Below are 72,089 nucleotides of genomic sequence, written 5' to 3'. Positions count from 1 at the left end.
CAAGGTAAATCAGACCAAACCATTTTAAATCGATACAATGCAACACTATCCCAAATCAACGAGCACGAGAACAACAAACAACGATCGAGCTTTAAACACTTTAAAAAATTGATGCAATCCTGTGAAATCGGTAATGCCAGAGATCTCAAATCATGGTCGAGAACAAAAAATAACACAAATAGTATTACATCATTGAAAGTTGGTGACAGTGTAACAAGTAATCAAGAAGAGATCATTAAAATATTTGAAAATCATTTCTCAAAACTGTATAAAAGTAAAAAGAAATCGTTCTTTGAAAGCTTGCTTGATCAACTGCAGGAGCAAGAAACTGATATGACAACAGAAAACGAAATCACCTTAGTCGAAGTGAAGAAAGCAATCGACAAACTAAACGCAGATAGTTCACCAGGATCAGACGGTATTACTTCGAACTTTTATAAAGTATTTAAACGAGAAATGGCTCCCATATTGAAAAAAGTTTTCAACAATGTAGTGAACACCAATAGACTTCCAGACAACCAACAAATTGCAATATTGAAACTCCTTCCAAAAACCGAAAACCCCAAAACAGTAGACGAGTTCAGACCCATAAGCCTGCTGAACACTGACTTAAAAATTCTGTCGCATATTTTAGCTAACAGGCTAATCAAAAACCTCGAAGACGTAATTGGTCAACATCAACATGCCTACCTAAACAAACGACAAATTAATATCGCACTGATTAAGGTACGCAAAGCTCACAAACAATTGAATAACAGTAAATGTATCGTAAATCTAGACTTCTCAAAAGCTTTTGACAAAGTAGATAGGGATTATATATTCGCTCTTCTCGATAGAATTGGTGTAGATAATTTTACGAAATCTGCAAAAAAAAGCAATATATAAGCAAACCAAAGCAATTATTGAGATCAATGGCTACCTCTCCCAGACAATTGTTCTCGAACGTGGAGTAAGACAAGGTTGTCCTCTATCAGCTATGCTTTTAATTCTTGCTATTGAGCCGTTACTTTGTTCTGTTGACAACTCAACTCACATCAAAAGTTTCGTAAACGCAAAAACTGTTGCTTATACTGATGACATTACATGTCTAGTTCATAAATCATCGATTGAAGCGCTCTTTGATACTGTAAAAGAATTTTGTGATCAAACTCAGCTAGAAATTAATGTGAAAAAGAGCGAAATCCTATCTACTACCAACATTCCCTTTTATAAAACTGTGCAATCAACAAAAATCCTTGGTATAGTTTTCCACGCTGACAAATCTCAACTGAATCTTCTTGGTCTCCTGAAAACACAAATAGCCATCTACAGTCGTTTTATTTCACGAGCGAAAACACTGAAAGCAAAGAAAAATATTATTGAAAACTACATTCTTCCAAAATTCCTTTACTATGCTCGACACACAGACACGACCATGAAAAGCTTGGGAATAATGCAGAACCTCGTTAACAACCTTTTGAAAGCTGGTCAGAAAATGGAAATTAGAAGCGAAGTCCTATACCAGTCATCAGCTAGAGGCGGGATCTCCCTTCCACACATTATCTCAAAAATTGTTTCTGCAAAACTTTTTGACGAATTAAATTCATCTGACAAGAACTCGATCACCTTTTCGAAAGAACTATCCATTTTAATAACCTCTTTAAAGCTCAAAGTTGTCCAGAACGAGAATGTTCTACTTCTAATCAAAAACAACAGAGAATCCTCGCTCAGGTTGCATAATCACATGAAAACAAAAGAAATCTACTGGTACATAATCAATGAAATTTTCCCCTTCAGTTTTATTGAAAATCGTTTACGCAAAGCTGTCATTAAATACCATTGTTCAACGGAAGAATTAACCCGCTTTTGTGCAGATATTTGGAAAGTAAACAAGCTCCTACCTCAACAGCAAAATTTGTTGTATCGACTAGCATTCAACTGTCTCGTTGACAAACAAGTCAGATGGCTGAAAAATTTCTTTGACTCGCCACTTTGCAGTTTCTGTGAAAACAAATTCGAAACATCTGAACACTTAGTTTTTGAATGCGACAAATTAACTGCAGCAAGAAATATATTACAATTGACGAACTGGCGTCAGATATTTGTCCATATGAGAGTCGAAACTCTACGATTTACTGCAATTGTTTTAAACGGATCATGGCAAGAAACTCCTGAGCAAACTAAAAACCATTTGAACTTTTTACTCAATCTCTAATGTTGTCTCTTTCAAGCGACTTGCAATTCTCTTATTAGCATTTGTAAATACCTACTTCGGAAGTTTTTAATTAATGGCCTAATTGCTGTGTAAAGCCTAATTGGTGTGTCTTAGCCTATTTTTGAAACTATTTGTAAAGCTTCAACGATGAAACCTAGTGAATTTCCTTTTAACTTCTTTGTAAATACCAAATGTAAATTTTCGTCAATACTTACCTTCTTTGTAACTTTGTAATAACCAACTGTAAAAATAGCATCTGAATTTATTATTTAAAAGCCTAATTGTTGTGAATGATGATTAAAACGCTATTAATGTCACTTTCGGATCAGTACCTCAAAGTGTGATAGGAAAGCCACAAGCAAGTACTCCACTTTGTGTAGGAACGTCCTTTGGGAGTGAGTCTTTTTTAAAAAGAGATTTTTCACTAAAAGTTGCTTAAGTTTTAAAATCCTGACTTTTCTCTTACCTTTTTCTCTTACCTTTTTGCTCTTAGCCTTCGCTCTTTAAAAGTTCTTATAAATACACGCCTCATCAGCTCTAGCTTTTTAAGTTGTTTAAGTTAGAGAGCTCCCTTTCAATCGTTTACGAGTTCTTAAGCTGTTTTCCCCAACGGGGGAGAACACTTTCCCTTCAATAATAGCCCCAACCGCGAGCGAAAATCGAAACATGTATTCCACTGCGATCCAAAACGGCCTTTCAAAAGTAGCAGCTTCTAATGACTTTCAAACCATGCAAATTATCCCTCCTTTTACTAAATCGATGCTTGCAAACACAGGATCTTTGAACGATGCTTACATTCAGTGTGCTAAATCGATTCTGAAAGAGTTCCCACAAGAAGTACGATCTCAAATAACCATTAGCAGAACATTCGCGCAGATAAGAGAAAAAACTCTGCACACACTGACCGTTACTTCCCCTCCAACTGTTAGAACGCAATATCACTCGATAAGATCGCGAGGCCTCAATTTGCTGGGCAAAACTGTATTTCCAATGGGCAAGCATATCCTCAACAAAGAAAGAAATTTCTACCCCAGAAGATACAACATTAAGTTTGTAAATCTTCCTTACGTTTGTTCGGATACCGAAACTCTTAAATTGATCGAACTCCCAGAGGGAATAGAGCACAACCCGACAATCAATCGCATGAAAGTAAATATTGATGGAGACTTGATTTTCGACGGATATGCAATTTTAAGTGTTACTGTCCACAATGCTAACGAAGAGGAAAGGCTAAGAAAATGGTCCTATGAGAGCAAAATTGCCGATTTTAAAGACTGGAATGGCCTAGAAATCAAATTCCATGTTCCCGCGCTCCATAGCTGTAGCTTTTGCGAAGAAAAAAGCCGCCAATATATTGGACACCATAAAGACTGGTGTTTTCTATGGCAAAAGGAAATGCATAAAGTCGAAAGGCAAAATCGTCAAAATGTAAGCACAGAACAGAAAAACACCCATCTAAAAACACAAGAAACAAATCCTGACAACGCCCAGGAACAAGAAATGCTCGATCAAGACTCTTTTGGCAATCTAACTATAGACGAAGAAGAAATTCAAGAAACGTTTGTAGAAGAAATTTGTAGCGGATCAACAGAAAGCCCTGAAATGTGTACTAAAGCAACAGAAAGCTCAAAAACCACAGAACAAAATGAATCTTTGTCTAACCAAATTTCAACTGAAAAACAAAGCAACAACATTATGAAATCAAACTCTCCAAAAAGACTAAATTCATCAAACGTTGAGCCTCTCAAAGGAGTTGTTTTGAAACAATACAGGACAGTCAATAAACAAACTCAAAACCATCAACGAAAGCAACAGAACACTGAAATACCAAGACACTTTCTGAACACTGAATGGCGTAAAAAGAAAAACGAGTTGAATAACAATAGCAACTGATTGAGCATAAAATTTTCAGCTTGAATTCCTGTGGCATTAAGAACCCGAAAAAAATCTTCTCAATAATTGAAAAGTGTTACCAACTAGCTCGAGGAACCTTCTTTTTCCTATGTGTTCAAGAAACGAAAATTCTCACTCTACCTCGCTCACATGAAGCAATTCTTGAACAATACAAATTGAGCTACCATTTAGTACCGGCAATAAACTGTAGTGGTGGTTTAATAACAGTTTGGAGCGAAGAAATCAATACCAACGAACAAAGATTGCAATCAAGAGATCATTCAGCAATAACGTTTCCAAATTTAAACCTTGTCTTAATCAATACTTATTTAAATCCAAACAATTACACATCTAAGCTCAAACAATTAAGCTCAAGTCTCACTAAAATTGAACCTGGACGATTCGTAGTTTTAACAGGAGATTTCAATGCATTTAGCCATGATCCAAGAAACACCTCAAATGCTCTGAGAAGAGAAGATGACAGGATAACGCGATTCGCTAAACTAAAGCCGGTCATCGAGAAAGCGCTCCTTCTTGATATAGCAGTCGAACTAGACGTCCATGACTTCACACATTATGATAAGAGAACATCATCTTTCTCGCGCATAGATTACTTTTTTACTAATGATCACAATTACAGTATCATGAAAATACATAGAAATAACCTCTCGGATCACATGCTTTTGGAGCTAAGCAACAAAGTTGAAGAAAAAGAACGTGGTCAGAGCTTTTGGAAAATGAATGACGCTGTTTTAGTAGAAAATAAAAACTATATCAGAGAAGAACTGAAACAATTTGGTAATCTTTGTCCGATTGAGGACACATATGAAGAGTTGATGTGCCATATACGAGATGTGTGCCAAGCTTTAGCGATAAAAAAATCTCGAGTGATAAGCTCAAAGATGAAAGGCAGCTTACGTGAAGAAAAGGAACTAAGAGAAAAAATTCAGCAAGGTAAATCAGACCAAACCATTTTAAATCGATACAATGCAACACTATCCCAAATCAACGAGCACGAGAACAACAAACAACGATCGAGCTTTAAACACTTTAAAAAATTGATGCAACCCTGTGAAATTGGTAATGCCAGAGATCTCAAATCATGGTCGAGAACTAAAAATAACACAAATAGTATTACATCATTGAAAATTGGTGACAGTGTAACAAGTAATCAAGAAGAGATCATTAAAATATTTGAAAATCATTTCTCAAAACTGTATAAAAGTAAAAAGAAATCGTCCTTTGAAAGCTTGCTTGATCAACTGCAGGAGCAAGAAACTGATATGACAGCAGAAAACGAATTCACCTTAGACGAAGTAAAAAAAGCAATCGACAAACTAAACGCAGATAGTTCACCAGGATCAGACGGTATAACTTCGAACTTTTATAAAGTATTTAAACGAGAAATGGCTCCCATATTGAAAAAAGTTTTCAACAATGTAGGGAACACCAATAGACTTCCAGACAACCAACAAATTGCAATATTGAAACTCCTTCCAAAAACCGAAAACCCCAAAACAGTAGACGAGTTCAGACCCATAAGCCTGCTGAACACTGACTTAAAAATTCTGTCGCATATTTTAGCTAACAGGCTAATCAAAAACCTCGAAGACGTAATTGGTCAACATCAACATGCCTACCTAAACAAACGACAAATTAATATCGCACTGATTAAGGTACGCAAAGCTCACAAACAATTGAATAACAGTAAATGTATCGTAAATCTAGACTTCTCGAAAGCTTTTGACAAAGTAGATAGGGATTATATATTCGCTCTTCTCGATAGAATTGGTGTAGATAATTTTACGAAATCTGCAATAAAAGCAATATATAAGCAAACCAAAGCAATTATTGTAATCAATGGTTACCTCTCCCAGACAATTGTTCTCGAACGTGGAGTAAGACAAGGTTGTCCTCTATCAGCTATGCTTTTTATTCTTGCTATTGAGCCGTTACTTTGTTCTGTTGACAACTCAACTCACATCAAAGGTTTCGTTCGTAAACGCAAAAACTGTTGCTTATGCTGAAGACATTACATGTCTAGTTCATAAATCATCGATTGAAGCGCTCTTTGATACTGTAAAAGAATTTTGTGATCAAACTCAGCTAGAAATTAATGTGAAAAAGAGCGAAATCCTATCTACTACCAACATTCCCTTTTATAAAACTGTGCAATCAACAAAAATCCTTGGTATAGTTTTCCACGCTGACAAATCTCAACCGAATCTTCTTGGTCTCCTGAAAACACCAATAGCCATCTACAGTCGTTTTATTTCACGAGCGAAAACACTGAAAGCCAAGAAAAATATAATTGAAACATTCATTCTTCCAAAATTCCTTTACTATGCTCGACACACAGACACGACCATGAAAAGCTTGGGAATAATGCAGAACCTCGTTAACAACCTTTTGAAAGCTGGTCAGAAAATGGAAATTAGAAGCGAAGTCCTATACCAGTCATCAGCTAGAGGCGGGATCTCCCTTCCACACATTATCTCAAAAATTGTTTCTGCAAAACTTTTTAACGAATTAAATTCATCTGACGAGAACTCGATCACCTTTTCGAAAGAACTATCCATTTTAATAACCTCTTTAAAGCTCAAAGTTGTCCAGAACAGAACGAGAATGTTCTACTTCTAATCAAAAACAACAGAAAATCCTCGCTCAGGTTGCATAATCACATGAAAACAAAAGAAATCTACTGGTACATAGTCAATGAAATTTTCCCCTTCAGTTTTATTGAAAATCGTTTACGCAAAGCTGTCATTAAATACCATTGTTCAACGGAAGAATTAACCCGCTTTTGTGCAGATATTTGGAAAGTAAACAAGCTCCTACCTCAACAGCAAAATTTGTTGTATCGACTTGCATTCAACTGTCTCGTTGACAAACAAGTCAGATGGATGAAAAATTTCTCTGACTCGCCACTTTGCAGTTTCTGTGAAAACAAATTCGAAACATCTGAACACTTATTTTTTTGAATGCGACAAATTAACTGCAGCAAGAAATATATTACAATTGACGAACTGGCGTCAGATATTTGTCCATATGAGAGTCGAAACTCTACGATTTACTGCAATTGTTTTAAACGGATCATGGCAAGAAACTCCTGAGCAAACTAAAAACTATTTGAACTTTTTACTCAATCTCTAATGTTGTCTCTTACAAGCGACTTGCAATTCTCTTATTAGCATTTGTAAATACCTACTTCGGAAGTTTTTAATTAATGGCCTAATTGCTGTGTAAAGCCTAATTGGTGTGTCTTAGCCTATTTTTGAAACTATTTGTAAAGCTTCAACGATGAAACCTAGTGAATTTCCTTTTAACTTCTTTGTAAATACCAAATGTAAATTTTCGTCAATACTTACCTTCTTTGTAACTTTGTAATAACCAACTGTAAAAATAGCATCTGAATTTATTATTTAAAAGCCTAATTGTTGTGATAAACTTATTAAATAGGTAAGTATCAACTCTATTTGATAAGTTTTATTTGAATGCACTCTGCGTTAGCGGAGTGCAGCCTAAAGAATGGAACTCAGCGATTTGCACTAACTTAAAAGTTAGTTTAATAAAGGGAAATTTTACAATTAGTATTGATGTTTCCGAGACAGTTCCGAATACCAAATATACAGTAAACGCAAGCAGGGGAACTATTAGAATGGCCTTTACAAGTATATGGGGTGTGTTTGGAGCAATGGTTATTGCTGAAATTGTCATTTACAAAAAGTATCCGCGCTCGATGAGGCTTAACTTTTTCGATCACCGAACTTTGTTTTGGCCACGAAATCGTCAATTTTAGTCCGAATTGGCTCATTTTTTGTGGGTATGCTCCACTTGAGCCGTAATTGGGGATAAAATAAAAAAAATCTGGCACAGCGAACCATTTTTGACAAGTTTTCAACAATTTCCAAAAAAAGTATCCGCGCTCGATGAGGCTTAACTTTTTCGATCACCGAACTTTGTTTTGGTCACCAAATCGTCAATTTTAGTCCGAATTGGCTCATTTTTTGTGGGCATGCTCCACTTGAGCCATAGTTGGGGATAAAATAAAAAAATCTGGCACAGCAAACCATTTTTGACAAGTTTTCACCAATTTCCAAAAATGTATCCGCGCTCGATGAGGCTTAACTTTTTTGATCACCGAACTTTGTTTTGGCCACCAAATCGTCAATTTTTGTCCGAAATGGCTCATTTTTTGTGGGCATGCTCCACTTGAGCCATAGTTGGGGATAAAATAAAAAAATCTGGCACAGCGAACCAGTTTTGACAAGTTTTCACCAATTTCCAAAAAAGTATCCGCGCTCGATGAGGCTTAACTTTTTCGATCACCGAACTTTGTTTTGGCCACCAAATCGTCAATTTTAGTCCGAATTGGCTCATTTTTTGTGGGCATGCTCCACTTGAGCCGTAGTTGCGGATAAAATAAAAAAATCTGGCACAGCGAAACATTTTTGACAAGTTTTCACCAATTTCCAAAAAAGTATCCGCGCTCGATGAGGCTTAACTTTTTTGATCACCGAACTTTGTTTTGGCCACCAAATCGTCAATTTTTGTCCGAAAAGGCTCATTTTTTGTGGGCATGCTCCACTTGAGCCATAGTTGGGGATAAAATAAAAAAATCTGGCACAGCGAACCATTTTTGACAAGTTTTTACCAATTTCCAAAATAGCATCCGCGCTCGATGAGGCTTAACTTTTTCGATCACCGAACTTTGTTTTGGCCACCAAATCGTCAATTTTAGTCCGAATTGGCTCATTTTTTGTGGGCATGCTCCACTTGAGCCGTAGTTGGGGATAAAATAAAAAAATCTGGCACTGCGAACCATTTTTGACAAGTTTTCACCAATTTCCAAAAAAGTATCCGCGCTCGATGAGGCTTAACTTTTTCGATCACCGAACTTTGTTTTGGCCACCAAATCGTCAATTTTAGTCCGAAATGGCTCATTTTTTGTGGGCATGCTCCAATTGAGCCATAGTTGGTGATAAAATAAAAAAATCTGGCACAGCGAACCAATTTTGACAAGTTTTCACCAATTTCCAAAAAAGTATCCGCGCTCGATTAGGCTTAACTTTTTCGATCACCGAACTTTGTTTTGGCTACCAAATCGTCAATTTCAGTCCGAATTGGCTCATTTTTTGTGGGCATGCTCCACTTGAGCCGTAGTTGGGGATAAAATAAAAAAAATCTGGCACTGCGAACCATTTTTGACAAGTTTTCACCAATTTCCAAAAAAGTATCCGCGCTCGATTAGGCTTAACTTTTTCGATCACCGAACTTTGTTTTGGCTACCAAATCGTCAATTTTAGTCCGAATTGGCTCATTTTTTGTGGGCATGCTCCACTTGAGCCGTAGTTGGGGATAAAATAAAAAAATCTGGCACAGCGAACCAATTTTGACAAGTTTTCACCAATTTCCAAAAAAGTATCCGCGCTCGATGAGGCTTAACTTTTTCGATCACCGAACTTTGTTTTGGCTACCAAATCGTCAATTTTAGTCCGAATTGGCTCATTTTTTGTGGGCATGCTCCACTTGAGCCGTAGTTGGGGATAAAGTAAAAAAAATCTGGCACAGCGAACCATTTTTGAAAAGTTTTCACCAATTTCCAAAAAAGTATCCGCGCTCGATGAGGCTTAACTTTTTCGATCACCGAACTTTGTTTTGGCCACCAAATCGTCAATTTTAGTCCGAAATGGCTCATTTTTTGTGGGCATGCTCCAATTGAGCCATAGTTGGTGATAAAATAAAAAAATCTGGCACAGCGAACCAATTTTGACAAGTTTTCACCAATTTCCAAAAAAGTATCCGCGCTCGATTAGGCTTAACTTTTTCGATCACCGAACTTTGTTTTGGCTACCAAATCGTCAATTTTAGTCCGAATTGGCTCATTTTTTGTGGGCATGCTCCACTTGAGCCGTAGTTGGGGATAAAATAAAAAAAATCTGGCACAGCGAACCATTTTTGAAAAGTTTTCACCAATTTCCAAAAAAGTATCCGCGCTCGATGAGGCTTAACTTTTTCGATCACCGAACTTTGTTTTGGCCACCAAATCGTCAATTTTAGTCCGAAATGGCTCATTTTTTGTGGGTATGCTCCATTTGAGCCGTAGTTGGGGATAAAATAAAAAAATCTGGCACAGCGAACCATTTTTGACAAGTTTTCAACAATTTCCAAAAAAGTATCCGCGCTCGATGAGGCTTAACTTTTTCGATCACCGAACTTTGTTTTGGCCACCAAATCGTCAATTTTAGTCCGAATTGGCTCATTTTTTGTGGGCATGCTCCACTTGAGCCGTAGTTGGGGATAAAATAAAAAAAAATCTGGCACTGCGAACCATTTTTGACAAGTTTTCACCAATTTCCAAAAAAGTATCCGCGCTCGATGAGGCTTAACTTTTTCGATCACCGAACTTTGTTTTGGCCACCAAATCGTCAATTTTAGTCCGAAATGGCTCATTTTTTGTGGGCATGCTCCAATTGAGCCATAGTTGGTGATAAAATAAAAAAATCTGGCACAGCGAACCAATTTTGACAAGTTTTCACCAATTTCCAAAAAAGTATCCGCGCTCGATTAGGCTTAACTTTTTCGATCACCGAACTTTGTTTTGGCTACCAAATCGTCAATTTTAGTCCGAATTGGCTCATTTTTTGTGGGCATGCTCCACTTGAGCCGTAGTTGGGGATAAAATAAAAAAATCTGGCACAGCGAACCATTTTTGACAAGTTTTCACCAATTTCCAAAAAAGTATCCGCGCTCGATGAGGCTTAACTTTTTCGATCACCGAACATTGTTTTGGCCACCAAATCGTCAATTTTAGTCCGAAATGGCTCATTTTTTGTGGGCATGCTCCACTTGAGCCATAGTTGGGGATAAAATAAAAAAAATCTGGCACAGCGAACCATTTTTGACAAGTTTTCACCAATTTCCAAAAAAGTATCCGCGCTCGATGAGGCTTAACTTTTTCGATCACCGAACTTTGTTTTGGCCACCAAATCGTCAATTTTAGTCCGAAATGGCTCATTTTTTGTGGGCATGCTCCAATTGAGCCATAGTTGGTGATAAAATAAAAAAATCTGGCACAGCGAACCAATTTTGACAAGTTTTCACCAATTTCCAAAAAAGTATCCGCGCTCGATTAGGCTTAACTTTTTCGATCACCGAACTTTGTTTTGGCTACCAAATCGTCAATTTTAGTCCGAATTGGCTCATTTTTTGTGGGCATGCTCCACTTGAGCCGTAGTTGTGGATAAAATAAAAAAATCTGGCACAGCGAACCATTTTTGACAAGTTTTCACCAATTTCCAAAAAAGTATCCGCGCTCGATGAGGCTTAACTTTTTCGATCACCGAACATTGTTTTGGCCACCAAATCGTCAATTTTAGTCCGAAATGGCTCATTTTTTGTGGGCATGCTCCACTTGAGCCATAGTTGGGGATAAAATAAAAAAAATCTGGCATAGCGAACCATTTTTGAAAAGTTTTCACCAATTTCAAAAAAAGTATCCGCGCTCGATGAGGCTTAACTTTTTCGATCACCGAACTTTGTTTTGGCCACCAAATCGTCAATTTTAGTCCGAAATGGCTCATTTTTTGTGGGTATGCTCCATTTGAGCCGTAGTTGGGGATAAAATAAAAAAATCTGGCACAGCGAACCATTTTTGACAAGTTTTCAACAATTTCCAAAAAAGTATCCGCGCTCGATGAGGCTTAACTTTTTCGATCACCGAACTTTGTTTTGGCCACCAAATCGTCAATTTTAGTCCGAATTGGCTCATTTTTTGTGGGCATGCTCCACTTGAGCCGTAGTTGGGGATAAAATAAAAAAATCTGGCACAGCGAACCATTTTTGACAAGTTTTCACCAATTTCCAAAAAAGTATCCGCGCTCGATGAGGCTTAACTTTTTCGATCACCGAACTTTGTTTTGGCCACCAAATCGTCAATTTTTGTCCGAAAAGGCTCATTTTTTGTGGGCATGCTCCACTTGAGCCATAGTTGGGGATAAAATAAAAAAATCTGGCACAGCGAACCATTTTTGACAAGTTTTCACCAATTTCCAAAAAAGTATCCGCGCTCGATGAGGCTTAACTTTTTCGATCACCGAACTTTGTTTTGGCCACCAAATCGTCAATTTTAGTCCGAATTGGCTCATTTTTTGTGGGCATGCTCCACTTGAGCCGTAGTTGGGGATAAAATAAAAAAAATCTGGCACTGCGAACCATTTTTGACAAGTTTTCACCAATTTCCAAAAAAGTATCCGCGCTCGATGAGGCTTAACTTTTTCGATCACCGAACTTTGTTTTGGCCACCAAATCGTCAATTTTAGTCCGAAATGGCTCATTTTTTGTGGGCATGCTCCAATTGAGCCATAGTTGGTGATAAAATAAAAAAATCTGGCACAGCGAACCAATTTTGACAAGTTTTCACCAATTTCCAAAAAAGTATCCGCGCTCGATGAGGCTTAACTTTTTCGATCACCGAACATTGTTTTGGCCACCAAATCGTCAATTTTAGTCCGAAATGGCTCATTTTTTGTGGGCATGCTCCACTTGAGCCATAGTTGGTGATAAAATAAAAAAATCTGGCACAGCGAACCATTTTTGACAAGTTTTCACCAATTTCCAAAAAAGTATCCGCGCTCGATGAGGCTTAACTTTTTCGATCACCGAACATTGTTTTGGCCACCAAATCGTCAATTTTAGTCCGAAATGGCTCATTTTTTGTGGGCATGCTCCACTTGAGCCATAGTTGGGGATAAAATAAAAAAAAATCTGGCACAGCGAACCATTTTTGAAAAGTTTTCACCAATTTCCAAAAAAGTATCCGCGCTCGATGAGGCTTAACTTTTTCGATCACCGAACTTTGTTTTGGCCACCAAATCGTCAATTTTAGTCCGAAATGGCTCATTTTTTGTGGGCATGCTCCACTTGAGCCATAGTTGGTGATAAAATAAAAAAATCTGGCACAGCGAACCATTTTTGACAAGTTTTCACCAATTTCCAAAAAAGTATCCGCGCTCGATGAGGCTTAACTTTTTCGATCACCGAACATTGTTTTGGCCACCAAATCGTCAATTTTAGTCCGAAATGGCTCATTTTTTGTGGGCATGCTCCACTTGAGCCATAGTTGGGGATAAAATAAAAAAAAATCTGGCACAGCGAACCATTTTTGAAAAGTTTTCACCAATTTCCAAAAAAGTATCCGCGCTCGATGAGGCTTAACTTTTTCGATCACCGAACTTTGTTTTGGCCACCAAATCGTCAATTTTAGTCCGAATTGGCTCATTTTTTGTGGGCATGCTCCACTTGAGCCGTAGTTGGGGATAAAATAAAAAAATCTGGCACAGCGAACCATTTTTGACAAGTTTTCACCAATTTCCAAAAAGTATCCGCGCTCGATGAGGCTTAACTTTTTCGATCACCGAACTTTGTTTTGGCCACCAAATCGTCAATTTTAGTCCGAATTGGCTCATTTTTTGTGGGCATGCTCCACTTGAGCCGTAGTTGGGGATAAAATAAAAAAATCTGGCACAGCGAACCATTTTTGACAAGTTTTCACCAATTTCCAAAAAAGTATCCGCGCTCGATGAGGCTTAACTTTTTCGATCACCTAACTTTGTTTTGGCCACCAAATCGTCAATTTTAGTCCGAATTGGCTCATTTTTTGTGGGTATGCTCCACTTGAGACGTAGTTGGGGATAAAATAAAAAAATCTGGCACAGCGAACCATTTTTGACAAGTTTTCAACAATTTCCAAAAAAGTATCCGCGCTCGATGAGGCTTAACTTTTTCGATCACCGAACTTTGTTTTGGCCACCAAATCGTCAATTTTAGTTCGAAATGGCTCTTTTTTTGTGGGCATGCTCCACTTGAGCCATAGTTGGGGATAAGATAAAAAAATCTGGCACAGCGAACCATTTTTGACAAGTTTTCACCAATTTCCAAAAAAGTATCCGCGCTCGATGAGGCTTAACTTTTTCGATCACCGAACATTGTTTTGGCTACCAAATCGTCAATTTTAGTCCGAATTGGCTCATTTTTGTGGGCATGCTCCACTTGAGCCATAGTTGGGGATAAAATAAAAAAATTTGGCACAGCGAACCATTTTTGACAAGTTTTCACCAATTTCCAAAAAAATATCCGCGCTCGATGAGGCTTAACTTTTTCGATCACCGAACGTTGTTTTGGCCACCAAATCGTCAATTTTAGTCCGAATTGGCTCTTTTTTTGTGGGCATGCTCCACATGAGCCGTAGTTGGGGATAAAATAAAAAAAATCTGGCACAGCGAACCATTTTTGACAAGTTTTCACCAATTTCCAAAAAAGTATCCGCGCTCGATGAGGCTTAACTTTTTTGATCACCGAACTTTGTTTTGGCCACCAAATCGTCAATTTTTGTCCGAAATGGCTCATTTTTTGTGGGCATGCTCCACTTGAGCCATAGTTGGGGATAAAATAAAAAAATCTGGCACAGCGAACCATTTTTGACAAGTTTTCACCAATTTCCAAAAAAAAAATCCGCGCTCGATGAGGCTTAACTTTTTCGATCACCGAACTTTGTTTTGGCCACCAAATCGTCAATTTTAGTCCGAATTGGCTCATTTTTTGTGGGCATGCTCCACTTGAGCCGTAGTTGGGGATAAAATAAAAAAAAATCTGGCACAGCGAACCATTTTTGAAAAGTTTTCACCAATTTCCAAAAAAGTGTCCGCGCTCGATGAGGCTTAACTTTTTCGATCACCGAACTTTGTTTTGGCCACCAAATCGTCAATTTTAGTCCGAATTGGCTCATTTTTTGTGGGCATGCTCCACTTGAACCGTAGTTAGGGATAAAATAAAAAAATCTGGCACAGCGAACCATTTTTGACAAGTTTTCACCAATTTCCAAAAAAGTATCCGCGCTCGATGAGGCTTAACTTTTTCGATCACCGAACTTTGTTTTGGCCACCAAATCGTCAATTTTAGTCCGAATTGGCTCATTTTTTGTGGCATGCTCCACTTGAGCCGTAGTTGGGGATAAAATAAAAAAAATCTGGCACAGCGAACCATTTTTGACAAGTTTTCACCAATTTCCAAAAAAGTATCCGCGCTCGATGAGGCTTAACTTTTTCGATCACCGAACTTTGTTTTGGCCACCAAATCGTCAATTTTAGTCCGAATTGGCTCATTTTTTGTGGGCATGCTCCACTTGAGCCGTAGTTGGGGATAAAATAAAAAAATCTGGCACAGCGAACCATTTTTGACAAGTTTTTACCAATTTCCAAAAAGTATCCGCGCTCGATGAGGCTTAACTTTTTCGATCACCTAACTTTGTTTTGGCCATCAAATCGTCAATTTTAGTCCGAATTGGCTCATTTTTTGTGGGTATGCTCCACTTGAGCCGTAGTTGGGGATAAAATAAAAAAATCTGGCACAGCGAACCATTTTTGACAAGTTTTCAACAATTTCCAAAAAAGTATCCGCGCTCGATGAGGCTCAACTTTTTCGATCACCGAACTTTGTTTTGGCCACCAAATCGTCAATTTTAGTTCGAAATGGCTCATTTTTTGTGGGCATGCTCCACTTGAGCCATAGTTGGGGATAAGATAAAAAAATCTGGCACAGCGAACCATTTTTGACAAGTTTTCACCAATTTCCAAAAAAGTATCCGCGCTCGATGAGGCTTAACTTTTTCGATCACCGAACTTTGTTTTGGCCACCAAATCGTCAATTTTAGTCCGAATTGGCTCATTTTTTGTGGGCATGCTCCACTTGAGCCATAGTTGGGGATAAAATAAAAAAATCTGGCACAGCGAACCATGTTTGACAAGTTTTCACCAATTTCCAAAAAAATATCCGCGCTCGATGAGGCTTAACTTTTTCGATCACCGAACGTTGTTTTGGCCACCAAATCGTCAATTTTTGTCCGAAATGGCTCATTTGTTGTGGGCATGCTCCACTTGAGCCATAGTTGGGGATAAAATAAAAAAATCTGGCACAGCGAACCATTTTTGACAAGTTTTCACCAATTTCCAAAAAAGTATCCGCGCTCGATGAGGCTTAACTTTTTTGATCACCGAACTTTGTTTTGGCCACCAAATCGTCAATTTTTGTCCGAAATGGCTCATTTTTTGTGGGAATGCTCCACTTGAGCCATAGTTGGGGATAAAATAAAAAAATCTGGCACAGCGAACCATTTTTGACAAGTTTTCACCAATTTCCAAAAAAGTATCCGCGCTCGATGAGGCTTAACTTTTTCGATCACCGAACTTTGTTTTGGCCACCAAATCGTCAATTTTAGTCCGAATTGGCTCATTTTTTGTGGGCATGCTCCACTTGAGCCGTAGTTGGGGATAAAATAAAAAAAATCTGGCACAGCGAACCATTTTTGAAAAGTTTTCACCAATTTCCAAAAAAGTATCCGCGCTCGATGAGGCTTAACTTTTTCGATCACCGAACTTTGTTTTGGCCACCAAATCGTCAATTTTAGTCCGAATTGGCTCATTTTTTGTGGGCATGCTCCACTTGAGCCGTAGTTAGGGATAAAATAAAAAAATCTGGCACAGCGAACCATTTTTGACAAGTTTTCACCAATTTCCAAAAAAGTATCCGCGCTCGATGAGGCTTAACTTTTTCGATCACCGAACTTTGTTTTGGCCACCAAATCGTCAATTTTAGTCCGAATTGGCTCATTTTTTGTGGCATGCTCCACTTGAGCCGTAGTTGGGGATAAAATAAAAAAAATCTGGCACAGCGAACCATTTTTGACAAGTTTTCACCAATTTCCAAAAAAGTATCCGCGCTCGATGAGGCTTAACTTTTTCGATCACCGAACTTTGTTTTGGCCTCCAAATCGTCAATTTTAGTCCGAATTGGCTCATTTTTTGTGGGCATGCTCCACTTGAGCCATAGTTGGGGATAAAATAAAAAAATCTGGCACAGCGAACCATTTTTGAAAAGTTTTCACCAATTTCCAAAAAAGTATCCGCGCTCGATGAGGCTTAACTTTTTCGATCACCGAACTTTGTTTTGGCCACCAAATCGTCAATTTTAGTCCGAATTGGCTCATTTTTTGTGGGCATGCTCCACTTGAGCCGTAGTTAGGGATAAAATAAAAAAAATCTGGCACAGCGAACCATTTTTGACAAGTTTTCACCAATTTCCAAAAAAGTATCCGCGCTCGATGAGGCTTAACTTTTTCGATCACCGAACTTTGTTTTGGCCACCAAATCGTCAATTTTAGTCGGAATTGGCTCATTTTTTGTGGGTATGCTCCACTTGAGCCGTAGTTGGGGATAAAATAAAAAAATCTGGCACAGCGAACCATTTTTGACAAGTTTTCAACAATTTCCAAAAAAGTATCCGCGCTCGATGAGGCTTAACTTTTTCGATCACCGAACATTGTTTTGGCCACCAAATCGTCAATTTTAGTCCGAATTGGCTCATTTTTTGTGGGCATGCTCCACTTGAGCCGTAGTTGGGGATAAAATAAAAAAATCTGGCACAGCGAACCATTTTTGACAAGTTTTCACCAATTTCCAAAAAAGTATCCGCGCTCGATGAGGCTTAACTTTTTCGATCACCGAACGTTGTTTTGGCCACCAAATCGTCAATTTTAGTCCGAAATGGCTCATTTTTTGTGGGCATGCTCCACTTGAGCCATAGTTGGGGATAAAATAAAAAAATCTGGCACAGCGAACCATTTTTGACAAGTTTTAACCAATTTCCAAAAAAGTATACGCGCTCGATGAGGCTTAACTTTTTCGATCATCGAACTTTGTTTTGGCCACCAAATCGTCAATTTTAGTCCGAATTGGCTCATTTTTTGTGGGCATGCTCCACTTGAGCCGTAGTTGGGGATAAAATAAAAAAATCTGGCACAGCGAACCATTTTTGACAAGTTTTCACCAATTTCCAAAAAAGTATGCGCGCTCGATGAGGCTTAACTTTTTCGATCACCGAACTTTGTTTTGGCCACCAAATCGTCAATTTTAGTCCGAAATGGCTCATTTTTTGTGGCCATGCTCCACTTGAGCCATAGTTGGGGATAAAATAAAAAAATCTGGCACAACGAACCATTTTTGACAAGTTTTCACCAATTTCCAAAAAAAGTATCCGCGCTCGATGAGGCTTATCTTTTTCGATCACCGAACTTTGTTTTGGCCACCAAATCGTCAATTTTAGTCTGAATTGGCTCATTTTTTGTGGGCATGCTCCACTTGAGCCATAGTTGGGGATAAAATAAAAAAATCTGGCACAGCGAACCATTTTTGACAAGTTTTCACCAATTTCCAAAAAAAGTATCCGCGCTCGATGAGGCTTAAATTTTCGATCACCGAACTTTGTTTTGGCCACCAAATCGTCAATTTTAGTCCGAAATGGCTCATTTTTTGTGGGCATGCTCCACTTGAGCCATAGTTGGGGATAAAATAAAAAAATCTGGCACAGCGAACCATTTCTGACAAGTTTTCACCAATTTCCAAAAAAGTATCCGCGCTCGATGAGGCTTAACTTTTTCGATCACCGAACTTTGTTTTGGCCACCAAATCGTCAATTTTAGTCCGAATTGGCTCATTTTTTGTGGGCGTGCTCCACTTGAGCCGTAGTTGGGGATAAAATAAAACAATCTGGCACAGCGAACCATTTTTGACAAGTTTTCACCAATTTTCAAAAAAGTATCCGCGCTCGATGAGGCTTAACTTTTTCGATCACCGAACCTTGTTTTGGCCACCAAATCGTCAATTTTAGTCCGAAATGGCTCATTTTTTGTGGGTATGCTCCATTTGAGCCGTAGTTGGGGATAAAATAAAAAAATCTGGCACAGCGAACCATTTTTGACAAGTTTTCAACAATTTCCAAAAAAGTATCCGCGCTCGATGGGGCTTAACTTTTTCGATCACCGAACTTTGTTTTGGCCACCAAATCGTCAATTTTAGTCCGAATTGGCTCATTTTTTGTGGGCATTCTCCACTTGAGCCGTAGTTGGGGATAAAATAAAAAAATCTGGCACAGCGAACCATTTTTGACAAGTTTTCACCAATTTCCTAAAAAGTATCCGCGCTCGATGAGGCTTAACTTTTTCGATCACCGAACTTTGTTTTGGCCACCAAATCGTCAATTTTAGTCCGAAATGGCTCATTTTTTGTGGGCATGCTCCACTTGAGCCATAGTTGGGGATAAAATAAAAAAATCTGGCACAGCGAACCATTTTTGACAAGTTTCAACCAATTTCCGAAAAAGTATACGCGCTCGATGAGGCTTAACTTTTTCGATCACCGAACTTTGTTTTGGCCACCAAATCGTCAATTTTAGTCCGAATTGGCTCATTTTTTGTGGGCATGCTCCACTTGAGCCGTAGTTGGGGATAAAATAAAAAAATCTGGCACAGCGAACCATTTTTGACAAGTTTTCACCAATTTCCAAAAAAGTATCCGCGCTGGATGAGGCTTAACTTTTTCGATCACCGAACTTTGTTTTGGCCACCAAATCGTCAATTTTAGTCGGAATTGGCTCATTTTTTTGGGCATGCTCCACTTGAGCCATAGTTGGGGATAAAATAAAAAAAATCTGGCACAGCGAACCATTTTGGACAAGTTTTTACCAATTTCCAAAAAAGTATCCGCGCTCGATGAGGCTTAACTTTTTCGATCACCGAGGCTTTTTGAGGCTCTAAAATGTGTAAATATCGAATAAAAGTATTCTATGAGGTTTGAATACTCAAAATAAAAAGCCTACAACACCTGGTGTTCCCAAGCGGTCACCCATCCAAGTACTAACCAGGCCCAATGTTGCTTAATTTCGGTGATCGGACGAGAACCGGTGCATTCAACATGGTATGGTCGTAGGCATTTGCGTAAGTGGGGGCGAATTTATATACAACAGTAGTGTATTGTAGTCTTATATTCATATACAGAATCACTTTAACTCGCCGCCTTGCGGTTTGCAAAATAGTCACTTAATACATGCAATTTTAGCCACGTTTGTGTTATAATTTATGCAATTCGTAGCCATACAGTGTATTATGACCAACGCACAAACTTTTTGCTTCCAACCTTCCACAATACAGTGGAACGGCCCCAAAACAAGGGAAAGATGAATTGGGTCCGAGGAACCTGTTCAACCGGACATTGAACCGGAGGCATGACTTCAGTGGGTTTAGGCCGGTACTTGGGAAAATCATAGCTCAATTGCTGTTAGCCTAATTGTTGTGATAAACTAATTAAATAGGTAAGTATCAACTCTAATTGATAAGTTTTATTTGAATGCCCTCTGCGTTAGCGGAGTGCAGCCTAAAGAATGGAACTCAGCGATTTGCACAACTTAAAAGTTAGGTTAATAAAGGGAAATTTTACAATTAGTATTGATGTTTCCGAGACAGTTCCAAATACCAAATATACAGTAAACGCAAGCAGGGGAACTATTAGAATGGCCTTTACAAGTATATGGGGTGTGTTTGGAGCAATGGTTATTGCTGAAATTGTCATTTACAAAAAGTATCCGCGCTCGATGAGGCTTAACTTTTTCGATCACCGAACTTTGTTTTGGCCACCAAATCGTCAATTTTAGTCCGAATTGGCTCATTTTTTGTGGGCATGCTCCACTTGGGCCATAATTGGGGATAAAATAAAAAAATCTGGCACAGCGAACCATTTTTGACAAGTTTTCACCAATTTCCAAAAAAGTATCCGCGCTCGATGAGGCTTAACTTTTTCGATCACCGAACATTGTTTTGGCCATCAAATCGTCAATTTTAGTCCGAAATGGCTCATTTGTTGTGGGCATGCTCCACTTGAGCCATAGTTGGGGATAAAATAAAAAAATCTGGCACAGCGAACCATTTTTGACAAGTTTTCACCAATTTCCAAAAAAGTATCCGCGCTCGATGAGGCTTAACTTTTTCGATCACCGAACTTTGTTTTGGCCACCAAATCGTCAATTTTAGTCCAAAATGGCTCATTTTTTGTGGGCATGCTCCACTTGAGCCATAGTTGGGGATAAAATAAAAAAAATCTGGCACAGCGAACCATTTTTGACAAGTTTTCACCAATTTCCAAAAAAGTATCCGCGCTCGATGAGGCGTAACTTTTTCGATCACCGAACTTTGTTTTGGCCACGAAATCGTCAATTATAGTCCGAATTGGCTCATTTTTTGTGGGTATGCTCCACTTGAGCCGTAGTTGGGGATAAAATAAAAAAATCTGGCACAGCGAACCATTTTTGACAAGTTTTCAACAATTTCCAAAAAAGTATCCGCGCTCGATGAGGCTTAACTTTTTCGATCACCGAACTTTGTTTTGGCCACCAAATCGTCAATTTTAGTCCGAATTGGCTCATTTTTTGTGGGCATGCTCCACTTGAGCCATAGTTGGGGATAAAATAAAAAAATCTGGCACAGCGAACCTTTTTTGACAAGTTTTCACCAATTTCCAAAAAAGTATCCGCGCTCGATGAGGCTTAACTTTTTCGATCACCGAACTTTGTTTTGGCCACCAAATCGTAAATTTTTGGTCCGAAATGGCTCATTTTTTGTGGGCATGCTCCACTTGATCCATAGTTGGGGATAAAATAAAAAAATCTGGCACAGCGAACCATTTTTGACAAGTTTTCACCAATTTCCAAAAGTATCCGCGCTCGATGAGGCTTAACTTTTTCGATCATCGAACTTTGTTTTGGCCACCAAATCGTCAATTTTAGTCCGAATTGGCTCATTTTTTGTGGGCATGCTCCACTTGAGCCGTAGTTGGGAATAAAATAAAAAAATCTGGCACAGCGAACCATTTTTGACAAGTTTTCACCAATTTCCAAAAAAGTATCCGCGCTCGATGAGGCTTAACTTTTTCGATCACCGAACTTTGTTTTGGCCACCAAATCGTAAATTTTTTGTCCGAAATGGCTCATTTTTTGTGGGCATGCTCCACTTGATCCATAGTTGGGGATAAAATAAAAAAATCTGGCACAGCGAACCATTTTTGACAAGTTTTCACCAATTTCCAAAAGTATCCGCGCTCGATGAGGCTTAACTTTTTCGATCATCGAACTTTGTTTTGGCCACCAAATCGTCAATTTTAGTCCGAATTGGCTCATTTTTTGTGGGCATGCTCCACTTGAGCCTTAGTTGGGGTTAAAATAAAAAAATCTGGCACAGCGAACCATTTTTGACAAGTTTTCACCAATTTCCAAAAAGTATCCGCGCTCGATGAGGCTTAACTTTTTCGATCACCGAACATTGTTTTGGCCACCAAATCGTCAATTTTAGTCCGAATTGGCTCATTTTTTGTGGGCATGCTCCACTTGAGCCGTAGTTGGGGATAAAATAAAAAAACCTGGCACAGCGAACCATTTTTGACAAGTTTTCACCAATTTCCAAAAAAGTATCCGCGCTCGATGAGGCTTAACTTTTTCGATCACCGAACTTTGTTTTGGCCACCAAATCGTCAATTTTAGTCCGAATTGGCTCATTTTTTGTGGGCATGCTCCACTTGAGCCATAGTTGGGGATAAAATAAAAAAAAAATCTGGCACAGCGAACCATTTTGGACAAGTTTTTACCAATTTCCAAAAAAGTATCCGCGCTCGATGAGGCTTAACTTTTTCGATCACCGAGGCTTTTTGAGGCTCTAAAATGTGTAAATATCGAATAAAAGTATTCTATGAGGTTTGAATACTCAAAATAAAAAGCCTACAACACCTGGTGTTCCCAAGCGGTCACCCATACAAGTACTAACCAGGCCCAATGTTGCTTAATTTGGGTGATCGGACGAGAACCGGTGCATTCAACATGGTATGGTCGTAGGCATTTGCGTAAGTGGGGGCGAATTTATATACAACAGTAGTGTATTGTAGTCTTATATTCATATACAGGATCACTTTAACTCGCCGCCTTGCGGTTTGCAAAATAGTCACTTAATACATGCAATTTTAGCCACGTTTGTGTTATAATTTATGCAATTCGTAGCCATACAGTGTATTATGACCAACGCACAAACTTTTTGCTTCCAACCTTCCACAATACAGTGGAACGGCCCCAAAACAAGGGAGAGATGAATTGGGTCCGAGGAACCTGTTCAACTGGACATTGAACCGGAGGCATGACTTCAGTGGGTTTAGGCCGGTACTTGGGAAAATCATAGCTCAATTGCTTTTAGCCTAATTGTTGTGATAAACTTATTAAATAGGTAAGTATCAACTCTAATTGATAAGTTTTATTTGAATGCACTCTGCGTTAGCGGAGTGCAGCCTAAAGAATGGAACTCAGCGATTTGCACAACTTAAAAGTTAGTTTAATAAAGGGAAATTTTACAATTAGTATTGATGTTTCCGAGACAGTTCCAAATACCAAATATACAGTAAACGCAAGCAGGGGAACTATTAGAATGGCCTCTACAAGTATATGGGGTGTGTTTGGAGCAATGGTTATTGCTGAAATTGTCATTTACAAAAAGTATCCGCGCTCGATGAGGCTTAACTTTTTCGATCACCGAACTTTGTTTTGGCCACGAAATCGTCAATTTTAGTCCGAATTGGCTCATTTTTTGTGGGTATGCTCCACTTGAGCCGTAGTTGCGGATAAAATAAAAAAATCTGGCACAGCGAACCATTTTTGACAAGTTTTCAACAATTTCCAAAAAAGTATCCGCGCTCGATGAGGCTTAACTTTTTCGATCACCGAACTTTGTTTTGGCCACCAAATCGTCAATTTTAGTCTGAATTCGCTCATTTTTTGTGGGCATGCTCCACTTGAGCCATAGTCGGGGATAAAATAAAAAAAATCTGGCACAGCGAACCATTTTTGACAAGTTTTCACCAATTTCCAAAAAAGTATCCGCGCTCGATGAGGCTTAACTTTTTCGATCTCCGAACATTGTTTTGGCCACCAAATCGTCAATTTTAGTCCGAATTGGCTCATTTTTTGTGGGCATGCTCCACTTGAGCCATAGTTGGGGATAAAATAAAAAAAAATCTGGCACAGCGAACCATTTTTGACAAGTTTTCACCAATTTCCAAAAAAGTATCCGCGCTCGATGAGGCTTAACTTTTTCGATCACCGAACTTTGTTTTGGCCACCAAATCGTCAATTTTAGTCCGAAATGGCTCATTTTTTGTGGGCATGCTCCACTTGAGCCATAGTTGGGGATAAAATAAAAAAAAATCTGGCACAGCGAACCATTTTTGACAAGTTTTCACCAATTTCCAAAAAAGTATCCGCGCTCGATGAGGCTTAACTTTTTCGATCACCGAACTTTGTTTTGGCCACCAAATCGTCAATTTTAGTCCGAATTGGCTCATTTTTTGTGGGCATGCTCCACTTGAGCCATAGTTAGGGATAAAACAAAAAAATCTGGCACAGCGAACCATTTTGGACAAGTTTTTACCGATTTCCAAAAAAGTATCCGCGCTCGATGAGGCTTAACTTTTTCGATCACCGAGGCTTTTTGAGGCTCTAAAATGTGTAAATATCGAATAAAAGTATTCTATGAGGTTTGAATACTCAAAATAAAAAGCCTACAACACCTGGTGTTCCCAAGCGGTCACCCATACAAGTACTAACCAGGCCCAATGTTGCTTAATTTGGGTGATCGGACGAGAACCGGTGCATTCAACATGGTATGGTCGTAGGCATTTGCGTAAGTGGGGGCGAATTTATATACAACAGTAGTGTATTGTAGTCTTATATTCATATACAGGATCACTTTAACTCGCCGCCTTGCGGTTTGCAAAATAGTCACTTAATACATGCAATTTTAGCCACGTTTGTGTTATAATTTATGCAATTCGTAGCCATACAGTGTATTATGACCAACGCACAAACTTTTTGCTTCCAACCTTCCACAATACAGTGGAACGGCCCCAAAACAAGGGAGAGATGAATTGGGTCCGAGGAACCTGTTCAACTGGACATTGAACCGGAGGCATGACTTCAGTGGGTTTAGGCCGGTACTTGGGAAAATCATAGCTCAATTGCTTTTAGCCTAATTGTTGTGATAAACTTATTAAATAGGTAAGTATCAACTCTAATTGATAAGTTTTATTTGAATGCACTCTGCGTTAGCGGAGTGCAGCCTAAAGAATGGAACTCAGCGATTTGCACAACTTAAAAGTTAGTTTAATAAAGGGAAATTTTACAATTAGTATTGATGTTTCCGAGACAGTTCCAAATACCAAATATACAGTAAACGCAAGCAGGGGAACTATTAGAATGGCCTCTACAAGTATATGGGGTGTGTTTGGAGCAATGGTTATTGCTGAAATTGTCATTTACAAAAAGTATCCGCGCTCGATGAGGCTTAACTTTTTCGATCACCGAACTTTGTTTTGGCCACGAAATCGTCAATTTTAGTCCGAATTGGCTCATTTTTTGTGGGTATGCTCCACTTGAGCCGTAGTTGCGGATAAAATAAAAAAATCTGGCACAGCGAACCATTTTTGACAAGTTTTCAACAATTTCCAAAAAAGTATCCGCGCTCGATGAGGCTTAACTTTTTCGATCACCGAACTTTGTTTTGGCCACCAAATCGTCAATTTTAGTCTGAATTCGCTCATTTTTTGTGGGCATGCTCCACTTGAGCCATAGTCGGGGATAAAATAAAAAAAATCTGGCACAGCGAACCATTTTTGACAAGTTTTCACCAATTTCCAAAAAAGTATCCGCGCTCGATGAGGCTTAACTTTTTCGATCTCCGAACATTGTTTTGGCCACCAAATCGTCAATTTTAGTCCGAATTGGCTCATTTTTTGTGGGCATGCTCCACTTGAGCCATAGTTGGGGATAAAATAAAAAAAAAATCTGGCACAGCGAACCATTTTTGACAAGTTTTCACCAATTTCCAAAAAAGTATCCGCGCTCGATGAGGCTTAACTTTTTCGATCACCGAACTTTGTTTTGGCCACCAAATCGTCAATTTTAGTCCGAAATGGCTCATTTTTTGTGGGCATGCTCCACTTGAGCCATAGTTGGGGATAAAATAAAAAAAAATCTGGCACAGCGAACCATTTTTGACAAGTTTTCACCAATTTCCAAAAAAGTATCCGCGCTCGATGAGGCTTAACTTTTTCGATCACCGAACTTTGTTTTGGCCACCAAATCGTCAATTTTAGTCCGAATTGGCTCATTTTTTGTGGGCATGCTCCACTTGAGCCATAGTCGGGGATAAAATAAAAAAAATCTGGCACAGCGAACCATTTTTGACAAGTTTTCACCAATTTCCAAAAAAGTATCCGCGCTCGATGAGGCTTAACTTTTTCGATCTCCGAACATTGTTTTGGCCACCAAATCGTCAATTTTAGTCCGAATTGGCTCATTTTTTGTGGGCATGCTCCACTTGAGCCATAGTTGGGGATAAAATAAAAAAAAATCTGGCACAGCGAACCATTTTTGACAAGTTTTCACCAATTTACAAAAAAGTATCCGCGCTCGATGAGGCTTAACTTTTTCGATCACCGAACTTTGTTTTGGCCACCAAATCGTCAATTTTAGTCCGAAATGGCTCATTTTTTGTGGGCATGCTCCACTTGAGCCATAGTTGGGGATAAAATAAAAAAATCTGGCACAGCGAACCATTTTTGACAAGTTTTCACCAATTTCCAAAAAAGTATCCGCGCTCGATGAGGCCTAACTTTTTCGATCACCGAACTTTGTTTTGGCCACCAAATCGTCAATTTTAGTCCGAATTGGCTCATTTTTTGTGGGCATGCTCCACTTGAGCCGTAGTTGGGGATAAAATAAAAAAATCTGGCACAGCGAACCATTTTTGACAAGTTTTCACCAATTTCCAAAAAAGTATCCGCGCTCGATGAGGCTTAACTTTTTCGACCACCGAACTTGTTTTGGCCACCAAATCGTCAATTTTAGTCCGAATTGGCTTATTGTTTGTGGGCATGCTCCACTTGAGCCGTAGTTGGGGATAAAATAAAAAAATCTGGCACAGCGAACCATTTTTGACAAGTTTTCACCAACTTCCAAAAAAGTATCCGCGCTCGATGAGGCTTAACTTTTTCGATCACCGAGGCTTTTTGAGGCTCTAAAATGTGTAAATATCGAATAAAAGTATTCTATGAGGTTTTAATACTCAAAATAAAAAGCCTACAAGACCTGGTGTTCCCAAGCGGTCACCCATCCAAGTACTAACCAGGCCCAATGTTGCTTAATTTCGGTGATCGGACGAGAACCGGTGCATTCAACATGGTATGGTCGTAGGCATTTGCGTAAGTGGGGGCGAATTTATATACAACAGTAGTGTATTGTAGTCTTATATTCATATACAGGATCACTTTAACTCGCCGCCTTGCGGTTTGCAAAATAGTCACTTAATACATGCAATTTTAGCCACGTTTGTGTTATAATTTATGCAATTCGTAGCCATACAGTGTATTATGACCAATGCACAAACTTTTTGCTTCCAACCTTCCACAATACAGTGGAACGGCCCCAAAACAAGGGAGAGATGAATTGGGTCCGAGGAACCTGTTCAACCGGACATTGAACCGGAGGCATGACTTCAGTGGGTTTAGGCCGGTACTTGGGAAAATCATAGCTCAATTGCTTTTAGCCTAATTGTTGTGATAAACTTATTAAATAGGTAAGTATCAACTCTAATTGATAAGTTTTATTTGAATGCACTCTGCGTTAGCGGAGTGCAGCCTAATGAATGGAACTCAGCGATTTGCACAACTTAAAAGTTAGTTTAATAAAGGGAAATTTTACAATTAGTATTGATGTTTCCGAGACAGTTCCAAATACCAAATATACAGTAAACGCATGCAGGGGAACTATTAGAATGGCCTTTAGAAGTATATGGGGTGTGTTTGGAGCAATGGTTATTGCTGAAATTGTCATTTACAAAAAGTATCCGCGCTCGATGAGGCTTAACTTTTTCGATCACCGAACTTTGTTTTGGCCACCAAATCGTCAATTTTAGTCCGAATTGGCTCATTTTTTGTGGGCATGCTCCACTTGAGCCATAGTTGGGGATAAAATAAAAAAAGTCTGGCACAGCGAACCATTTTGGACAAGTTTTTACCAATTTCCAAAAAAGTATCCGCGTTCGATGAGGCTTAACTTTTTCGATCACCGAGGCTTTTTGAGGCTCTAAAATGTGTAAATATCGAATAAAAGTATTCTATGAGGTTTGAATACTCAAAATAAAAAGCCTACAAGACCTGGTGTTCCCAAGCGGTCACCCATCCAAGTACTAACCAGGCCCAATTTTGCTTAATTTCGGTGATCGGACGAGAACCGGTGCATTCAACATGGTATGGTCGTAGGCATTTGCGTAAGTGGGGGCGAATTTATATACAACAGTAGTGTATTGTAGTCTTATATTCATATACAGGATCACTTTAACTCGCCGCCTTGCGGTTTGCAAAATAGTCACTTAATACATGCAATTTTAGCCACGTTTGTGTTATAATTTATGCAATTCGTAGCCATACAGTGTATTATGACCAATGCACAAACTTTTTGCTTCCAACCTTCCACAATACAGTGGAACGGCCCCAAAACAAGGGAGAGATGAATTGGGTCCGAGGAACCTGTTCAACCGGACATTGAACCGGAGGCATGACTTCAGTGGGTTTAGGCCGGTACTTGGGAAAATCATAGCTCAATTGCTTTTAGCCTAATTGTTGTGATAAACTTATTAAATAGCTAAGTATCAACTCTAATTGATAAGTTTTATTTGAATGCACTCTGCGTTAGCGGAGTGCAGCCTAAAGAATGGAACTCAGCGATTTGCACAACTTAAAAGTTAGTTTAATAAAGGGAAATTTTACAATTAGTATTGATGTTTCCGAGACAGTTCCAAATACCAAATATACAGTAAACGCATGCAGGGGAACTATTAGAATGGCCTTTACAAGTATATGGGGTGTGTTTGGAGCAATGGTTATTGCTGAAATTGTCATTTACAAAAAGTATCCGCGCTCGATGAGGCTTAACTTTTTCGATCACCGAACTTTGTTTTGGCCACCAAATCGTCAATTTTAGTCCGAATTGGCTCATTTTTTGTGGGCATGCTCCACTTGAGCCATAGTTGGGGATAAAATAAAAAAAAATCTGGCACAGCGAACCATTTTGGACAAGTTTTTACCAATTTCCAAAAAAGTATCCGCGCTCGATGAGGCTTAACTTTTTCGATCACCGAGGCTTTTTGAGGCTCTAAAATGTGTAAATATCGAATAAAAGTATTCTATGAGGTTTGAATACTCAAAATAAAAAGCCTACAAGACCTGGTGTTCCCAAGCGGTCACCCATCCAAGTACTAACCAGGCCCAATTTTGCTTAATTTCGGTGATCGGACGAGAACCGGTGCATTCAACATGGTATGGTCGTAGGCATTTGCGTAAGTGGGGGCGAATTTATATACAACAGTAGTGTATTGTAGTCTTATATTCATATACAGGATCACTTTAACTCGCCGCCTTGCGGTTTGCAAAATAGTCACTTAATACATGCAATTTTAGCCACGTTTGTGTTATAATTTATGCAATTCGTAGCCATACAGTGTATTATGACCAATGCACAAACTTTTTGCTTCCAACCTTCCACAAAACAGTGGAACGGCCCAAAAACAAGGGAGAGATGAATTGGGTCCGAGGAACCTGTTCAACCGGACATTGAACCGGAGGCATGACTTCAGTGGGTTTAGGCCGGTACTTGGGAAAATCATAGCTCAATTGCTTTTAGCCTAATTGTTGTGATAAACTTATTAAATAGCTAAGTATCAACTCTAATTGATAAGTTTTATTTGAATGCACTCTGCGTTAGCGGAGTGCAGCCTAAAGAATGGAACTCAGCGATTTGCACAACTTAAAAGTTAGTTTAATAAAGGGAAATTTTACAATTAGTATTGATGTTTCCGAGACAGTTCCAAATACCAAATATACAGTAAACGCAAGCAGGGGAACTATTAGAATGGCCTTTACAAGTATATGGGGTGTGTTTGGAGCAATGGTTATTGCTGAAATTGTCATTTACAAAAAGTATCCGCGCTCGATGCGGCTTAACTTTTTCGATCACCGAACTTTGTTTTGGCCACCAAGTCGTCAATTTTAGTCCGAATTGGCTCTTTTTTGTGGGTATGATCCACTTGAGCCGTAGTTGGGGACAAAATAAAAAAATCCGGCACAGCGAACCATTTTTGACAAGTTTTCACCAATTTCCAAAAAAAGTATCCGCGCTCGATGAGGCTTATCTTTTTCGATCACCGAACTTTGTTTTGGCCACCAAATCGTCAATTTTAGTCCGAATTGGCTCATTTTTTGTGGGCATGCTCCACTTGAGCCATAGTTGGGGATAAAATAAAAAAATCTGGCACAGCGAACCATTTTTGACAAGTTTTCACCAATTTCCAAAAAAAGTATCCGCGCTCGATGAGGCTTATCTTTTTCGATCACCGAACTTTGTTTTGGCCACCAAATCGTCAATTTTAGTCCGAATTGGCTCATTTTTTGTGGGCATGCTCCACTTGAGCCATAGTTGGGGATAAAATAAAAAAATCTGGCACAGCGAACCATTTTTGACAAGTTTTCACCAATTTCCAAAAAAAGTATCCGCGCTCGATGAGGCTTAACTTTTTCGATCACCGAACTTTGTTTTGGCCACCAAATCGTCAATTTTAGTCCGAAATGGCTCATTTTTTGTGGGCATGCTCCACTTGAGCCATAGTTGGGGATAAAATAAAAAAATCTGGCACAGCGAACCATTTTTGACAAGTTTCCACCAATTTCCAAAAAAAGTATCCGCGCTCGATGAGGCTTAACTTTTTCGATCACCAAACTTTGTTTTGGCCACCAAATCGTCAATTTTAGTCCGAAATGGCTCATTTTTTGTGGGCATGCTCCACTTGAGCCATAGTTGGGGATAAAATAAAAAAATCTGGCGCAGCGAACCATTTCTGACAAGTTTTCACCAATTTCCAAAAAAGTATCCGCGCTCGATGAGGCTTAACTTTTTCGATCACCGAACTTTGTTTTGGCCACCAAATCGTCAATTTTAGTCCGAATTGGCTCATTTTTTGTGGGCATGCTCCACTTGAGCCATAGTTGGGGATAAAATAAGAAAATCTGGCACAGCGAACCATTTTTGACAAGTTTTCACCAATTTCCAAAAAAAGTATCCGCGCTCGATGAGGCTTATCTTTTTCGATCACCGAACTTTGTTTTGGCCACCAAATCGTCAATTTTAGTCCGAATTGGCTCATTTTTTGTGGGCATGCTCCACTTGAGCCTTAGTTGGGGATAAAATAAAAAAATTTGGCACAGCGAACCATTTTTGACAAGTTTTTACCAATTTCCAAAAAAGTATCCGCGCTCGATGAGGCTTAACTTTTTCGATCACCGAACTTTGTTTTGGCCACCAAATCGTCAATTTTAGTCCGAATTGGCTCATTTTTTGTGGGCATGCTCCACTTGAGCCATAGTTGGGGATAAAATAAAAAAATCTGGCACAGCGAACCATTTTTGACAAGTTTTCACCAATTTCCAAAAAAAAGTATCCGCGCTCGATGAGGCTTAACTTTTTCGATCACCGAACTTTGTTTTGGCCACCAAATCGTCAATTTTAGTCCGAAATGGCTCATTTTTTGTGGGCATGCTCCACTTTAGCCATAGTTGGGGATAAAATAAAAAATCTGGCACAGCGAACCATTTCTGACAAGTTTTCACCAATTTCCAAAAAAGTATCCGCGCTCGATGAGGCTTAACTTTTTCGATCACCGAACTTTGTTTTGGCCACCAAATCGTCAATTTTAGTCCGAATTGGCTCATTTTTTGTGGGCATGCTCCACTTGAGCCGTAGTTGGGGATAAAATAAAAAAATCTGGCACAGCGAACCATTTTTGACAAGTTATCAACAATTTCCAAAAAAAGTATCCGCGCTCGATAAGGCTTAACTTTTTCGATCACCGAACTTTGTTTTGGCCACCAAATCGTCAATTTTAGTCCGAATTGGCTCATTTTTTGTGGGCATGCTCCACTTAAGCCATAGTTGGGGATAAAATAAACAAAATCTGGCACAGCGAACCATTTTGGACAAGTTTTTACCAATTTCCAAAAAAGTATCCGCGCTCGATGAGGCTTAACTTTTTCGATCACCGAGGCTTTTTGAGGCTCTAAAATGTGTAAATATCGAATAAAAGTATTCTATGAGGTTTGAATACTCAAAAGAAAAAGCCTACAACACCTGGTGTTCCCAAGCGGTCACCCATCCAAGTACTAACCAGGCCCAATGTTGCTTAACTTCGGTGATCGGACGAGAAACGGTGCATTCAACATGGTACGGTCGTAGGCATTTGCGTAAGTGGGGGCGAATTTATATACAACAGTATTGTATTGTAGTGTTATATTCATATACAGGATCACTTTAACTCGCCGCCTTGCGGTTTGCAAAATAGTCACTTAATACATGCAATTTTAGCCACGTTTGTGTTATAATTTATGCAATTCGTAGCCATACAGTGTATTATGACCAACGCACAAACTTTTTGCTTCCAACCTTCCACAATACAGTGGAACGGCCCCAAAACAAGGGAGAGATGAATTGGGTCCGAGGAACCTGTTCAACCGGACATTGAACCGGAGGCATGACTTCAGTGGGTTTAGGCCGGTACTTGGGAAAATCATAGCTCAATTGCTTTTAGCCTAATTGTTGTGCTAAACTTATTAAATAGGTAAGTATCAACTCTATTTGATAAGTTTTATTTGAATGCACTCTGCGTTAGCGGAGTGCAGCCTAAAGAATGGAACTCAGCGATTTGCACTAACGTAAAAGTTAGTTTAATAAAGGGAAATTTTACAATTAGTATTGATGTTTCCGAGACAGTTCCAAATACCAAATATACAGTAAACGCAAGCAGGGGAACTATTAGAATGGCCTTTACAAGTATATGGGGTGTGTTTGGAGCAATGGTTATTGCTGAAATTGTCATTTACAAAAAGTATCCGCGCTCGATGAGGCTTAACTTTTTCGATCACCGAACTTTGTTTTGGCCACCAAATCGTCAATTTTAGTCCGAATTGGCTCATTTTTTGTGGGTATGCTCCACATGAGCCGTAGTTAGGGATAAAATAAAAAAACCTGGCACAGCGAACCATTTCTGACAAGTTTTCACCAATTTCCAAAAAAGTATCCGCGCTCGATGAGGCTTAACTTTTTCGATCACCGAACTTTGTTTTGGCCACCAAATCGTCAATTTTAGTCCGAAATGGCCCATTTTTTGTGGGCATGCTCCACTTGAGCCTTAGTTGGGGATAAAATAAAAAAATTTGGCACAGCGAACCATTTTTGACAAGTTTTTACCAATTTCCAAAAAAGTATCCGCGCTCGATGAGGCTTAACTTTTTCGATCACCGAACTTTGTTTTGGCCACCAAATCGTCAATTTTAGTCCGAATTGGCTCATTTTATGTGGGCATGCTCCACTTGAGCCTTAGTTGGGGATAAAATAAAAAAATTTGGCACAGCGAACCATTTTTGACAAGTTTTTACTAATTTCCAAAAAAGTATCCGCGCTCGATGAGGCTTAACTTTTTCGATCACCGAACTTTGTTTTGGCCACCAAATCGTCAATTTTAGTCCGAATTGGCTCATTTTTTGTGGGCATGCTCCACTTGAGCCTTAGTTGGGGATAAAATAAAAAAATTTGGCACAGCGAACCATTTTTGACAAGTTTTTACCAATTTCCAAAAAAGTATCCGCGCTCGATGAGGCTTAACTTTTTCGATCACCGAACTTTGTTTTGGCCACCAAATCGTCAATTTTAGTCCGAATTGGCTCATTTTTTGTGGGCATGCTCCACTTGAGCCTTAGTTGGGGATAAAATAAAAAAATTTGGCACAGCGAACCATTTTTGACAAGTTTTTACCAATTTCCAAAAAAGTATCCGCGCTCGATGAGGCTTAACTTTTTCGATCACCGAACTTTGTTTTGGCCACCAAATCGTCAATTTTAGTCCGAATTGGCTCATTTTCTGTGGGCATGCTCCACTTGAGCCTTAGTTGGGGATAAAATAAAAAAATTTGGCACAGCGAACCATTTTTGACAAGTTTTTACCAATTTCCAAAAAAGTATCCGCGCTCGATGAGGCTTAACTTTTTCGATCACCGAACTTTGTTTTGGCCACCAAATCGTCAATTTTAGTCCGAATTGGCTCATTTTTTGTGGGTATGCTCCACTTGAGCCGTAGTTGGGGATAAAATAAAAAAATCTGGCACAGCGAACCATTTTTGACAAGTTTTCAACAATTTCCAAAAAAGTATCCGCGCTCGATGAGGCTTAACTTTTTCGATCACCGAACTTTGTTTTGGCCACCAAATCGTCAATTTTTGTCCGAATTGGCTCATTTTTTGTGGGCATGCTCCACTTGAGCCATAGTTGGGGATAAAATAAAAAAATCTGGCACAGCGAACCATTTTTGACAAGTTTTCACCAATTTCCAAAAAAAGTATCCGCGCTCGATGAGGCTTAACTTTTTCGATCACCGAACTTTGTTTTGGCCACCGAATCGTCAATTTTAGTCCGAAATGGCTCATTTTTTGTGGGCATGCTCCACTTGAGCCATAGTTGGGGATAAAATAAAAAAATCTGGCACATCGAACCATTTTTGACAAGTTTTCACCAATTTCCAAAAAAGTATCCGCGCTCGATGAGGCTTAACTTTTTCGATCACCGAACATTGTTTTGGCCACCAAATCGTCAATTTTAGTCCGAATTGGCTCATTTTTTGTGGGCATGCTCCACTTGAGCCATAGTTGGGGATAAAATAAAAAAAATCTGGCACAGCGAACCATTTTTGACAAGTTTTCACTAATTTCCAAAAAAGTATCCGCGCTCGATGAGGCTTAACTTTTTCGATCACCGAACTTTGTTTTGGCCACCAAATCGTCAATTTTAGTCCGAATTGGCTCATTTTTTGTGGGTATGCTCCACTTGAGCCGTAGTTGGGGATAAAATAAAAAAATCTGGCACAGCGAACCATTTTTGACAAGTTTTCAACAATTTCCAAAAAAGTATCCGCGCTCGATGAGGCTTAACTTTTTCGATCACCGAACTTTGTTTTGGCCACCAAATCGTCAATTTTTGTCCGAATTGGCTCATTTTTTGTGGGCATGCTCCACTTGAGCCATAGTTGGGGATAAAATAAAAAAATCTGGCACAGCGAACCATTTTTGACAAGTTTTCACCAATTTCCAAAAAAAGTATCCGCGCTCGATGAGGCTTAACTTTTTCGATCACCGAACTTTGTTTTGGCCACCAAATCGTCAATTTTAGTCCGAAATGGCTCATTTTTTGTGGGCATGCTCCACTTGAGCCATAGTTGGGGATAAAATAAAAAAATCTGGCACATCGAACCATTTTTGACAAGTTTTCACCAATTTCCAAAAAAGTATCCGCGCTCGATGAGGCTTAACTTTTTCGATCACCGAACATTGTTTTGGCCACCAAATCGTCAATTTTAGTCCGAATTGGCTCATTTTTTGTGGGCATGCTCCACTTGAGCCATAGTTGGGGATAAAATAAAAAAAATCTGGCACAGCGAACCATTTTTGACAAGTTTTCACTAATTTCCAAAAAAGTATCTGCGCTCGATGAGGCTTAACTTTTTCGATCACCGAACTTTGTTTTGGCCACCAAATCGTCAATTTTAGTCCGAATTGGCTCATTTTTTGTGGGCATGCTCCACTTGAGCCATAGTTGGGGATAAAATAAAAAAAATCTGGCACAGCGAACCATTTTGGACAAGTTTTTACCAATTTCCAAAAAAAGTATCCGCGCTCGATGAGGCTTAACTTTTTCGATCACCGAGGCTTTTTGAGGCTCTAAAGTGTGTAAATATCGAATAAAAGTATTCTATGAGGTTTGAATACTCAAAATAAAAAGCCTACAACACCTGGTGTTCCCAAGCGGTCACCCATCCAAGTACTAACCAGGCCCAATGTTGCTTAATTTCGGTGATCGGACGAGAACCGGTGCATTCAACATGGTATGGTCGTAGGCATTTGCGTAAGTGGGGGCGAATTTATATACAACAGTAGTGTATTGTAGTCTTATATTCATATACAGGATCACTTTAACTCGCCGCCTTGCGGTTTGCAAAATAGTCACTTAATACATGCAGTTTTAGCCACGTTTGTGTTATAATTTATGCAATTCGTAGCCATACAGTGTATTATGACCAACACACAATCTTTTTGCTTCCAACCTTCCACAATACAGTGGAACGGCCCCAAAACAAGGGAGAGATGAATTGGGTCCGAGGAACCTGTTCAACCGGACATTGAACCGGAGGCAAGACTTCAGTGGGTTTAGGCCGGTACTTGGGAAAATCATAGCTCAATTGCTTTTAGCCTAATTGTTGTGATAAACTTATTAAATAGGTAAGTATCAACTCTATTTGATAAGTTTTATTTGAATGCACTCTGCGTTAGCGGAGTGCAGCCTAAAGAATGGAACTCAGCGATTTGCACTAAACTAAAAGTTAGTTTAATAAAGGGAAATTTTACAATTAGTATTGATGTTTCCGAGACAGTTCCAAATACCAAATATACAGTAAACGCAAGCAGGGGAACTATTAGAATGGCCTTTACAAGTATATGGGGTGTGTTTGGAGCAATGGTTATTGCTGAAATTGTCATTTACAAAAAGTATCCGCGCTCGATGAGGCTTAACTTTTTCGATCACCGAACTTTGTTTTGACCACCAAATCGTCAATTTTAGTCCGAATTGGCTCATTTTCTGTGGGTATGCTCCACTTAAGCCGTAGTTAGGGATAAAATAAAAAAATCTGGCACAGCGAATCATTTCTGACAAGTTTTCACCAATTTCCAAAAAAGTATCCGCGCTCGATGAGGCTTAACTTTTTCGATCACCGAACTTTGTTTTGGCCACCAAATCGTCAATTTTAGTCTGAAATGGCTCATTCTTTGTGGGCATGCTCCACTTGAGCCATAGTTGGGGATACAATAAAAAAAAATTGCACAGCGAACCATTTTTGACAAGTTTTCACCAATTTCCAAAAAAGTATCCGCGCTCGATGAGGCTTAACTTTTTCGATCACCGAACTTTGTTTTGGCCACCAAATCGTCAATTTTAGTCCGAATTGGCTCATTTTTTGTGGGTATGCTCCACTTGAGCCGTAGTTGGGGATTAAAAAAAAAATCTGGCACAGCGAACCATTTTTGACAAGTTTTCAACGATTTCCAAAAAAGTATCCGCGCTCGATGAGGCTTAACTTTTTCGATCACCGAACTTTGTTTTGGCCACCAAATCGTCAATTTTAGTCCGAATTGGCTCATTTTTTGTGGGCATGCTCCACTTGAGCCATAGTTGGGGATAAAATAAAAAAATCTGGCACAGCGAACCATTTTTGACAAGTTTTCACCAATTTCCAAAAAAGTATCCGCGCTCGATGAGGCTTAACTTTTTCGATCACCGAACTTTGTTTTGGCCACCAAATCGTCAATTTTAGTCCGAAATGGCTCATTTTTTGTGGGCATGCTCCACTTGAGCCATAGTTGGGGATAAGATAAAAAAATCTGGCACAGCGAACCATTTTTGACAAGTTTTCACCAATTTCCAAAAAAGTATCCGCGCTCGATGAGGCTTAACTTTTTCGATCACCGAACTTTGTTTTGGCCACCAAATCGTCAATTTTAGTCCGAATTGGCTCATTTTTTGTGGGCATGCTCCACTTGAGCCGTAGTTGGGGATAAAATGAAAAAATCTGGCACGGCGAACCATTTTTGACAAGTTTTCACCAATTTCCAAAAAAGTATCCGCGCTCGATGAGGCTTAACTTTTTCGATCACCGAACTTTGTTTTGGCCACCAAATCGTCAATTTTAGTCCGAAATGGCTCATTTTTTGTGGGCATGCTCCACTTGAGCCATAGTTGGGGATAAAATAAATAAATCTGGCACAGCGAACCATTTTTGACAAGTTTTCACCAATTTCCAAAAAAGTATCCGCGCTCGATGAGGCTTAACTTTTTCGATCACCGAACTTTGTTTTGGCCACCAAATCGTCAGTTTTAGTCCGAATTGGCTCATTTTTTGTGGGCATGCTCCACTTGAGCCGTAGTTGGGGATAAAATAAAAAAATCTGGCACAGCGAACCATTTTTGACAAGTTTTCACCAATTTCCAAAAAAGTATCCGCGCTCGATGAGGCTTAACTTTTTCGATCACCGAACTTTGTTTTGGCCACCAAATCGTCAATTCTAGTCCGAATTGGCTCATTTTTTGTGGGCATGCTCCACTTGAGCCATAGTTGGGGATAAAATAAAAAAATCTGGCACAGCGAACCATTTTTGACAAGTTTTCACCAATTTCCAAAAAAGTATCCGCGCTCGATGAGGCTTAACTTTTTCGATCACCGAACATTGTTTTGGCCACCAAATCGTCAATTTTAGTCCGAATTGGCTCATTTTTTGTGGGCATGCTCCACTTGAGCCATAGTTGGGGATAAAATAAAAAAATCTGGCACAGCGAACCCTTTTTGACAAGTTTTCACCAATTTCCAAAAAAGTATCCGCGCTCGATGAGGCTTAACTTTTTCGATCACCGAACTTTGTTTTGGCCACCAAATGTTCAATTTTAGTCCGAATTGGCTCATTTTTTGTGGGTATGCTCCACGTGAGCCGTAGTTGGGGATAAAATGAAAAAATCTGGCACAGTGAACCATTTTTGACAAGTTTTTGAACAATTTCCAAAAAAGTATCCGCGCTCGATGAGGCTTAACTTTTTCGATCACCGAACTTTGTTTTGGCCACCAAATCGTCAATTTTAGTCCGAATTGGCTCATTTTTTGTGGGCATGCTCCACTTGAGCCATAATTGGGGATAAAACAAAAAAATCTGGCACAGCGAACCATTTTTGACAAGTTTTCACCAATTTCCAAAAAAGTATCCGCGCTCGATGAGGCTTAACTTTTTCGATCACCGAACTTTGTTTTGGCCACCAAATCGTCAATTTTAGTCCAAATTGGCTCATTTTTTGTGGGTATGCTCCACGTGAGCCGTAGTTGAGGATAAAATAAAAAAATCTGGCACAGCGAACCATTTTTGACAAGTTTTCAACAATTTCCAAAAAAGTATCCGCGCTCGATCGGGCTTAACTTTTTCGATCACCGAACTTTGTTTTGGCCACCAAATCGTCAATTTTAGTCCGAATTGGCTCATTTTTTGTGGGCATGCTCCACTTGAGCCATGGTTGAGGATAAAATAAAAAAATCTGGCACAGCGAACCACTTTTGACAAGTTTTCAACAATTTCCAAAAAAGTATCCGCGCTCGATGAGGCTTAACTTTTTCGATCACCGATCTTTGTTTTGGCCACCAAATCGTCAATTTTAGTCCGAATTGGCTCATTTTTTGTGGGCATGCTCCACTTGAGCCATAGTTGGGGATAAAAAAAAAATCTGGCACAGCGAACCATTTTTGACAAGTTTTCACGAATTTCCAAAAAAGTATCCGCGCTCGATGAGGCTTAACTTTTTCGATCACCGAACTTTGTTTTGGCCACCAAATCGTCAATTTTAGTCCGAATTGGCTCATTTTTTGTGGGCATGCTCCACTTGAGCCATAGTTGGGGATAAAATAAAAAAATCTGGCACAGCGAACCATTTTTGACAAGTTTTCACTAATTTCCAAAAAAGTATCCGCGCTCGATGAGGCTTAACTTTTTCGATCACCGAACTTTGTTTTGGCCACCAAATCGTCAATTTTAGTCCGAATTGGCTCATTTTTTGTGGGCATGCTCCACTTGAGCCATAGTTGGGGATAAAATAAAAAAAATCTGGCACAGCGAACCATTTTTGACAAGTTTTCACCAATTTCCAAAAAAGTATCCGCGCTCGATGAGGCTTAACTTTTTCGATCACCGAACTTTGTTTTGGCCACCAAATCGTCAATTTTAGTCCGAATTGGCTCATTTTTTGTGGGCATGCTCCACTTGAGCCATAGTTGGGGACAAAATAAAAAAAATCTGGCACAGCGAACCATTTTTGACAAGTTTTCACCAATTTCCAAAAAAGTATCCGCGCTCGATGAGGCTTAACTTTTTCGATCACCGAACTTTGTTTTGGCCACCAAATCGTCAATTTTAGTCCGAATTGGCTCATTTTTTGTTGGTATGCTCCACTTGAGCCGTAGTTGGGGATAAAATAAAAAAATCTGGCACAGCGAACCATTTTTGGCAATTTTTCAACAATTTCCAAAAAAGTATCCGCGCTCGATGAGGCTTAACTTTTTCGATCACCGAACTTTGTTTTGGCCACCAAATCGTCAATTTTAGTCCGAATTGGCTCATTTTTTGTGGGTATGCTCCACTTGAGCCGTAGTTGGGGATAAAATAAAAAAATCTGGCACAGCGAACCATTTTTGACAAGTTTTCAACAATTTCCAAAAAAGTATCCGCGCTCGATGAGGCTTAACTTTTTCGATCACCGAACTTTGTTTTGGCCACCAAATCGGCAATTTTTTTCCGAATTGGCTCATTTTTTGTGGGCATGCTCCACTTGAGCCATAGTTGGGGATAAAATAAAAAAATCTGGCACAGCGAACCATTTTTGACAAGTTTTCACCAATTTCCAAAAAAGTATCCGCGCTCGATGAGGCTTAACTTTTTCGATCACCGAACTTTGTTTTGGCCACCAAATCGTCAATTTTAGTCCGAATTGGCTCATTTTTTGTGGGTATGCTCCACTTGAGCCGTAGTTGGGGATGAAATAAAAAAATCTGGCACAGCGAACCATTTTTGACAAGTTTTCACCAATTTCCAAAAAAGTATCCGCGCTCGATGAGGCTTAACTTTTTCGATCACCAAACTTTGTTTTGGCCACCAAATCGTCAATTTTAGTCCGAATTGGCTCATTTTTTGTGGGCATGCTCCACTTGAGCCATAGTTGGGGATAAAATAAAAAAATCTGGCACAGCGAACCATTTTTGACAAGTTTTCACCAATTTCCAAAAAAAGTATCCACGCTCGATGAGGCTTAACTTTTTCGATCACCGAACTTTGTTTTGGCCACCAAATCGTCAATTTTAGTCCGAAATGGCTCATTTTTTGTGGGCATGCTCCACTTGAGCCAGAGTTGGGGATAAAATAAAAAAAATCTGGCACAGCGAACCATTTTTGACAAGTTTTCACCAATTTCCAAAAAAATATCCGCGCTCGATGAGGCTTAACTTTTTCGATCACCGAACTTTGTTTTGGACACCAAATCGTCAATTTTAGTCCGAATTAGCTCATTTTTTGTGGGCATGCTCCACTTGAGCCATAGTTGGGGATAAAATAAAAAATCTGGCACAGCGAACCATTTTTGACAAGTTTTCACCAATTTCCAAAAAAGTATCCGCGCTGGATGAGGCTTAACTTTTTCGAACACCGAACTTTGTTTTGGCCACCAAATCGTCAATTTTAGTCCGAAATGGCTCATTTTTTGTGGGCATGCTCCACTTGAGCCATAGTTGGGGATAAAATAAAAAAATTTGGCACAGCGAACCATTTTTGACAAGTTTTCACCAATTTCCAAAAAAGTATCCGCGCTCGATGAGGCTTAACTTTTTCGATCACCGAACTTTGTTTTGGCCACCAAATCGTCAATTTTAGTCCGAATTGGCTCATTTTTGTGGGTATGCTCCACTTGAGCCGTAGTTGGGGATAAAATAAAAAAATCTGGCACAGCGAACCATTTTCGACAAGTTTTCAACAATTTCCAAAAAAAGTATCCGCGCTCGATGAGGCTTAACTTTTTCGATCACCAAACTTTGTTTTGGCCACCAAATCGTCAATTTTAGTCCGAATTGGCTCATTTTTTGTGGGCATGCTCCGCTTGAGCCATAGTTGGGGATAAAATAAAAAAATCGGGCACAGCGAACCGTTTTTGACAAGTTTTCACCATTTTCCAAAAAAGTATCCGCGCTCGATGAGGCTTAACTTTTTCGATCACCGAACTTTGTTTTGGCAACCAAATCGTCAATTTTAGTCCGAAATGGCCCATTTTTTGTGAGCATGCTCCACTTGAGCCAGAGTTGGGGATAAAATAAAAAAATCTGGCACAGCGAACCATTTTTGACAAGTTTTCACCAACTTCCAAAAAAATATCCGCGCTCGATGAGGCTTAACTTTTTCGATCACCGAACTTTGTTTTGGCCACCAAATCGTCAATTTTAGTTCGAATTGGCTCATTTTTTGTGGGCATGCTCCACTTGAGCCATAGTTGGGGATAAAACAAAAAAATCTGGCACAGCGAACCATTTTTGACAAGTTTTCACCATTTTCCAAAAAAGTATCCGCGCTCGATGAGGCTTAACTTTTTCGATCACCGAACTTTGTTTTGGCCACCAAATCGTCAATTTTAGTCCGAATTGGCTCATTTTTTGTGGGCATGCTCCACTTGAGCCATAGTTGGGGATAAAACAAAAAAATCTGGCACAGCGAACCATTTTTGACAAGTTTTCACCAATTTCCAAAAAAGTATCCGCGCTCAATGAGGCTTAACTTTTTCGATCACCGATCTTTGTTTTGGCCACCAAATCGTCAATTTTAGTCCGAATTGGCTCATTTTTTGTGGGCATGCTCCACTTGAGCCATAGTTGGGGATAAAATAAAAAAAATCTGGCACAGCAAACCATTTTTGTCAAGTTTTCACCAATTTCCAAAAAAGTATCCGCGCTCGATGAGGCTTAACTTTTTCGATCACCGAACTTTGTTTTGGCCACCAAATCGTCAATTTTAGTCCGAATTGGCTCATTTTTTGTGGGCATGCTCCACTTGAGCCATAGTTGGGGATAAAATAAAAAAATCTGGCACAGCGAACCTTTTTTGACAAGTTTTCACCAATTTCCAAAAAAGTATCCGTGCTCTATGAGGCTTAACTTTTTCGATCACCGAACTTTGTTTTGGCCACCAAATCGTCAATTTTAGTCCGAATTGGCTCATTTTTTGTGGGCATGCTCCACTTGAGCCATAGTTGGGGATAAAATAAAAAAATCTGGCACAGCGAACCATTTTAGACAAGTTTTCACTAATTTCCAAAAAAGTATCTGCGCTCGATGAAGCTTAACTTTTTCGATCACCGAACTTTGTTTTGGCCACCAAATCGTCAATTTTAGTCCGAATTGGCTCATTTTTTGTGGGCATGCTCCACTTGAGCCATAGTTGGGGATAAAATAAAAAAATCGGGCACAGCGAACCGTTTTTGACAAGTTTTCACCATTTTCCAAAAAAGTATCCGCGCTCGATGAGGCTTAACTTTTTCGATCACCGAACTTTGTTTTGGCCACCAAATCGTCAATTTTAGTCCGAAATGGCCCATTTTTTGTGAGCATGCTCCACTTGAGCCAGAGTTGGGGATAAAATAAAAAAATCTGGCACAGCGAACCATTTTTGACAAGTTTTCACCAACTTCCAAAAAAATATCCGCGCTCGATTAGGCTTAACTTTTTCGATCACCGAACTTTGTTTTGGCCACCAAATCGTCAATTTTAGTCCGAAATGGCTCATTTTTTGTGGGCATGCTCCACTTGAGCCATAGTTGGGGATAAAATAAAAAAAATCTGGCACAGCAAACCATTTTTGTCAAGTTTTCACCAATTTCCAAAAAAGTATCCGCGCTCGATGAGGCTTAACTTTTTCGATCACCGAACTTTGTTTTGGCCACCAAATCGTCAATTTTAGTCCGAATTGGCTCATTTTTTGTTGGTATGCTCCACTTGAGCCGTAGTTGGGGATAAAATAAAAAAATCTGGCACAGCGAACCATTTTTGGCAATTTTTCACCAATTTCCAAAAAAGTATCCGCGCTCGATGAGGCTTAACTTTTTCGATCACCGAACTTTGTTTTGGCCACCAAATCGTCAATTTTAGTCCGAATTGGCTCATTTTTTGTTGGTATGCTCCACTTGAGCCGTAGTTGGGGATAAAATAAAAAAATCTGGCACAGCGAACCATTTTTGGCAATTTTTCAACAATTTCCAAAAAAGTATCCGCGCTCGATGAGGCTTAACTTTTTCGATCACCGAACTTTGTTTTGGCCACCAAATCGTCAATTTTAGTCCGAATTGGCTCATTTTTTGTGGGTATGCTCCACTTGAGCCGTAGTTGGGGATAAAATAAAAAAATCTGGCACAGCGAACCATTTTTGACAAGTTTTCAACAATTTCCAAAAAAGTATCCGCGCTCGATGAGGCTTAACTTTTTCGATCACCGAACTTTGTTTTGGCCACCAAATCGGCAATTTTATTCCGAATTGGCTCATTTTTTGTGGGCATGCTCCACTTGAGCCATAGTTGGGGATAAAATAAAAAAATCTGGCACAGCGAACCATTTTTGACAAGTTTTCACCAATTTCCAAAAAAGTATCCGCGCTCGATGAGGCTTAACTTTTTCGATCACCGAACTTTGTTTTGGCCACCAAATCGTCAATTTTAGTCCGAATTGGCTCATTTTTTGTGGGTATGCTCCACTTGAGCCGTAGTTGGGGATGAAATAAAAAAATCTGGCACAGCGAACCATTTTTGACAAGTTTTCACCAATTTCCAAAAAAGTATCCGCGCTCGATGAGGCTTAACTTTTTCGATCACCAAACTTTGTTTTGGCCACCAAATCGTCAATTTTAGTCCGAATTGGCTCATTTTTTGTGGGCATGCTCCACTTGAGCCATAGTTGGGGATAAAATAAAAAAATCTGGCACAGCGAACCATTTTTGACAAGTTTTCACCAATTTCCAAAAAAAGTATCCACGCTCGATGAGGCTTAACTTTTTCGATCACCGAACTTTGTTTTGGCCACCAAATCGTCAATTTTAGTCCGAAATGGCTCATTTTTTGTGGGCATGCTCCACTTGAGCCAGAGTTGGGGATAAAATAAAAAAAATCTGGCACAGCGAACCATTTTTGACAAGTTTTCACCAATTTCCAAAAAAGTATCCGCGCTCGATGAGGCTTAACTTTTTCGAACACCGAACTTTGTTTTGGCCACCAAATCGTCAATTTTAGTCCGAAATGGCTCATTTTTTGTGGGCATGCTCCACTTGAGCCATAGTTGGGGATAAAATAAAAAAATCTGGCACAGCGAACCATTTTTGACAAGTTTTCACCAATTTCCAAAAAAATATCCGCGCTCGATGAGGCTTAACTTTTTCGATCACCGAACTTTGTTTTGGACACCAAATCGTCAATTTTAGTCCGAATTGGCTCATTTTTTGTGGGCATGCTCCACTTGAGCCATAGTTGGGGATAAAATAAAAAATCTGGCACAGCGAACCATTTTTGACAAGTTTTCACCAATTTCCAAAAAAGTATCCGCGCTCGATGAGGCTTAACTTTTTCGATCACCGAACTTTGTTTTGGCCACCAAATCGTCAATTTTAGTCCGAATTGGCTCATTTTTGTGGGTATGCTCCACTTGAGCCGTAGTTGGGGATAAAATAAAAAAATCTGGCACAGCGAACCATTTTCGACAAGTTTTCAACAATTTCCAAAAAAAGTATCCGCGCTCGATGAGGCTTAACTTTTTCGATCACCAAACTTTGTTTTGGCCACCAAATCGTCAATTTTAGTCCGAATTGGCTCATTTTTTGTGGGCATGCTCCGCTTGAGCCATAGTTGGGGATAAAATAAAAAAATCGGGCACAGCGAACCGTTTTTGACAAGTTTTCACCATTTTCCAAAAAAGTATCCGCGCTCGATGAGGCTTAACTTTTTCGATCACCGAACTTTGTTTTGGCAACCAAATCGTCAATTTTAGTCCGAAATGGCCCATTTTTTGTGAGCATGCTCCACTTGAGCCAGAGTTGGGGATAAAATAAAAAAATCTGGCACAGCGAACCATTTTTGACAAGTTTTCACCAACTTCCAAAAAAATATCCGCGCTCGATGAGGCTTAACTTTTTCGATCACCGAACTTTGTTTTGGCCACCAAATCGTCAATTTTAGTCCGAATTGGCTCATTTTTTGTGGGCATGCTCCACTTGAGCCATAGTTGGGGATAAAACAAAAAAATCTGGCACAGCGAACCATTTTTGACAAGTTTTCACCATTTTCCAAAAAAGTATCCGCGCTCGATGAGGCTTAACTTTTTCGATCACCGAACTTTGTTTTGGCCACCAAATCGTCAATTTTAGTCCGAATTGGCTCATTTTTTGTGGGCATGCTCCACTTGAGCCATAGTTGGGGATAAAACAAAAAAATCTGGCACAGCGAACCATTTTTGACAAGTTTTCACCAATTTCCAAAAAAGTATCCGCGCTCAATGAGGCTTAACTTTTTCGATCACCGATCTTTGTTTTGGCCACCAAATCGTCAATTTTAGTCCGAATTGGCTCATTTTTTGTGGGCATGCTCCACTTGAGCCATAGTTGGGGATAAAATAAAAAAAATCTGGCACAGCAAACCATTTTTGTCAAGTTTTCACCAATTTCCAAAAAAGTATCCGCGCTCGATGAGGCTTAACTTTTTCGATCACCGAACTTTGTTTTGGCCACCAAATCGTCAATTTTAGTCCGAATTGGCTCATTTTTTGTGGGCATGCTCCACTTGAGCCATAGTTGGGGATAAAATAAAAAAATCTGGCACAGCGAACCTTTTTTGACAAGTTTTCACCAATTTCCAAAAAAGTATCCGTGCTCTATGAGGCTTAACTTTTTCGATCACCGAACTTTGTTTTGGCCACCAAATCGTCAATTTTAGTCCGAATTGGCTCATTTTTTGTGGGCATGCTCCACTTGAGCCATAGTTGGGGATAAAATAAAAAAATCTGGCACAGCGAACCATTTTAGACAAGTTTTCACTAATTTCCAAAAAAGTATCCGCGCTCGATGAAGCCTAACTTTTTCGATCACCGAACTTTGTTTTGGCCACCAAATCGTCAATTTTAGTCCGAATTGGCTCATTTTTTGTGGGCATGCTCCACTTGAGCCATAGTTGGGGATAAAATAAAAAAATCGGGCACAGCGAACCGTTTTTGACAAGTTTTCACCATTTTCCAAAAAAGTATCCGCGCTCGATGAGGCTTAACTTTTTCGATCACCGAACTTTGTTTTGGCCACCAAATCGTCAATTTTAGTCCGAAATGGCCCATTTTTTGTGAGCATGCTCCACTTGAGCCAGAGTTGGGGATAAAATAAAAAAATCTGGCACAGCGAACCATTTTTGACAAGTTTTCACCAACTTCCAAAAAAATATCCGCGCTCGATTAGGCTTAACTTTTTCGATCACCGAACTTTGTTTTGGCCACCAAATCGTCAATTTTAGTCCGAAATGGCTCATTTTTTGTGGGCATGCTCCACTTGAGCCATAGTTGGGGATAAAATAAAAAAAATCTGGCACAGCAAACCATTTTTGTCAAGTTTTCACCAATTTCCAAAAAAGTATCCGCGCTCGATGAGGCTTAACTTTTTCGATCACCGAACTTTGTTTTGGCCACCAAATCGTCAATTTTAGTCCGAATTGGCTCATTTTTTGTGGGCATGCTCCACTTGAGCCATAGTTGGGGATAAAATAAAAAAATCTGGCACAGCGAACCTTTTTTGACAAGTTTTCACCAATTTCCAAAAAAGTATCCGTGCTCTATGAGGCTTAACTTTTTCGATCACCGAACTTTGTTTTGGCCACCAAATCGTCAATTTTAGTCCGAATTGGCTCATTTTTTGTGGGCATGCTCCACTTGAGCCATAGTTGGGGATAAAATAAAAAAATCTGGCACAGCGAACCATTTTAGACAAGTTTTCACTAATTTCCAAAAAAGTATCCGCGCTCGATGAAGCTTAACTTTTTCGATCACCGAACTTTGTTTTGGCCACCAAATCGTCAATTTTAGTCCGAATTGGCTCATTTTTTGTGGGCATGCTCCACTTGAGCCATAGTTGGGGATAAAATAAAAAAATCGGGCACAGCGAACCGTTTTTGACAAGTTTTCACCATTTTCCAAAAAAGTATCCGCGCTCGATGAGGCTTAACTTTTTCGATCACCGAACTTTGTTTTGGCCACCAAATCGTCAATTTTAGTCCGAAATGGCCCATTTTTTGTGAGCATGCTCCACTTGAGCCAGAGTTGGGGATAAAATAAAAAAATCTGGCACAGCGAACCATTTTTGACAAGTTTTCACCAACTTCCAAAAAAATATCCGCGCTCGATTAGGCTTAACTTTTTCGATCACCGAACTTTGTTTTGGCCACCAAATCGTCAATTTTAGTCCGAAATGGCTCATTTTTTGTGGGCATGCTCCACTTGAGCCATAGTTGGGGATAAAATAAAAAAAAATCTGGCACAGCGAACCATTTTTGACAAGTTTTCACTAATTTCCAAAAAAGTATCCGCGCTCGATGAAGCTTAACTTTTTCGATCACCGAACTTTGTTTTGGCCACCAAATCGTCAATTTTAGTCCGAATTGGCTCATTTTTTGTGGGCATGCTCCACTTGAGCCATAGTTGGGGATAAAATAAAAAAATCGGGCACAGCGAACCGTTTTTGACAAGTTTTCACCATTTTCCAAAAAAGTATCCGCGCTCGATGAGGCTTAACTTTTTCGATCACCGAACTTTGTTTTGGCCACCAAATCGTCAATTTTAGTCCGAAATGGCCCATTTTTTGTGAGCATGCTCCACTTGAGCCAGAGTTGGGGATAAAATAAAAAAATCTGGCACAGCGAACCATTTTTGACAAGTTTTCACCAACTTCCAAAAAAATATCCGCGCTCGATTAGGCTTAACTTTTTCGATCACCGAACTTTGTTTTGGCCACCAAATCGTCAATTTTAGTCCGAATTGGCTCATTTTTTGTGGGCATGCTCCACTTGAGCCATAGTTGGGGATAAAACAAAAAAATCTGGCACAGCGAACCATTTTTGACAAGTTTTCACCATTTTCCAAAAAAGTATCCGCGCTCGATGAGGCTTAACTTTTTCGATCACCGAACTTTGTTTTGGCCACCAAATCGTCAATTTTAGTCCGAAATGGCCCATTTTTTGTGAGCATGCTCCACTTGAGCCAGAGTTGGGGATAAAATAAAAAAATCTGGCACAGCGAACCATTTTTGACAAGTTTTCACCAACTTCCAAAAAAATATCCGCGCTCGATGAGGCTTAACTTTTTCGATCACCGAACTTTGTTTTGGCCACCAAATCGTCAATTTTAGTCCGAATTGGCTCATTTTTTGTGGGCATGCTCCACTTGAGCCATAGTTGGGGATAAAACAAAAAAATCTGGCACAGCGAACCATTTTTGACAAGTTTTCACCAATTTCCAAAAAAGTATCCGCGCTCAATGAGGCTTAACTTTTTCGATCACCGATCTTTGTTTTGGCCACCAAATCGTCAATTTTAGTCCGAATTGGCTCATTTTTTGTGGGCATGCTCCACTTGAGCCATAGTTGGGGATAAAATAAAAAAAATCTGGCACAGCAAACCATTTTTGACAAGTTTTCACCAATTTCCAAAAAAGTATCCGCGCTCGATGAGGCTTAACTTTTTCGATCACCGAACTTTGTTTTGGCCACCAAATCGTCAATTTTAGTCCGAATTGGCTCATTTTTTGTGGGCATGCTCCACTTGAGCCATAGTTGGGGATAAAATAAAAAAATCTGGCACAGCGAACCTTTTTTGACAAGTTTTCACCAATTTCCAAAAAAGTATCCGCGCTCTATGAGGCTTAACTTTTTCGATCACCGAACTTTGTTTTGGCCACCAAATCGTCAATTTTAGTCCGAATTGGCTCATTTTTTGTGGGCATGCTCCACTTGAGCCATAGTTGGGGATAAAATAAAAAAATCTGGCACAGCGAACCATTTTTGACAAGTTTTCACTAATTTCCAAAAAAGTATCCGCGCTCGATGAAGCTTAACTTTTTCGATCACCGAACTTTGTTTTGGCCACCAAATCGTCAATTTTAGTCCGAATTGGCTCATTTTTTGTGGGCATGCTCCACTTGAGCCATAGTTGGGGATAAAATAAAAAAATCTGGCACAGCGAACCATTTTTGACAAGTTTTCACTAATTTCCAAAAAAGTATCCGCGCTCGATGAGGCTTAACTTTTTCGATCACCGATTTTTGTTTTGGCCACCAAATCGTCAATTTTAGTCCGAATTGGCTCATTTTTTGTTGGTATGCTCCACTTGAGCCGTAGTTGGGGATAAAATAAAAAAATCTGGCACAGCGAACCATTTTTGTCAAGTTTTCAACAATTTCCAAAAAAGTATCCGCGCTCGATGAGGCTTAACTTTTTCGATCACCGAACTTTGTTTTGGCCACCAAATCGTCAATTTTAGTCCGAATTGGCTCATTTTTTGTGGGTATGCTCCACTTGAGCCGTAGTTGGGGATAAAATAAAAAAATCTGGCACAGCGAACCATTTTTGACAAGTTTTCACCAATTTCCAAAAAAGTATCCGCGCTCGATGAGGCTTAACTTTTTCGATCACCGAACTTTGTTTTGGCCACCAAATCGTCAATTTTAGTCCGAATTGGCTCATTTTTTGTGGGCATGCTCCACTTGAGCCATAGTTGGGGATAAAATAAAAAAAACTGGCACAGCGAACCATTTTTGACAAGTTTTCACCAATTTCCAAAAAAGTATCCGCGCTCGATGAGGCTTAACTTTTTCAATCACCGAACTTTGTTTTGGCCACCAAATCGTCAATTTTAGTCCGAAATGGCTCATTTTTTGTGGTCATGCTCCACTTGAGCCATAGTTGGGGATAAAATAAAAAAATCTGGCACAGCGAACCATTTTTGACAAGTTTGCACCAATTTCCAAAAAAGTATCCGCGCTCGATGAGGCTTAACTTTTTCGATCACCGAACTTTGTTTTGGCCACCAATTCGTTAATTTTAGTCCGAAATGGCTCATTTTTTGTCGGCATGCTCCACTTGAGCCGTAGTTGGGGATAAAATAAAAAAATCTGGCATAGCGAACCATTTTTGACAAGTTTTCAACAATTTCCAAAAAAGTATCCGCGCTCGATGAGGCTTAACTTTTTCGATCACCGAACATTGTTTTGGCCACCAAATCGTCAATTTTAGTCCGAATTGGCTCATTTTTTGTGGGCATGCTCCACTTGAGCCATAGTTGGGGATAAAATAAAAAAATCTGGCACAGCGAACCATTTTTGTCAAGTTTTCACCAATTTCCAAAAAAGTATCCGCGCTCGATGAGGCTTAACTTTTTCGATCACCGAACTTTGTTTTGGCCACCAAATCGTCAATTTTAGTCCGAAATGGCTCATTTTTTGTGGGCATGCTCCACTTGAGCCGTAGTTGGGGATAAAATAAAAAAATTTGGCACAGCGAACCATTTTCGACAAGTTTTCAACAATTTCCAAAAAAAGTATCCGCGCTCGATGAGGCTTAACTTTTTCGATCACCAAACTTTGTTTTGGCCACCAAATCGTCAATTTTAGTCCGAATTGGCTCATTTTTTGTGGGCATGCTCCACTTGAGCCAGAGTTGGGGATAAAATAAAAAAATCTGGCACAGCGAACCATTTTTGACAAGTTTTCACCAATTTCCAAAAAAGTATCCGCGCTCGATGAGGCTTAACTTTTTCGATCACCGAACTTTGTTTGGGCCACCAAATCGTCAATTTTAGTCCGAATTGGCTCATTTTTTGCGGGCATGCTCCACTTGAGCCATAGTTGGGGATAAAATAAAAAAATCTGGCACAGCGAACCATTTTTGACAAGTTTTCACCAATTTCCAAAAAAGTATCCGCGCTCGATGAGGCTTAACTTTTTCGATCACCGAACATTGTTTTGGCCACCAAATCGTCAATTTTAGTCCGAATTGGCTCATTTTTTGTGGGCATGCTCCACTTCAGCCATAGTTGGGGATAAAATAAAAAAAAATCTGGCACAGCGAACCATTTTGGACAAGTTTTTACCAATTTCCAAAAAAGTATCCGCGCTCGATGAGGCTTAACTTTTTCGATCACCGAGGCTTTTTGAGGCTCTAAAGTGTGTAAATATCGAATAAAAGTATTCTATGAGGTTTGAATACTCAAAATAAAAAGCCTACAACACCTGGTGTTCCCAAGCGGTCACCCATCCAAGTACTAACCAGGCCCAATGTTGCTTAATTTCGGTGATCGGACGAGAACCGGTGCATTCAACATGGTATGGTCGTAGGCATTTGCGTAAGTGGGGGCGAATTTATATACAACAGTAGTGTATTGTAGTCTTATATTCATATACAGGATCACTTTAACTCGCCGCCTTGCGGTTTGCAAAATAGTCACTTAATACATGCAATTTTAGCCACGTTTGTGTTATAATTTGTGCAATTCGTAGCCATACAGTGTATTATGACCAACACACAATCTTTTTGCTTCCAACCTTCCACAATACAGTGGAACGGCCCCAAAACAAGGGAGAGATGAATTGGGTCCGAGGAACCTGTTCAACCGGACATTGAACCGGAGGCATGACTTCAGTGGGTTTAGGCCGGTACTTGGGAAAATCATAGCTCAATTGCTTTTAGCCTAATTGTTGTGATAAACTTATTAAATAGGTAAGTATCAACTCTATTTGATAAGTTTTATTTGAATGCACTCTGCGTTAGCGGAGTGCAGCCTAAAGAATGGAACTCAGCGATTTGCACTAAACTAAAAGTTAGTTTAATAAAGGGAAATTTTACAATTAGTATTGATGTTTCCGAGACAGTTCCAAATACCAAATATACAGTAAACGCAAGCAGGGGAACTATTAGAATGGCCTTTACAAGTATATGGGGTGTGTTTGGAGCAATGGTTATTGCTGAAATTGTCATTTACAAAAAGTATCCGCGCTCGATGAGGCTTAACTTTTTCGATCACCGAACTTTGTTTTGGCCACCAAATCGTCAATTTTAGTCCGAATTGGCTCATTTTTTGTGGGTATGCTCCACTTGAGCCTTAGTTAGGGACAAAATAAAAAAATCTGGCACAGCGAACCATTTCTGACAAGTTTTCACCAATTTCCAAAAAAGTATCCGCGCTCGATGCGGCTTAACTTTTTCGATCACCGAACTTTGTTTTGGCCACCAAATCGTCAATTTTAGTCCGAAATGGCTCATTTTTTGTGGGCATGCTCCACTTAAGCCATAGTTGGGGATAAAATAAAAAAATCTGGCACAGCGAACCATTTTTGACAAGTTATCACCAATTTCCAAAAAAGTATCCGCGCTCGATGAGGCTTAACTTTTTCGATCACCGAACTTTGTTTTGGCCACCAAATCGTCAATTTTAGTCCGAATTGGCTCATTTTTTGTGGGCATGCTCCACTTGAGCCGTAGTTGGGGATAAAATAAAAAAATCTGGCACAGCGAACCATTTTTGACAAGTTTTCAGCAATTTCCAAAAAAGTATCCGCGCTCGATGAGGCTTAACTTTTTCGATCACCGAACTTTGTTTTGGCCACCAAATCGTCAATTTTAGTCCGAATTGGCTCATTTTTTCTGGGCATGCTCCACTTGAGCCATAGTTGGGGATAAAATAAAAAAATCTGGCACAGCGAACCATTTTTGACAAGTTTTCACCAATTTCCAAAAAAGTATCCGCGCTCGATGAGGCTTAACTTTTTCGATCACCGAACATTGTTTTGGCCACCAAATCGTCAATTTTAGTCCGAAATGGCTCATTTTTTGTGGGCATTCTCCACTTGAGCCATAGTTGGGGATAAAATAAAAGAATCTGGCACAGCGAACCATTTTTGACAAGTTTTCACCAATTTCCAAAAAAGTTTCCGCGCTCGATGAGGCTTAACTTTTTCGATCACCGAACTTTGTTTTGGCCACCAAATCGTCAATTTTAGTCCGAATTGGCTCATTTTTTGTGGGCATGCTCCACTTGAGCCGTAGTTGGGGATAAAATAAAAAAATCTGGCACATCGAACCATTTTTGACAGGTTTTCACCAATTTCCAAAAAAGTATCCGCGCTCGATGAGGCTTAACTTTTTCGATCACCGAACTTTGTTTTGGCCACCAAATCGTCAATTTTAGTCCGAATTGGCTCATTTTTCGTGGGCATGCTCCACTTGAGCCATAGTTGGGGATAAAATAAAAAAATCTGGCACAGCGAACCATTTTTGACAAGTTTTCACCAATTTCCAAAAAAGTATCCGCGCTCGATGAGGCTTAACTTTTTCGATCACCGAACTTTGTTTTGGCCACCAAATCGTCAATCTTAGTCCGAATTGGCTCATTTTTTGTGGGTATGCTCCAGTTGAGCCGTAGTTGGGGATAAAATAAAAAAATCTGGCACAGCGAACCATTTTTGACAAGTTTTCAGCAATTTCCAAAAAAGTATCCGCGCTCGATCAGGCTTAACTTTTCGATCACCGAACTTTGTTTTGGCCACCAAATCGTCAATTTTAGTCCGAATTGGCTCATTTTTTGTGGGCATGCTCCACTTGAGCCATAGTTGGGGATAAAATAAAAAAATCTGGCACAGCGAACCATTTTTGACAAGTTTTCACCAATTTCCAAAAAAGTATCCGCGCTCGATGAGGCTTAACTTTTTCGATCACCGAACTTTGTTTTGGCCACCAAATCGTCAATTTTAGTCCGAAATGGCTCATTTTTTGTGGGCATGCTCCACTTGAGCCATAGTTGCGGATAAAATAAAAAAATCTGGCACAGCGAACCATTTTTGACAAGTTTTTACCAATTTCCAAAAAAGTATCCGCGCTCGATGAGGCTTAACTTTTTCGATCACCGAACTTTGTTTTGGCCACCAAATCGTCAATTTTAGTCCGAATTGGCTCATTTTTTGTGGGCATGCTCCACTTGAGCCGTAGTTGGGGATAAAATAAAAAAATCTGGCACAGCGAACCATTTTTGACAAGTTTTCACCAATTTCCAAAAAAGTATCCGCGCTCGATGAGGCTTAACTTTTTCGATCACCGAACTTTGTTTTGGCCACTAAATCGTCAATTTTAGTCCGAATTGGCTCATTTTTCGTGGGCATGCTCCACTTGAGCCATAGTTGGGGATAAAATAAAAAAATCTGGCACAGCGAACCATTTTTGACAAGTTTTCACCAATTTCCAAAAAAGTATCCGCGCTCGATGAGGCTTAACTTTTTCGATCACCGAACTTTGTTTTGGCCACCAAATCGTCAATTTTAGTCCGAATTGGCTCATTTTTTGTGGGCATGCTCCACTTGAGCCATAGTTGGGGATAAAAATCTGGCACAGCGAACCATTTTTGACAAGTTTTCACCAATTTCCAAAAAAGTATCCGCGCTCGATGAGGCTTAACTTTTTCGATCACCGAACTTTGTTTTGGCCACCAAATCGTCAATTTTTGTCCGAAATGGCTCATTTTTTGTGGGCATGCTCCACTTGAGCCATAGTTGGGGATAAAATAAAAAAATCTGGCACAGCGAACCATTTTTGACAAGTTTTCAGCAATTTCCAAAAAAGTATCCGCGCTCGATGAGGCTTAACTTTTTCGATCACCGAACTTTGTTTTGGCCACCAAATCGTCAATTTTAGTCCGAATTGGCTCATTTTTTGTGGGCATGCTCCACTTGAGCCATAGTTGGGGATAAAATAAAAAAATCTGGCACAGCGAACCATTTTTGACAAGTTTTCACCAATTTCCAAAAAAGTATCCGCGCTCGATGAGGCTTAACTTTTTCGATCACCGAACTTTGTTTTGGCCACCAAATCGTCAATTTTAGTCCGAAATGGCTCATTTTTTGTGGGCGTGCTCCACTTGAGACATAGTTGGGGATAAAATAAAAAAATCTGGCACAGCGAACCATTTTTGACAAGTTTTCACCAATTTCCAAAAAAGTATCCGCGCTCGATGAGGCTTAACTTTTTCGATCACCGAACTTTGTTTTGGCCACCAAATCGTCAATTTTAGTCCGAATTGGCTCATTTTTTGTGGGCATGCTCCACTTGAGCCATAGTTGGGGATAAAATAAAAAAATCTGGCACAGCGAACCATTTTTGACAAGTTTTCACCAATTTCCAAAAAAGTATCCGCGCTCGATGAGGCTTAACTTTTTCGATCACCGAACTTTGTTTTGGCCACCAAATCGTCAATTTTAGTCCGAAATGGCTCATTTTTTGTGGGCGTGCTCCACTTGAGACATAGTTGGGGATAAAATAAAAAAATCTGGCACAGCGAACCATTTTTGACAAGTTTTCACCAATTTCCAAAAAAGTATCCGCGCTCGATGAGGCTTAACTTTTTCGATCACCGAACTTTGTTTTGGCCACCAAATCGTCAATTTTAGTCCGAAATGGCTCATTTTTTGTGGGCGTGCTCCACTTGAGACATAGTTGGGGATAAAATAAAAAAATCTGGCACAGCGAACCATTTTTGACAAGTTTTCACCAATTTCCAAAAAAGTATCCGCGCTCGATGAGGCTTAACTTTTTCGATCACCGAACTTTGTTTTGGCCACCAAATCGTCAATTTTAGTCCGAATTGGCTCATTTTTTGTGGGCATGCTCCACTTGAGCCGTAGTTGGGGATAAAATAAAAAAATCTGGCACAGCGAACCATTTTTGACAACTTTTCACCAATTTCCAAAAAAGTATCCGCGCTCGATGAGGCTTAACTTTTTCGATCACCGAACTTTGTTTTGGCCACCAAATCGTCAATTTTAGTCCGAATTGGCTCATTTTTCGTGGGCATGCTCCACTTGAGCCATAGTTGGGGATAAAATAAAAAAATCTGGCACAGTGAACCATTTTTGACAAGTTTTCACCAATTTCCAAAAAAGTATCCGCGCTCGATGAGGCTTAACTTTTTCGATCACCGAACGTTGTTTTGGCCACCAAATCGTCAATTTTAGTCCGAATTGGCTCATTTTTTGTGGGCATGCTCCACTTGAGCCATAGTTGGGGATAAAATAAAAAAATCTGGCACAGCGAACCATTTTTGACAAGTTTTCACCAATTTCCAAAAAAGTATCCGCGCTCGATGAGGCTTAACTTTTTCGATCACCGAACTTTGTTTTGGCCACCAAATCGTCAATTTTAGTCCGAATTGGCTCATTTTTTGTGGGCATGCTCCACTTGAGCCATAGTTGGGGATAAAATAAAAAAAGCTGGCACAGCGAACCATTTTTGACAAGTTTTCAGCAATTTCCAAAAAAGTATCCGCGCTCGATGAGGCTTAACTTTTTCGATCACCGAACTTTGTTTTGGCCACCAAATCGTCAATTTTAGTCCGAATTGGCTCATTTTTTGTGGGCATGCTCCACTTGAGCCATAGTTGGGGATAAAATAAAAAAATCTGGCACAGCGAACCATTTTTGACAAGTTTTCACCAATTTCCAAAAAAGTATCCGCGCTCGATGAGGCTTAACTTTTTCGATCACCGAACTTTGTTTTGGCCACCAAATCGTCAATTTTAGTCCGAAATGGCTCATTTTTTGTGGGCATGCTCCACTTGAGCCATAGTTGGGGATAAAATAAAAAAAATCTGGCACAGTGAACCATTTTTGACAAGTTTTCACCAATTTCCAAAAAAGTATCCGCGCTCGATGAGGCTTAACTTTTTCGATCACCGAACTTTGTTTTGGCCACCAAATCGTCAATTTTAGTCCGAATTGGCTCATTTTTTGTGGGCATGCTCCACTTGAGCCGTAGTTGGGGATAAAATAAAAAAATCTGGCACAGCGAACCATTTTTGACAAGTTTTCACCAATTTCCAAAAAAGTATGCGCGCTCGATGAGGCTTAACTTTTTCGATCACCGAACTTTGTTTTGGCCACCAAATCGTCAATTTTAGTCCGAATTGGCTCATTTTTCGTGGGCATGCTCCACTTGAGCCATTGTTCGGGATAAAATAAAAAGATCTGGCACAGCGAACCATTTTTGACAAGTTTTCACCAATTTCCAAAAAAGTATCCGCGCTCGATGAGGCTTAACTTTTTCGATCACCGAACTTTGTTTTGGCCACCAAATCGTCAATTTTAGTCCGAATTGGCTCATTTTTTGTGGGCATGCTCCACTTGAGCCATAGTTGGGGATAAAATAAAAAAATCTGGCACAGCGAACCATTTTTGACAAGTTTTCACCAATTTCCAAAAAAGTATCCGCGCTCGATGAGGCTTAACTTTTTCGATCACCGAACTTTGTTTTGGCCACCAAATCGTCAATTTTAGTCCGAAATGGCTCATTTTTTGTGGGCATGCTCCACTTGAGCCAGAAATGGGGATAAAATAAAAAAATCTGGCACAGCGAACCATTTTTGACAAGTTTTTACCAATTTCCAAAAAAGTATCCGCGCTCGATGAGGCTTAACTTTTTCGATCACCGAACTTTGTTTTGGCCACCAAATCGTCAATTTTAGTCCGAATTGGCTCATTTTTTGTGGGCATGCTCCACTTGAGCCATAGTTCGGGATAAAATAAAAAGATCTGGCACAGCGAACCATTTTCGACAAGTTTTCACCAATTTCCAAAAAAGTATCCGCGCTCGATGAGGCTTAACTTTTTCGATCACCGAACTTTGTTTTGGCCACCAAATCGTCAATTTTAGTCCGAATTGGCTCATTTTTTGTGGGCATGCTCCACTTGAGCCATAGTTGGGGATAAAATAAAAAAATCTGGCACAGCGAACCATTTTTGACAAGTTTTCACCAATTTCCAAAAAAGTATCCGCGCTCGATGAGGCTTAACTTTTTCGATCACCGAACTTTGTTTTGGCCACCAAATCGTCATTTTTAGTCCGAAATGGCTCATTTTTTGTGGGCATGCTCCAATTGAGCCAGAGTTGGGGATAAAATAAAAAAATCTGGCACAGCGAACCATTTTTGACAAGTTTTCACCAATTTCCAAAAAAGTATCCGCGCTCGATGAGGCTTAACTTTTTCGATCACCGAACTTTGTTTTGGCCACCAAATCGTCAATTTTAGTCCGAAATGGCTCATTTTTTGTGGGCATGCTCCACTTGAGCCAGAGTTGGGGATAAAATAAAAAAATCTGGCACATCGAACCATTTTTGACAAGTTTTCACCAATTTGCAAAAAAGTATCCGCGCTCGATGAGGCTTAACTTTTTCGATCACCGAACTTTGTTTTGGCCACCAAATCGTCAATTTTAGTCCGAATTGGCTCATTTTTTGTGGGCATGCTCCACTTGAGCCATAGTTGGGGATAAAATAAAAAAATCTGGCACAGCGAACCATTTTTGACAAGTTTTCACCAATTTCCAAAAAAGTATCCGCGCTCGATGAGGCTTAACTTTTTCGATCACCGAACTTTGTTTTGGTCACCAAATCGTCAATTTTAGTCCGAATTGGCTCATTTTTTGTGGGCATGCTCCACTTGAGCCATAGTTCGGGATAAAACAAAAAAATCTGGCACAGCGAACCATTTTGGACAAGTTTTTAGCGATTTCCAAAAAAGTATCCGCGCTCGATGAGGCTTAACTTTTTCGATCACCGAACTTTGTTTTGGCCACCAAATCGTCAATTTTAGTCCGAATTGGCTCATTTTTTGTGGGCATGCTCCACTTGAGCCATAGTTGGCGATAAAATAAAAAAATCTGGCACAGCGAACCATTTTTGACAAGTTTTCACCAATTTCCAAAAAAGTATCCCCGCTCGATGAGGCTTAACTTTTTCGGTCACCGAACATTGTTTTGGTCACCAAATCGTCAATTTTAGTCCGAATTGGCTCATTTTTTGTGGGCATGCTCCACTTGAGCCATAGTTAGGTATAAAACAAAAAAATCTGGCACAGCGAACCATTTTGGACAATTTTTTACCGATTTCCAAAAAAGTATCCGCGCTCGATGAGGCTTAACTTTTTCGATCACCGAACTTTGTTTTGGCCACCAAATCGTCAATTTTAGTCCGAATTGGCTCATTTTTTGTGGGCATGCTCCACTTGAGCCATAGTTGGGGATAAAACAAAAAAATCTGGCACAGCGAACCATTTTGGACAAGTTTTTACCGATTTCCAAAAAAGTATCCGCGCTCGATGAGGCTTAACTTTTTCGATCATCGAACTTTGTTTTAATCACCAAATCGTCAATTTTAGTCCGAATTGGCTCATTTTTTGTGGGCATGCTCCACTTGAGCCATAGTTAGGGATAAAACAAAAAAATCTGGCACAGCGAACCATTTTGGACAAGTTTTTACCGATTTCCAAAAAAGTATCCGCGCTCGATGAGGCTTAACTTTTTCGATCACCGAACTTTGTTTTGGTCACCAAATCGTCAATTTTAGTCCGAATTGGCTCATTTTTTGTGGGCATGCTCCACTTGAGCCGTAGTTGGGGATAAAACAAAAAAATCTGGCACAGCGAACCATTTTGGACAAGTTTTTACCGATTTCCAAAAAAGTATCCGCGCTCGATGAGGCTTAACTTTTTCGATCACCGAACTTTGTTTTGGTCACCAAATCGTCAATTTTAGTCCGAATTGGCTCATTTTTTGTGGGCATGCTCCACTTGAGCCATAGTTAGGGATAAAACAAAAAAATCTGGCACAGCGAACCATTTTTGACAAGTTTTCACCAATTTCCAAAAAAGTATCCGCGCTCGATGAGGCTTAACTTTTTCGATCACCGAACATTGTTTTGGTCACCAAATCGTCAATTTTAGTCCGAATTGGCTCATTTTTTGTGGGCATGCTCCACTTGAGCCATAGTTAGGGATAAAACAAAAAAATCTGGCACAGCGAACCATTTTTGACAAGTTTTCACCAATTTCCAAAAAAGTATGCGCGCTCGATGAGGCTTAACTTTTTCGATCACCGAACATTGTTTTGGTCACCAAATCGTCAATTTTAGTCCGAATTGGCTCATTTTTTGTGGGCATGCTCCACTTGAGCCATAGTTAGGGATAAAACAAAAAAATCTGGCACAGCGAACCATTTTGGACAAGTTTTTACCGATTTCCAAAAAAGTATCCGCGCTCGATGAGGCTTAACTTTTTCGATCACCGAACTTTGTTTTGGTCACCAAATCGTCAATTTTAGTCCGAATTGGCTCATTTTTTGTGGGCATGCTCCACTTGAGCCATAGTTGGGGATAAAACAAAAAAATCTGGCACAGCGAACCATTTTGGACAAGTTTTTACCGATTTCCAAAAAAGTATCCGCGCTCGATGAGGCTTAACTTTTTCGATCACCGAACTTTGTTTTGGTCACCAAATCGTCAATTTTAGTCCGAATTGGCTCATTTTTTGTGGGCATGCTCCACTTGAGCCATAGTTAGGGATAAAACAAAAAAATCTGGCACAGCGAACCATTTTTGACAAGTTTTCACCAATTTCCAAAAAAGTATCCGCGCTCGATGAGGCTTAACTTTTTCGATCACCGAACATTGTTTTGGTCACCAAATCGTCAATTTTAGTCCGAATTGGCTCATTTTTTGTGGGCATGCTCCACTTGAGCCATAGTTAGGGATAAAACAAAAAAATCTGGCACAGCGAACCATTTTTGACAAGTTTTCACCAATTTCCAAAAAAGTATGCGCGCTCGATGAGGCTTAACTTTTTCGATCACCGAACATTGTTTTGGTCACCAAATCGTCAATTTTAGTCCGAATTGGCTCATTTTTTGTGGGCATGCTCCACTTGAGCCATAGTTAGGGATAAAACAAAAAAATCTGGCACAGCGAACCATTTTGGACAAGTTTTTACCGATTTCCAAAAAAGTATCCGCGCTCGATGAGGCTTAACTTTTTCGATCACCAAACTTTGTTTTGGCCACCAAATCGTCAATTTTAGTCCGAATTGGCTCATTTTTTGTGGGCATGCTCCACTTGAGCCATAGTTGGGGATAAAACAAAAAAATCTGGCACAGCGAACCATTTTGGACAAGTTTTTACCGATTTCCAAAAAAGTATCCGCGCTCGATGAGGCTTAACTTTTTCGATCATCGAACTTTGTTTTAATCACCAAATCGTCAATTTTAGTCCGAATTGGCTCATTTTTTGTGGGCATGCTCCACTTGAGCCATAGTTAGGGATAAAACAAAAAAATCTGGCACAGCGAACCATTTTGGACAAGTTTTTACCGATTTCCAAAAAAGTATCCGCGCTCGATGAGGCTTAACTTTTTCGATCACCGAACTTTGTTTTGGTCACCAAATCGTCAATTTTAGTCCGAATTGGCTCATTTTTTGTGGGCATGCTCCACTTGAGCCAAAGTTGGGGATAAAACAAAAAAATCTGGCACAGCGAACCATTTTGGACAAGTTTTTACCGATTTCCAAAAAAGTATCCGCGCTCGATGAGGCTTAACTTTTTCGATCACCGAACTTTGTTTTGGTCACCAAATCGTCAATTTTAGTCCGAATTGGCTCATTTTTTGTGGGCATGCTCCACTTGAGCCATAGTTAGGGATAAAACAAAAAAATCTGGCACAGCGAACCATTTTTGACAAGTTTTCACCAATTTCCAAAAAAGTATCCGCGCTCGATGAGGCTTAACTTTTTCGATCACCGAACTTTGTTTTGGTCACCAAATCGTCAATTTTAGTCCGAATTGGCTCATTTTTTGTGGGCATGCTCCACTTGAGCCATAGTTAGGGATAAAACAAAAAAATCTGGCACAGCGAACCATTTTTGACAAGTTTTCACCAATTTCCAAAAAAGTATCCGCGCTCGATGAGGCTTAACTTTTTCGATCACCGAACATTGTTTTGGTCACCAAATCGTCAATTTTAGTCCGAATTGGCTCATTTTTTGTGGGCATGCTCCACTTGAGCCATAGTTAGGGATAAAACAAAAAAATCTGGCACAGCGAACCATTTTTGACAAGTTTTCACCAATTTCCAAAAAAGTATCCGCGCTCGATGAGGCTTAACTTTTTCGATCACCGAACATTGTTTTGGTCACCAAATCGTCAATTTTAGTCCGAATTGGCTCATTTTTTGTGGGCATGCTCCACTTGAGCCATAGTTAGGGATAAAACAAAAAAATCTGGCACAGCGAACCATTTTTGACAATTTTTCACCAATTTCCAAAAAAGTATCCGCGCTCGATGAGGCTTAACTTTTTCGATCACCGAACATTGTTTTGGTCACCAAATCGTCAATTTTAGTCCGAATTGGCTCATTTTTTGTGGGCATGCTCCACTTGAGCCATAGTTAGGGATAAAACAAAAAAATCTGGCACAGCGAACCATTTTGGACAAGTTTTTACCGATTTCCAAAAAAGTATCCGCGCTCGATGAGGCTTAACTTTTTCGATCACCGAACTTTGTTTTGGTCACCAAATCGTCAATTTTAGTCCGAATTGGCTCATTTTTTGTGGGCATGCTCCACTTGAGCCGTAGTTGGGGATAAAACAAAAAAATCTGGCACAGCGAACCATTTTGGACAAGTTTTTACCGATTTCCAAAAAAGTATCCGCGCTCGATGAGGCTTAACTTTTTCGATCACCGAACTTTGTTTTGGTCACCAAATCGTCAATTTTAGTCCGAATTGGCTCATTTTTTGTGGGCATGCTCCACTTGAGCCATAGTTAGGGATAAAACAAAAAAATCTGGCACAGCGAACCATTTTTGACAAGTTTTCACCAATTTCCAAAAAAGTATGCGCGCTCGATGAGGCTTAACTTTTTCGATCACCGAACATTGTTTTGGTCACCAAATCGTCAATTTTAGTCCGAATTGGCTCATTTTTTGTGGGCATGCTCCACTTGAGCCATAGTTAGGGATAAAACAAAAAAATCTGGCACAGCGAACCATTTTGGACAAGTTTTTACCGATTTCCAAAAAAGTATCCGCGCTCGATGAGGCTTAACTTTTTCGATCACCGAACTTTGTTTTGGTCACCAAATCGTCAATTTTAGTCCGAATTGGCTCATTTTTTGTGGGCATTCTCCACTTGAGCCATAGTTGGGGATAAAACAAAAAAATCTGGCACAGCGAACCATTTTGGACAAGTTTTTACCGATTTCCAAAAAAGTATCCGCGCTCGATGAGGCTTAACTTTTTCGATCACCGAACTTTGTTTTGGTCACCAAATCGTCAATTTTAGTCCGAATTGGCTCATTTTTTGTGGGCATGCTCCACTTGAGCCATAGTTAGGGATAAAACAAAAAAATCTGGCACAGCGAACCATTTTTGACAAGTTTTCACCAATTTCCAAAAAAGTATCCGCGCTCGATGAGGCTTAACTTTTTCGATCACCGAACATTGTTTTGGTCACCAAATCGTCAATTTTAGTCCGAATTGGCTCATTTTTTGTGGGCATGCTCCACTTGAGCCATAGTTAGGGATAAAACAAAAAAATCTGGCACAGCGAACCATTTTTGACAAGTTTTCACCAATTTCCAAAAAAGTATGCGCGCTCGATGAGGCTTAACTTTTTCGATCACCGAACATTGTTTTGGTCACCAAATCGTCAATTTTAGTCCGAATTGGCTCATTTTTTGTGGGCATGCTCCACTTGAGCCATAGTTAGGGATAAAACAAAAAAATCTGGCACAGCGAACCATTTTGGACAAGTTTTTACCGATTTCCAAAAAAGTATCCGCGCTCGATGAGGCTTAACTTTTTCGATCACCAAACTTTGTTTTGGCCACCAAATCGTCAATTTTAGTCCGAATTGGCTCATTTTTTGTGGGCATGCTCCACTTGAGCCATAGTTGGGGATAAAACAAAAAAATCTGGCACAGCGAACCATTTTGGACAAGTTTTTACCGATTTCCAAAAAAGTATCCGCGCTCGATGAGGCTTAACTTTTTCGATCATCGAACTTTGTTTTAATCACCAAATCGTCAATTTTAGTCCGAATTGGCTCATTTTTTGTGGGCATGCTCCACTTGAGCCATAGTTAGGGATAAAACAAAAAAATCTGGCACAGCGAACCATTTTGGACAAGTTTTTACCGATTTCCAAAAAAGTATCCGCGCTCGATGAGGCTTAACTTTTTCGATCACCGAACTTTGTTTTGGTCACCAAATCGTCAATTTTAGTCCGAATTGGCTCATTTTTTGTGGGCATGCTCCACTTGAGCCATAGTTGGGGATAAAACAAAAAAATCTGGCACAGCGAACCATTTTGGACAAGTTTTTACCGATTTCCAAAAAAGTATCCGCGCTCGATGAGGCTTAACTTTTTCGATCACCGAACTTTGTTTTGGTCACCAAATCGTCAATTTTAGTCCGAATTGGCTCATTTTTTGTGGGCATGCTCCACTTGAGCCATAGTTAGGGATAAAACAAAAAAATCTGGCACAGCGAACCATTTTTGACAAGTTTTCACCAATTTCCAAAAAAGTATCCGCGCTCGATGAGGCTTAACTTTTTCGATCACCGAACTTTGTTTTGGTCACCAAATCGTCAATTTTAGTCCGAATTGGCTCATTTTTTGTGGGCATGCTCCACTTGAGCCATAGTTAGGGATAAAACAAAAAAATCTGGCACAGCGAACCATTTTTGACAAGTTTTCACCAATTTCCAAAAAAGTATCCGCGCTCGATGAGGCTTAACTTTTTCGATCACCGAACATTGTTTTGGTCACCAAATCGTCAATTTTAGTCCGAATTGGCTCATTTTTTGTGGGCATGCTCCACTTGAGCCATAGTTAGGTATAAAACAAAAAAATCTGGCACAGCGAACCATTTTTGACAAGTTTTCACCAATTTCCAAAAAAGTATCCGCGCTCGATGAGGCTTAACTTTTTCGATCGCCGAACATTGTTTTGGTCACCAAATCGTCAATTTTAGTCCGAATTGGCTCATTTTTTGTGGGCATGCTCCACTTGAGCCATAGTTAGGGATAAAACAAAAAAATCTGGCACAGCGAACCATTTTTGACAATTTTTCACCAATTTCCAAAAAAGTATCCGCGCTCGATGAGGCTTAACTTTTTCGATCACCGAACATTGTTTTGGTCACCAAATCGTCAATTTTAGTCCGAATTGGCTCATTTTTTGTGGGCATGCTCCACTTGAGCCATAGTTAGGGATAAAACAAAAAAATCTGGCACAGCGAACCATTTTGGACAAGTTTTTACCGATTTCCAAAAAAGTATCCGCGCTCGATGAGGCTTAACTTTTTCGATCACCGAACTTTGTTTTGGTCACCAAATCGTCAATTTTAGTCCGAATTGGCTCATTTTTTGTGGGCATGCTCCACTTGAGCCATAGTTGGGGATAAAACAAAAAAATCTGGCACAGCGAACCATTTTGGACAAGTTTTTACCGATTTCCAAAAAAGTATCCGCGCTCGATGAGGCTTAACTTTTTCGATCACCGAACTTTGTTTTGGTCACCAAATCGTCAATTTTAGTCCGAATTGGCTCATTTTTTGTGGGCATGCTCCACTTGAGCCATAGTTAGGGATAAAACAAAAAAATCTGGCACAGCGAACCATTTTTGACAAGTTTTCACCAATTTCCAAAAAAGTATCCGCGCTCGATGAGGCTTAACTTTTTCGATCACCGAACTTTGTTTTGGTCACCAAATCGTCAATTTTAGTCCGAATTGGCTCATTTTTTGTGGGCATGCTCCACTTGAGCCATAGTTAGGGATAAAACAAAAAAATCTGGCACAGCGAACCATTTTTGACAAGTTTTCACCAATTTCCAAAAAAGTATCCGCGCTCGATGAGGCTTAACTTTTTCGATCACCGAACATTGTTTTGGTCACCAAATCGTCAATTTTAGTCCGAATTGGCTCATTTTTTGTGGGCATGCTCCACTTGAGCCATAGTTAGGGATAAAACAAAAAAATCTGGCACAGCGAACCATTTTTGACAAGTTTTCACCAATTTCCAAAAAAGTATCCGCGCTCGATGAGGCTTAACTTTTTCGATCACCGAACATTGTTTTGGTCACCAAATCGTCAATTTTAGTCCGAATTGGCTCATTTTTTGTGGGCATGCTCCACTTGAGCCATAGTTAGGGATAAAACAAAAAAATCTGGCACAGCGAACCATTTTTGACAATTTTTCACCAATTTCCAAAAAAGTATCCGCGCTCGATGAGGCTTAACTTTTTCGATCACCGAACATTGTTTTGGTCACCAAATCGTCAATTTTAGTCCGAATTGGCTCATTTTTTGTGGGCATGCTCCACTTGAGCCATAGTTAGGGATAAAACAAAAAAATCTGGCACAGCGAACCATTTTGGACAAGTTTTTACCGATTTCCAAAAAAGTATCCGCGCTCGATGAGGCTTAACTTTTTCGATCACCGAACTTTGTTTTAGCCACCAAATCGTCAATTTTAGTCCGAATTGGCTCATTTTTTGTGGGCATGCTCCACTTGAGCCATAGTTGGGGATAAAACAAAAAAATCTGGCACAGCGAACCATTTTGGACAAGTTTTTACCGATTTCCAAAAAAGTATCCGCGCTCGATGAGGCTTAACTTTTTCGATCATCGAACTTTGTTTTAATCACCAAATCGTCAATTTTAGTCCGAATTGGCTCATTTTTTGTGGGCATGCTCCACTTGAGCCATAGTTAGGGATAAAACAAAAAAATCTGGCACAGCGAACCATTTTGGACAAGTTTTTACCGATTTCCAAAAAAGTATCCGCGCTCGATGAGGCTTAACTTTTTCGATCACCGAACTTTGTTTTGGTCACCAAATCGTCAATTTTAGTCCGAATTGGCTCATTTTTTGTGGGCATGCTCCACTTGAGCCATAGTTGGGGATAAAACAAAAAAATCTGGCACAGCGAACCATTTTGGACAAGTTTTTACCGATTTCCAAAAAAGTATCCGCGCTCGATGAGGCTTAACTTTTTCGATCACCGAACTTTGTTTTGGTCACCAAATCGTCAATTTTAGTCTGAATTGGCTCATTTTTTGTGGGCATGCTCCACTTGAGCCATAGTTAGGGATAAAACAAAAAAATCTGGCACAGCGAACCATTTTTGACAAGTTTTCACCAATTTCCAAAAAAGTATCCGCGCTCGATGAGGCTTAACTTTTTCGATCACCGAACTTTGTTTTGGTCACCAAATCGTCAATTTTAGTCCGAATTGGCTCATTTTTTGTGGGCATGCTCCACTTGAGCCATAGTTGGGGATAAAACAAAAAAATCTGGCACAGCGAACCATTTTGGACAAGTTTTTACCGATTTCCAAAAAAGTATCCGCGCTCGATGAGGCTTAACTTTTTCGATCACCGAACTTTGTTTTGGTCACCAAATCGTCAATTTTAGTCCGAATTGGCTCATTTTTTGTGGGCATGCTCCACTTGAGCCGTAGTTAGGGATAAAATAAAAAAACCTGGCACAGCGAACCATTTTTGACAAGTTTTCACCAATTTCCAAAAAAGTATCCGCGCTCGATGAGGCTTAACTTTTTCGATCACCGAACTTTGTTTTGGCCACCAAATCGTCAATTTTAGTCCGAAATGGCTCATTTTTTGTGGGCATGCTCCACTTGAGCCAGAGTTGGGGATAAAATAAAAAAATCTGGCACAGCGAACCATTTTTGACAAGTTTTCACCAATTTCCAAAAAAGTATCCGCGCTCGATGAGGCTTAACTTTTTCGATCACCGAACTTTGTTTTGGCCACCAAATCGTCAATTTTAGTCCGAATTGGCTCATTTTTTGTGGGCATGCTCCACTTGAGCCATAGTTGGGGATAAAATAAAAAAATCTGGCACAGCGAACCATTTTTGACAAGTTTTCACCAATTTCCAAAAAAGTATCCGCGCTCGATGAGGCTTAACTTTTTCGATCACCGAACTTTGTTTTGGCCACCAAATCGTCAATTTTAGTCCGAAATGGCTCATTTTTTGTGGGCATGCTCCACTTGAGCCAGAGTTGGGGATAAAATAAAAAAATCTGGCACAGCGAACCATTTTTGACAAGTTTTCACCAATTTCCAAAAAAGTATCCGCGCTCGATGAGGCTTAACTTTTTCGATCACCGAACTTTGTTTTGGCCACCAAATCGTCAATTTTAGTCCGAATTGGCTCATTTTTTGTGGGCATGCTCCACTTGAGCCATAGTTGGGGATAAAATAAAAAAATCTGGCACAGCGAACCATTTTTGACAAGTTTTCACCAATTTCCAAAAAAGTATCCGCGCTCGATGAGGCTTAACTTTTTCGATCACCGAACTTTGTTTTGGCCACCAAATCGTCAATTTTAGTCCGAATTGGCTCATTTTTTGTGGGCATGCTCCACTTGAGCCATAGTTGGGGATAAAATAAAAAAATCTGGCATAGCGAACCATTTTTGACAAGTTTTCACCAATTTCCAAAAAAGTATCCGCGCTCGATGAGGCTTAACTTTTTCGATCACCGAACTTTGTTTTGGTCACCAAATCGTCAATTTTAGTCCCAATTGGCTCATTTTTTGTGGGCATGCTCCACTTGAGCCATAGTTGGGGATAAAACAAAAAAATATGGCACAGCGAACCATTTTGGACAAGTTTTTACCGATTTCCAAAAAAGTATCCGCGCTCGATGAGGCTTAACTTTTTCGATCACCGAACATTGTTTTGGTCACCAAATCGTCAATTTTAGTCCGAATTGGCTCTTTTTTTGTGGGCATGCTCCACTTGAGCCATAGTTAGGGATAAAACAAAAAAATCTGGCACAGCGAACCATTTTGGACAAGTTTTTACCGATTTCCAAAAAAGTATCCGCGCTCGATGAGGCTTAACTTTTTCGATCACCGAACTTTGTTTTGGTCACCAAATCGTCAATTTTAGTCCGAATTGGCTCATTTTTTGTGGGCATGCTCCACTTGAGCCATAGTTAGGGATAAAATAAAAAAATCTGGCACAGCGAACCATTTTGGACAAGTTTTCACCGATTTCCAAAAAAGTATCCGCGCTCGATGAGGCTTAACTTTTTCGATCACCGAACATTGTTTTGGCCACCAAATCGTCAATTTTAGTCCGAATTGGCTCATTTTTTGTGGGCATGCTCCACTTGAGCCATAGTTGGGGATAAAATAAAAAAATCTGGCACAGCGAACCATTTTTGACAAGTTTTCACCAATTTCCAAAAAAGTATCCGCGCTCGATGAGGCTTAACTTTTTCGATCACCGAACTTTGTTTTGGCCACCAAATCGTCAATTTTAGTCCGAATTGGCTCATTTTTTGTGGGCATGCTCCACTTGAGCCATAGTTAGGGATAAAATAAAAAAATCTGGCACAGCGAACCATTTTGGACAAGTTTTCACCGATTTCCAAAAAAGTATCCGCGCTCGATGAGGCTTAACTTTTTCGATCACCGAACTTTGTTTTGGCCACCAAATCGTCAATTTTAGTCCGAATTGGCTCATTTTTTGTGGGCATGCTCCACTTGAGCCATAGTTGGGGATAAAATAAAAAAATCTGGCACAGCGAACCATTTTTGACAAGTTTTCACCAATTTCCAAAAAAGTATCCGCGCTCGATGAGGCTTAACTTTTTCGATCACCGAACTTTGTTTTGGCCACCAAATCGTCAATTTTAGTCCGAATTGGCTCATTTTTTGTGGGCATGCTCCACTTGAGCAATAGTTGGGGATAAAATAAAAAAATCTGGCACAGCGAACCATTTTTGACAAGTTTTCACCAATTTCCAAAAAAAGTATCTGCGCTCGATGAGGCTTAACTTTTTCGATCACCGAACTTTGTTTTGGCCACCAAATCGTCAATTTTAGTCCGAATTGGCTCCTTTTTTGTGGGCATGCTCCACTTGAGCCATAGTTGGGGAAAAAATAAAAAAATCTGGCACAGCGAACCATTTTTGACAAGTTTTCACCAATTTCCAAAAAAGTATCCGCGCTCGATAAGGCTTAACTTTTTCGATCACCGAACTTTGTTTTGGCCACCAAATCGTCAATTTTAGTCCGAATTGGCCATTTTTTGTGGGCATGCTCCACTTGAGCCATAGTTGGGGATAAAATAAAAAAATCTGGCACAGCGAACCATCTTTGACAAGTTTTCACCAATTTCCAAAAAAGTGTCCGCGCTCGATGAGGCTTAACTTTTTCGATCACCGAACTTTGTTTTGGCCACCAAATCGTCAATTTTAGTCCGAATTGGCTCATTTTTTGTGGGCATGCTCCACTTGAGCCATAGTTGGGGATAAAATAAAAAAATCTGGCACAGCGAACCATTTTTGACAAGTTTTCACCAATTTCCAAAAAAGTATCCGCGCTCGATGAGGCTTAACTTTTTCGATCACCGAACTTTGTTTTGGCCACCAAATCGTCAATTTTAGTCCGAATTGGCTCATTTTTTGTGGGCATGCTCCACTTGAGCCATAGTTGGGGATAAAATAAAAAAATCTGGCACAGCGAACCATTTTTGACAAGTTTTCACCAATTTCCAAAAAAGTATCCGCGCTCGATGAGGCTTAACTTTTTCGATCACCGAACTTTGTTTTGGTCACCAAATCGTCAATTTTAGTCCGAATTGGCTCATTTTTTGTGGGCATGCTCCACTTGAGCCATAGTTGGGGATAAAACAAAAAAATATGGCACAGCGAACCATTTTGGACAAGTTTTTACCGATTTCCAAAAAAGTATCCGCGCTCGATGAGGCTTAACTTTTTCGATCACCGAACATTGTTTTGGTCACCAAATCGTCAATTTTAGTCCGAATTGGCTCTTTTTTTGTGGGCATGCTCCACTTGAGCCATAGTTAGGGATAAAACAAAAAAATCTGGCACAGCGAACCATTTTGGACAAGTTTTCACCGATTTCCAAAAAAGTATCCGCGCTCGATGAGGCTTAACTTTTTCGATCACCGAACTTTGTTTTGGCCACCAAATCTTCAATTTTAGTCCGAATTGGCTCATTTTTTGTGGGCATGCTCCACTTGAGCCATAGTTGGGGATAAAATAAAAAAATCTGGCACAGCGAACCATTTTTGACAAGTTTTCACCAATTTCCAAAAAAGTATCCGCGCTCGATGAGGCTTAACTTTTTCGATCACCGAACTTTGTTTTGGCCACCAAATCGTCAATTTTAGTCCGAATTGGCTCATTTTTTGTGGGCATGCTCCACTTGAGCAATAGTTGGGGATAAAATAAAAAAATCTGGCACAGCGAACCATTTTTGACAAGTTTTCACCAATTTCCAAAAAAAGTATCTGCGCTCGATGAGGCTTAACTTTTTCGATCACCGAACTTTGTTTTGGCCACCAAATCGTCAATTTTAGTCCGAATTGGCTCCTTTTTTGTGGGCATGCTC

At 39.7% G+C, this 72,089-nt stretch overlaps 9 non-coding genes across 9 annotated transcripts; all 9 read right to left on the bottom strand.

Annotated features, from left to right (window-relative positions):
* Positions 1-19,788: 19,788 nt before the first annotated feature.
* LOC142347084 (5S ribosomal RNA) lies at positions 19,789-19,907 on the bottom strand. Its single transcript, XR_012760108.1, has one exon. It is a non-coding gene; the product is annotated as a 5S ribosomal RNA (ribosomal RNA).
* Positions 19,908-22,735: 2,828 nt separating this feature from the next.
* LOC142347263 (5S ribosomal RNA) lies at positions 22,736-22,854 on the bottom strand. Its single transcript, XR_012760275.1, has one exon. It is a non-coding gene; the product is annotated as a 5S ribosomal RNA (ribosomal RNA).
* Positions 22,855-24,558: 1,704 nt separating this feature from the next.
* On the bottom strand, positions 24,559-24,677 carry LOC142347262 (5S ribosomal RNA). Its single transcript, XR_012760274.1, has one exon. It is a non-coding gene; the product is annotated as a 5S ribosomal RNA (ribosomal RNA).
* A 2,459-nt stretch (positions 24,678-27,136) lies between these two features.
* Positions 27,137-27,255, bottom strand: LOC142347223 (5S ribosomal RNA). The gene has a single exon (XR_012760237.1). It is a non-coding gene; the product is annotated as a 5S ribosomal RNA (ribosomal RNA).
* A 948-nt stretch (positions 27,256-28,203) lies between these two features.
* LOC142347272 (5S ribosomal RNA) lies at positions 28,204-28,322 on the bottom strand. The gene has a single exon (XR_012760283.1). It is a non-coding gene; the product is annotated as a 5S ribosomal RNA (ribosomal RNA).
* Positions 28,323-29,271: 949 nt separating this feature from the next.
* Positions 29,272-29,390, bottom strand: LOC142347270 (5S ribosomal RNA). Its single transcript, XR_012760281.1, has one exon. It is a non-coding gene; the product is annotated as a 5S ribosomal RNA (ribosomal RNA).
* Positions 29,391-32,224: 2,834 nt separating this feature from the next.
* On the bottom strand, positions 32,225-32,343 carry LOC142347222 (5S ribosomal RNA). Its single transcript, XR_012760236.1, has one exon. It is a non-coding gene; the product is annotated as a 5S ribosomal RNA (ribosomal RNA).
* Positions 32,344-35,929: 3,586 nt separating this feature from the next.
* On the bottom strand, positions 35,930-36,048 carry LOC142347083 (5S ribosomal RNA). The gene has a single exon (XR_012760107.1). It is a non-coding gene; the product is annotated as a 5S ribosomal RNA (ribosomal RNA).
* Positions 36,049-52,048: 16,000 nt separating this feature from the next.
* Positions 52,049-52,167, bottom strand: LOC142347082 (5S ribosomal RNA). The gene has a single exon (XR_012760106.1). It is a non-coding gene; the product is annotated as a 5S ribosomal RNA (ribosomal RNA).
* Between the last annotated feature and the right edge of the window lie 19,922 nt (positions 52,168-72,089).

The sequence above is a fragment of the Convolutriloba macropyga genome, chromosome 9, assembly GCF_964194025.1.
Source record: "Convolutriloba macropyga chromosome 9, txConMacr16.3, whole genome shotgun sequence".
NCBI lineage: Eukaryota > Metazoa > Xenacoelomorpha > Acoela > Convolutidae > Convolutriloba > Convolutriloba macropyga.
This window is presented reverse-complemented; position numbering and strand designations above follow the sequence as displayed.